The sequence below is a fragment of the Cryptomeria japonica genome, chromosome 5 (assembly GCF_030272615.1).
Source record: "Cryptomeria japonica chromosome 5, Sugi_1.0, whole genome shotgun sequence".
NCBI lineage: Eukaryota > Viridiplantae > Streptophyta > Pinopsida > Cupressales > Cupressaceae > Cryptomeria > Cryptomeria japonica.
The window spans coordinates 216,092,893-216,164,981 of NC_081409.1; the positions used below are offsets into that span (position 1 = coordinate 216,092,893).

General features: G+C 36.2%; 1 protein-coding gene across 1 annotated transcript; it reads right to left on the reverse strand.

The window, feature by feature from the left end:
- Positions 1 to 10,936: 10,936 nt before the first annotated feature.
- On the reverse strand, positions 10,937 to 39,944 carry LOC131064393 (uncharacterized). The gene is made up of 5 exons (XM_057998523.2): positions 39,741 to 39,944; positions 39,482 to 39,630; positions 20,171 to 20,219; positions 19,762 to 19,904; positions 10,937 to 11,261 (listed from the first exon to the last, which is right to left on the reverse strand). Exons 1-5 carry the CDS (start codon positions 39,787 to 39,789, stop codon positions 11,178 to 11,180), a joined length of 474 nt encoding a protein of 157 aa, XP_057854506.1. The 5' UTR covers positions 39,790 to 39,944; the 3' UTR covers positions 10,937 to 11,177.
- Between the last annotated feature and the right edge of the window lie 32,145 nt (positions 39,945 to 72,089).

A 72,089-nucleotide genomic window follows, 5' to 3' on the forward strand; every position in this document is an offset into this window, starting at 1 on the left:
TTTAAGTTTAATTTGATTTTTAAGCTTATTAAAACCCTCACTCAAAAAGTGAGTTTAAATTTTGGAGTTGAGCTCATTTTCTCATCACTTAGTCAATTTTCTTCCTCTCGCTCTCTCAAAACCCTACATGTTGAAATTTGCTAATTTGGGGAATTTGTTTGGGTGGATATTTGTGGGCAGATGCTTAAAGGAATTGTCTTGATGAATTCTTCTAGCTGTCCAATTCATTTGTCCTCTTCTGGCATGTGACAATCGCATGTTACAATTGAAGTTTTCTCCAAATTTGAGGTAGGGGTTTACAATTCTCCCCAGTTTCTCAATTTGAATGTTTTAATCTTGTAGATATATGATTTCCACAGTCCATAGTGTTAACATACATAGCTTCAAGAATCAACTGTGTAAATTTTATCATTTACACAATCTTCTTTGAAATGGCTTGTTGAATGAGTTTAAGCATTTCCCCAATTAGTAAATGGTCATTTGTTGGACTATATGGGTTATATTGTTGAAATCATGAAAATATGGGTTTCATATTGGGTTATGATGTTGAAATTCTATGGAAGGGTATTATGGGATTTCAAATGTGTTTGTGGTATGAAATTGGTGTATATCCTTGGGTCTTCCTCTATTTTGTTTGGGGAATTGAATCCTTGAGCCCTTTGTGTGATTTCATTTGATTTTTAGCCTTTTTGAGGCCATTAGGCCAGCCTAGCACATATGACACCCAGAAAAGTGCATCTGATAGCCAGAAGTGCACATTTGCAATCCCGATGTGCTTTTGAAGCATTTTGGTTCACATTTGCAATCCTAGTACACTTTTGATGCATTTTGGTGCACTTTTGATTTGTATGGCTTAGTAAGACAATTGATTGGAGTATAATGACTTGTCATTTGAGTATTGTTTCATAGGACCAAAATGGGGGTTTGTCTACTTCATATTATAAGCAATTGAGTGTGTTCCATTCATGTTTGAGAGTAGTTTTGGTTATTGAGATAATTAAAGCTTTGAGATGTTGCATTTGATGTTCACATGTTTGATTTGCATTGAAGTTGGCATTGATACTAGACTCATGCCTTCCTAGGTGTAATGAATTGATAGCTCTTAATATGAGCCATTGAAATGAATGCTTTAGTGGTTGAAATAGATGCCTTGTATCTTCTTATATGATTGTATATCATTGTGGGATCAGGTGGATCCGTTCTCTTGGTAGCATGACCAACTAAGTATGCCTTGTAAATGGTTGATATGACATTGTGTAAAAGAGAGATCTAATGTTATTAAGATAATGGCAAGTGAGTGACTGCATTGTGTTCGATCTTGATACATCATCCAATTGAATGGGATGAGCTTAGGTCTAGGTACTAAAGTGGGTTTACAGAGTGGCTCTGATTCGTAAGTGGTACGCTTGCCAATCATGTTTGGGGAGTTTTGTAATCCAATGATAACATGATAATAAATTTGGGATGGGTTAAAACATTAATTAAGATCATTGGCATCCCAAGCATGCCTTGACTTGGGAAGGCATGCCTGCACATGGAGTTGTTGGTACTTGTCTGGAGAGACATGCCCACACGTTTAGCAATTGGACTTGCATAATTGTTATTCTCATTCGTATGACATAATGTTCGGTTCCATGTGATGCGTCCTCACGAGCACACATGATGACACTCCCTACACTATCACTCTAGTATCTAGGTCTTGATAGTTGAGTAGCACCCTATGGATTTATTGTTACTGGATCTTTTGGTTATCTCATTGTGATATATACCTTATGACAAATTTGGTGTTGCTCTTATGGGTACCACCTTGCCCTTATTGTTGTCGATTGAGAGTGATTCATCGCTCTTTTAGTATTTTACTTCTTGTTGCTTGGGCACCTTCTCTTATTTGATTGTTTCTCGATGGTGTGAGTAATACATCATTGGTATTTTCATCTTGTTGAGGCTTTATGACTCTTGTTGGGTTGATATGTTAATGTTGAGTATATGCTCCATGTTTCGCTCTTGTGTAAACCTATTACTCTTCCCTTGTATGCTTATTTGATTGTTTGGGCTATGTGATTATCTCCACGAGCACGATGGGGTGAACATGAGGGTACCACATGGTTGGGTGGCATTGCCAACCATCATTGGGGATCAAAAGACTTGGTCTGTGACTGGCTCGATGGGTTTTACCTCCTTCCTCAACATTGGATTCTTCTCATTTCTCCTTCTCTTGTAAAATGTAATCATTTGTATAATGGATCATGTGTTGTATCATTGATCATATATGTATTGAAAACTCCAATTGGAGATAGATGTATTATTGGTTATGTAATGTCCCCCTTTTAGCCTGACATGAGGTGATTTGTCATTAGCCCATCTTGCCATGGTACTGAGGGCTAACCAGGACTTTACAAGGATCAGTGAAGGATTTGACCTAGGCAATTTCAATTTCAGGCCAATCGAAGGTGTTTTGACAGGGTTTCTAGATACTTAATATTTATAGTAAGTTAGCTATGGCTCAGTGGCTAGTAATATTTGAAGCATTTTTGGATGTCAATATTTTGATGCATTCAATTCTTCATCAAGGTTGCCAATTTAATGAGCCATTAATTAATTGGACAATTAAATTAAAAGTTCCTAAAGTTAAATTTAAATATTTAACAAATTTAACTTTAGTGATTAATAAATGTTGGGACTAATGTTTAAAGGGAAAAAATTAAAAGTTCCCTTTCATTTTGGAGACACAAGGGATATTAATATTTTATTTCAACACTCTTTAATCCCACATTTATGGTGCATTGGTAATTGTGCCCAAAAGAAGTTATAAATAAGAGCATTAAATGCTGATTGTCACGTCTTGGAAATGGATATTAGAATTGGTGATTTCTGAAGAAATTCAAGAGTCTTGCTCTGGCATTTGGGGACGTAATCACACTTGTTCTTATGCCTGTGAAAGACCAGGTCTGAGAAATTCTTAAAAACAAATTGGCATTGGATGAGTCGATGGACAAAGATACTTCAGGCTGTTTGTGAAAGCTCTGCTAGTAATAAATCACAACACTCACGCAGGTATTCCTTCTAGTTTCCAGCACTAGAGAACAATGTTGCAGATCAATTTGTGTTTAAGAAGGAGGTTTTGATTGTTTACTAAGAATGGCGAAGCTACTTCTAGTTCGATATTACAGCCACAAGGAAGAAACGCAGACGTAATTTGGAGTTGTGTGCCCAATACTCACAGCACTGTAGGTTAATAACTCAGTCATGCACGTAGTGAATGGCGTGGTTAACATTCAACACCAACAGTAGTATTTGTGCTGCCCAGGAAACACCAGTGAACTGTCTTAGTGCAGCTCCCAACAAACAGGCTGCATTGATTGGCCTTAAAGGTGTGATATTCATTAAGTTACATGAAGAGACCAGTTAGGCGATAGTTGAGCGGCAGGGTCATGGTGGAAAGTAGCCGTCAGCTTGGGTTATGTGTACCATCCTAAGCCATGACTGGAGTGAACAGGTGCATGAGTAGCAGCAGCATTTGGCGACAGTGAGCCAGGCCTGCAACTGAGACAACCGGCAACATCAAAAATAAATCAGGTTCTTAATGAGTTGTATTTTTTGGTGTATGGGTAACAATTGTTGTTGGGCTATGTAACAGGATTGGACTGTGATAAAGATTCATGTCTGAGCTGAAGTGTTAGTTTTCAATCAAAAATAACTATAAAATAATCTTGGGTTGCAATTGTATTAGAATTAACTGTGAATGAACTAGTTGCTTAAACATTGGAATGAAGTGAATTCTTGTAAGTTGTAAACCCAAACGCACCAAGTATCAACAAAACTGCAAATTACTACATTAAGGAAAAAAATCAGAACACAGATTGTATGCATGGTAACTGTTGACTTAAACCCTCAAAGACTCTTGGAAAGTGATTGTGGCAAATAGGGGCAGCCTATTTCAGGTTATTGGTTATGCATTTGGTATTGCTTACGTGCACTAGTGTTGGAATCAGGCACGAAGTATGATCTCTTATGTTTCTTTATTCTTAACACATGGATGTTATCATAGAAATATTTCCATTGGTGCATTAAAATGAACAAATATATGCTTGGTTTAGTGTTGGAGGTTGATTTAGTCATCTCCTAGTGGGTCATGAGATTTGATCCTGTCTTCGATGTGTTGCTAAGGAAGCGACATCAAGGAATCCTTAGAGGTGACCTGAGTAAACTCAAAAGGAGTTTGAGAGTTAGACTTCTGCATGTGCATAGTTGGTTAACTATTAGTTGACTTTATCTTGAGGTTGAGCGTTATAATTGTGGATGTTATGCACGAGGACACTTAATTACTTCAAAAAAAAATGTTTCCATGCATTTCTTGTATATTTTGCTCTTCTCCTCTAGAGTTCCTTGGCGGGGCATTCCAAATCTAGAAACAAATTACAATCATTTTTAAATTGAATTTTTTTTGTCAAACGAAGAAAAGATGGAAGTATTTGTAAAAATAGAGAACATTTGGTTTGGTAGTAACAAACACAAAAAATAAGATTTTTTGAAAAAAAATCATATTTTCCAAATTTTTGGGGGCTTTGACTATAAAGATATATGGTCATATATGGTCATTTGAATCAGTATGGGAAAATTGACAATCCATGATTACAAGCAAGTTTTTTCCTCATGTTTCCCATGGCTAACTCCATCCTTTCTGCATTTCTCATAAGAAAAGTAAGTAGTGGGATAACATTCTGCAAGACATTCAACATAGCTACAAGAAATAACCATCCTGTCCCACTAATTCGTTTTTAAAAAAGTGTAGAAATTGAAGTTTAATTTAATAGATATTTTTTCAAAATTTTATGAATTTTTGGAGGTATTACTCTTAGATAGCCAATTCAATCTTTAGTAAATAATAGTTAGAATATTCTTGGGAATCTCAAGAAATATAGTAAGATGCTCATGAGAGAAATGCATGGATTTGGCGTTCTTGGCTTGCATAATATTCAAAAGACTTTACATATTTCCTTGTGACTTCCTCCATAACTTTGATTTAATATATGTGAGGTTTAATATTATCACCTTTACTATACTGATCCTCCATAAACCTATGTTTGATTGGATGAATTAGATTCTAAAAATTGGAGGTCAAATGGAGTAGTGTTCAAATAGTGAAGATTATTGGCTTTTTATTGTGAAAATCTAAGTTGGAGTTCCAAAAGTGAAATTTCAACATTGATATGCATGGTGTAACAATATTACTATCATGAACATGGTGGTCTTTGGAAGATGACAACTTTAAAGATATTAAGTTTAAGGCTTGTCTATATTTGTCTAGTACTCTCTTATATATGGAAGTTGTCTTAGAATATGGAATTAATAAGTTGGTCTTTCTAATAATCAAGTTTGTATATCTACAACATTTTTTTTATTTACTTCATAGAGAAAAACCTCATAGTGTGGCAAGTATTTGAGATCTATGACAACTCTTGATGATAATCCTAAGCTTGGGAGTCTCAAGGGAGCTAATTGCCTAGAGTGTATCAAATTCCATCATATGGATCACACACACAACATTCACCCTAAGTCCTTTGGATCAACTGAATGTAGTGTGTAACAAATTATTTGGATTTTGCACCAAATTTTGGATATTGTGCAAGTTGAAATATTTCAAGTCAGGTTCAAGAAAGATTATAAAGGAAGGTTCATGACCCTTTAGTCAGCAATATCTTATAACAATAAACACATTATTAATAAGAAGGCAGGTTATGCCATTATTTTAATGGAGACGATAAATTTCAACATTTAGATTGTATCGATTATGGTTGCCCTATTTCAAATAACTTACATGTATGTTAAATAGTAGCAAGCATTTCTTATTCATGAACTTGAGTATGATTGCACACATACTTGTCACATAATTGCACACATAATTGTCATCTGATAATATCAATTAGTTATTGCATCTCATTTGTCTTCTATTCGTTTTTGTCATATATTTCATGTTTGGGCTACACAGATAGGCCATCATTCATTAGAGCCTCTACCCATGACTACATCAAATAGTAATAGAGCTTAGTTGTGCCTAGGTTGGTAGAAGGGTTGGAAGTGTAACATAGCAAAAACTTGTGCATTGCATGTTATACATAGAAAAATATGTTGATAGAAGAAGAGGTGGCAAAAATTAGAGAGTAAAACAAGATGATGAGGATGATAGAAGGGAGTGACAAGATGGTAAACTAGTTGGCCTTTTGAGAGCTATTAAAGCAAGGTTGTGAGCCCTTGATACTAAAAAGGCAAAGAACAACCTTAGTTGAAGATGCCAATTATAACTTGAAGTTGTTCTAGAAGTTCCAAAATTTGCAACAATGGAGACTAACTATGAAGTACACCGAGGAGTTTTATAAACTCAATATTCAAGGTCACATGAAGGATGATAGATATAATTGTTTCAATTTTAGATGGTTTATAATGTGACATTCCAAAGAGTACAAGGCAAGGTAAATGGCAAAAGGCACAAGTAAAGCTAAAAGAAGGGAATGCACAAAAGAAGACTACAACATCCAATGACAACACATAAAACTCTATAGATGATAAACTCCCGGAAGGGGAAGGTAGAGGCAAAGATCATGGAAGACTTCCAATGCTACATTTTTTAGATGCAGAGAAGCAGGCTATTTGGCATTTAAAATGTCCAAAAGAAAGGAAAGAACGTGGGCAAATTGAGAAGAGAGCGCAAAATGCCCAAGTGACAAATTGGGCTATGAGACAAAGTGATACCAAAGGAGAGAATTGGATGTTGTGCAACGTCTTGTTGACTCTTGCTAAAAAAATGGAGAACCATGAGTAACATGATTAGAGAGAAAGGAGTATCCAATAAGGTGGTACATGTGTTAAACAAAAAACAAGCACTATTGACTACTATGACATTAGAGTTGAGTGGGATGAAAATAATTAAGGGTTTGTATGGCGAAAATCATGATTTTGCCAAGACATTAAAGAGTTGTATAGAGCCCTCGTTTGGAGGTATGGGTTTGTTTGATAATACTTTGTGCAAGAAGGTATCTATTTAGAAGGTGGTGATTGTATATCTCATAGAGTTTGATGAGAGAAAATCTCATAATGAACTCGATGGTGGAATACTAGGAGGACATTTCAATCTGGATAAGACTTTGGCCATGTTGGAGAAGCAATATGTTTTGCCATATCTACATCATAATGTTAAAGATTTGTTGAAAGATGTATGATTTGTCAAATTGCAAAGGGTGTTGCCTAGAATATCAACTTGTGTAAGTCATTGTCTATTCCAAAGAAGCCTTGGAAGGATATTTCCATGGATTATCTTTGGACTACCTTAGACCCAATGGGATAATGGCTAAATTTTTGTAATGGTTGACAAATTTTCATAAAGCAACACATTATATTCCTTGCCAAAAGACAATTGATGCTTCTAAGATTGCAACATCTTTGTCAAGTTGTGAGGGTTCATGGGTTATCAAATAGTTTTATCTTCAATGGGGATACTAAGTTATTGAACCATCTTTGGTGCACATTCTAGAAGAGGCTGGGAACACTACAATTTTGCATATGCCATCCACAAACAAATGGTGTTACAAATGTTATTAATAGGCGTATGAGATATCTCCTGTGAAGTTTGGTGGGAGACATGCCAGCACAATGGGATACTTTGTTGATGCAAGTTTAATTTGCATTCAATAACTCAAAGAATTAATCCACCAATGAGACCCCTTTAAAGATTGTGTATGGAACATCTCTTAGAGACGTTACATCTATTGAAGATAAGTGTATAGGACTGTATGCAAATGTGCTGATACAACACATACAAGAGATACATGCATGAGTGAATATGCAATTGAAGAGAAATACTAGTAAACATAAAGTAAGATTGAATAAACGTGAGAAAAAACTTGTCCAAAGGTTGAGTTGGTTATGATGTTTCGGGGAGGAAAGAATAGCCCCAAAGGAACTTATAAGAAGTTGTAAGTAAAGAAGATTGATCCTTTCAAAATGTTAACTAGAATTTATGAGGATTCTTATGAGATTGCATCAGCAAAAGGTTTGCACATCTCATTGCTGTTCAATGTTGTCAGTCGATATAGTAACCCAAGGAGCTAAAGAGGTGGAGAGAAATATGATCGCATTGTATGGGCCGCATAACAAGCAACAAGTTTTTTAAAGCCTAAAGAAAATATTGAACATATTTTTAAGTGAGACATTAAATGAAACAACCAAGAAGAAAAAATATAAGAAACATCTAGTCTAATGGAAGGGAAGGGGACTTAAGGATGATGCATGACTTTCTAAAGAACTGGACCAATTGGACCAATTGCAATGGCCACCACAACCTCCATCTCTTAATCTTGGGCACCATGGTCAAATTTGTGTTTGCTAGGATGCTTGATGTAGACACATCTCAAGGGTCAAACAAACACGTCACCCAAAAGTATTTTATTTCACGCTTTGTTTTGTTTTCCAAGTTCTTGTTACTTTTCTAATAGATAAGAGTTTTGTTGTAGCTAATAATTTCCACCACAATGCCACTTTTCTGCCAAATCGCCACTTCAAGGATTCTAATTCCAAATAAAAAACTCATAGTGTGGCCAACAATAGAGATTTGTTCTAACAATGGACCTTACCACATGCATCCACCCTACAAGTCCTTTAGATCAATAGGTTCTAACATTTAACCAGCCTTTTAGCTCTCATGCCAAATTTGGATATAGTGCCAACTAGAATATTTCAATTGGGGTCCATGAAAGGTTATAAAGGACGATTCATGGCCCTTTGGTCAGCAATACCTTATCATGAGAAAGGATCCTTATAAATAAGGAGGCAAGTTCCTTTGAACATGGGGGAGCATAGAGTATACAATCCAAAAGGTAAACTTTAGCTTCTCCATCAAAGTAATAGGCACATCGCCTACAAGCATGTTAGCTTGTCACGAGCATTACTAAACTGAAACTTTAAAGTGACCATACACTTGATTGTGGCATGTATGTTTTGAATTAGTATAATTTAATAATGATATCACTAAGTTGTTGCTGTTTATGTTTCATGAGCATTTTTCTTATCTATTTTTGGTCTGCACAAATAGACTCATTCATTGGACCCTCTTTCTATGACTAGATCAAATAGTTTATGTCATAATGTGTGGAAGAGGGCAGAGGCACAATTAAACGGAAACAAACCACAATTGTAAATCATTAAAATGGCTTACACTATCGTAAGCTACTATTGCCACATTAAAAGGCCTGGTGTCTTGTGGAAGAAATTAAATAGAGATGGTATTCCACTAGTATAAGGATAGATTTATTTCCTCAGGCATTATTGTCTAGAACAGTGTTGAAGGAAGAGAGTGTCAGAAGGAAGACAGTGGCAGAAGGTAGATTATAGAATGTCTACACACAAAAATTGACTTGCATTTCTTTTGTCAAGGAAATTGTTGGCACTGTGCATGTCATCATCAATATATAGCAGTACTGCAATGGACTCAAGTAAAACTAATACATCCTAATAAAATAATACAGATGCCCTTATGGTTCCCCTATTGATATCATATCCATTAACCACGCTCCTTAACTTTTGTGTTCCTTTGTCCCAAATATACCTATCTAGCCCTTTAGGTCCCATGTATTTAATTGTTCAATTACAGCGAACATCATTGGTTTTGAAATAATGAAGAGCATTATCTAAATCAACGAGGGGCATCTATTTCCCTCCATCTATTACATGTTTGTATCTTACACACGTTGATATTGTGTATCCTTTATGTTGCTGCATACATTGGTCAATCTTTTATCGCCTTGAATAATAGCTTGTATTTATTGTATTGCATGCATAATTGCGTATGCAGACTGCCTATTTGCTGCAAACGTAGTAATTTTCTATTTCCTTTGAATACACAATAAGAGAGGCCTTTAGCTTCCCCTCTTTAGAGATTAAATTGAGTCTATATCTTAGAACATAAACAGGTTGCCTTCTGAAAAATGTTATTTTTAGCAGAGTAAAAAGAAACAAAAGTTCTGAAACTCCATATTTTTAGCAGATTCAGAAGAAACAAAACTTCTGAAACTCATTTCAGAAGAAGTTGGGACTCAGAACTACAGTGATGTTAAACAACTTGAGTTTCTTTTGTTTAGGATAGATTTAGTTGATATATAGAATTACCTCAATAAGTTCTAGGTCTACGACCAAATCTTTGGTCTTAGCCCAGTAATTTGTTTTGTTTTTTGGAAGTGTGTGTCATTGTGAAATCATCCGAGGAAAGTTGTGACTTTACTAAAATATTAAATGCTTCAAAATTTGTTGACCGTGTCAGCTTGAGTTTTCTACAGGGCCCCAAACGCAGCACTTTCACCTATAAAGGAGAAAAGGGCACACTAGCTTTGTCATTGTTAATCTCTTCTTGATTTATCTATAATAAAAGTTGTGTGGCTTTTTTTCCTTTATAGGTGAAAAGTTCCGTGTTTGGGGTCCTGCAGAAAAAAAAACTGATATAATGACAATTATATCTTAATAGACAATTGATTTTAGGATGAGTACCAACTTCTTATTAGGGCTCCTGGACTTTCATATGCATCGTAGTATAAGCTTTATGGTGCAGACACACCATACCGTCAATAAACATGCAACTAGGATATTCTGAATTCTAGGAGACCCTTGATAAGACAATAATCTGGAAACCATACCCTTATATATGCTTATTCCAACAGATAAAATGAGCGAAAAAGCAATTACATCCAGCCTTTAGCCAAAAAAAAAGATTACTTTATTATGCATAGATCTAAAGACTCGGGATATAAATTTTTCAGTTCTGTCTATAAGGCAATATACTGTAATTTTAACTTGTAAATATCAGGAAGATCTTGTACAGAATGGCAGAAGTTCTTACAAATGTGTTTACTTATAGAGACAAACATTTTATATAAAGTGTAGGATAGATACATACAGTAATGTATATGGCAATCATATTATTAGTAAATTAGAGACATTCTTAAAACACACATGAATAAATAGTTTGACAAGTATGATACATCCACATATTACCTGTTGATCCGTTGTGAGAATTATATTCTGGTACTTTTATCCTATCTCCCAATTAGAAAAAATCAATAGATGTTCTTATATTGATTTGAACACTTCTTCAAAATAGAAATGCCAGCTAAATTCTGGAAAGAATCTAGACCTCAATATTTTACACCCCCCATAAATGTCTTAGGGTCAGGGCAATTTCCAGAAAACTCAGCCTGAGAGAAGTCGAATCCTGGGTTCTGAAGTAAAACAACCAATCAAATAAATATTATATGCCGTTTGTGGGAAATATGAGAACTGATAGTGAAATAAATGGTCGGAAATGAAACTTACTATGACAATTAAAAAATGCAACTAAAAAATCCAAAAGAATGAAACAGCATGAGACTATGATATAAAAGTAAAACCAAATAGAACTTCCGCATATTATTAAAAGCAAACACAAAAACAGAAGCATGCAAAATAAATACTAAACATAGATGTATCATTAAGAGAATCTTCTTTTGCACGAGATCAAAAACCAAAGAAAGAGAATTCAATGCAGAGATATAGGATCACACAATGGCCAATGTTGGATGACCAAAGAGGTAAATAATAAACTGATTTTTGGCAATTACATATTTCAACAAATTTCAGTCTTTGGTTTTGCTTTATGAAGAATAAAGCAATAGAACACATCTCTCATGAAAACAATTCCCTGTCATTCATAGTCATCTTTTTAGAAAATACGAATAAAATTCTAATGGATTATCTTGTGGACAGGTGATACAGGATAAGACATCTCTTTCTCTACTGTTCTCAGGGGATCTCATTTCTTTTGTACGCTCTCTAAAACTTGTTCATAATTTTAAGCCAGAATAAGTGGTAATGTTGTTTCTATCCTTTTGAATGTTTGTGTAGCATTCATAAATGAAAATACACAGAACAAAACACAAATCCCACTGCTATATGTTTTCAAAATTTATTCTCAGCAACATGTGGCGTAACAAATCAAATGAATATTGCTAACTCTGCCCTAGCTGAGCACTCCTTTGCTCCAGGCACCATATTTGCCTTGAGAAAACTCAAGTTTTGGTCAAAGAATATAATTTTGTCAAGAGAAAACTCCAAGAGGCCATTCTTATTAAGTGCCACCCTTCCAATATTAATTGAGATGAAGGCTGGCATCTTAGCCCAGCATGGCTACCTTTGCTAAGCTACCTCCATGCCTTCCCTCATCCTTCTTGACCCCCTTCCCTCTGACCTAGTGTGGTTTGTATTGTAGACTTCCTTCCTTGGGGTTGGTGTCATTTTTCTTTCTTGCCTCCATTCACCAAACTTCCTAGGCTCTGGTCTCCTCACCCTCTCAGCTTTTCTTCTTCTGTATCTTTCTCTTGGGCATCCTTCATTTTATTTATTCCTTTAATTTCTCTCTGTTTAATAGTTCATTTTTTATATGAGCTTAGATTTATTAATACCTATCTGTTCCTTGTCTGAATATTAATCTCTTCCGTATTTATTGGTTAGCTTTCTCTCTAATTCTTCTCTTCCATATATATACTGATGGTGGTCTTTATTTCGCTTTTTAGTTCTTTTCTTTGCTTCCCTATTTTTAACCCATGATATTATTTATTTTTTCTCCCTGTATTCATTTGCTTCCTCATCGATTTACTTTCATTTAGACCTCAAAAACATTGACATCGTTCTCATACCAAAAAAGACCGAGTGTTCCACCTATGCTAAATATTGACTGATATCATTATGCGATACAATCTACAAGGTGTTCGCCAAGGTTATGGCAAACAAGCTCAAATGTATACTTCCAAAAATTATCTCGCGGGAACAAAGTGCATTCGTTCCGAGAAGGAACATTATAGATGGAATAATCACAATTCATGAGATTCTCCATTCAGTTATAAAATTAAATCTAAACAAGTGCTATTAAAACTAGACATTAGCAAGGCTTATGACCAAGTAAAATGGAGATTTTTACTTACGATCATGGAAAGCTTTGGGTTTGGAAAAGATTGGAATGATTGAATCTTCAACTGCATCTCAACTCCTAGATTTTTTGTTCTGATTAATGCGTCCCTGTATGGCTTCTTCCATAGCAGTAGAGGGTTGAGGCAAGGAGACCCACTCTCTCCATTTTTATTTGTAATCATGGCCAATGCTCTTAGTAGAATGATTAAAGCCCAATCTAGCTGGGGGAAATGGGCAGGAATCAAGGTCTTACATGTTTTTCCACCTTTCACACATCAAATGTTTGTCAACAACACCATGATGTCGGGGCCCCCCATCATTCAGGAAGCTCAAAACATCAGAACAACATTAGATGAATATTCTGAAGCATCTGGACAAATTATCAACATGTCAAAATCAAGCTTGTATTTTTTCAACACTTCCAAGGCAATTCAATGAATTGCTGCAATTTTGCAAGTCAATGTGGAGAAGCTACCCACCACCTATCTTAGGGTTCCATTATTCACTGGCACAATGAAAAACGAATACTGAAAATCAACAATAGAATAAGGTGCAAAAAAGAATGAATGTTGGATGGGGTGATGGCTGACCCTTGTGGGCCAAATAACCATGATTAAAGCGGTGTTGTCTACAGTTCCAGTATACATGTTATCATGTTTAGAGTTACCAGGTAAGGCACTACACAATTTCTACTCACAGCAATGCAAGTTCCTTTGGGAAGGAGCAAGAGAGAAGAAATGGATTCCTCTGTTACTATGGGATCAGGTCACAAATGATAAGATTAATGCGAAAGCAAACATTCAGAAATTGAAGCTGCGCAATTTGGCGTTGGGCGCCAAGTTGTCTTGGAGAATTCATAAGGAGCCAGACTCTTTCTGGAGCAAATTCTTAAGGGCAAAATACGTGGACAGCAACAATCCAAATCGGATATTGACAATTGCCAATCCACCACAGAGCTCAGCCATGTGGAATTTCATCATTAAAAGCAAACAGCTAATCACCAATCATGTTTCATGGAGGGTACAGAATGGAAAATTGACCTCCTGGCATGATTCATGGAATGGCCATGCTTCATTGGACAGAATACCAAAACTATCTAATGCCATGTTACTGACCACCAATACGTACAGATCATTTGTAAGTGATTACTTCACTATTGAAATGGTGGAGGGCTTTCCCATTGCTCATGGAAGAAATTCAATGCGATTGAAGAGAGATGCAAAGTACATCTAATGGGGAGGATGAAATTTTGTGGTGTGCCACCAAATCGGGGCAATACTTGATCAAATTGGGCTACATAGCGGCTTAAACTAATTAGGTTAGGGGGTGTTGGCCCGAGGATTTGTGGTGGGGAAAATTCGTATTACCAAAGGCTGGGGATTTCGTTTAGATGGCCTTACAAAACTGGATTCTTACTAGGGATCGGTTGCAAAAAATTAATATAACCCGCCCTTCGAGATATGTACTATGTAAAGAAAAAATCGAAACAGCCAATCATCTAGTACTCCAATTCAAAGTGACCCAAGAATGTTGGAATTGTTTTTGCAAGAAACTCGATAGGCTAGGCCCTCTACCTAATGATCTAATGTCTCTATTTTGTTCCTGGCCACACATCAACACTCTCTTTGGGGTGGTCTTCAGCAGGCTGTCTCGACTCAAATTACATAGCAACTCTAGAAAGAGCAGAACCGGAGAATTTTTAGAGAGAAAGAAAATGATGTGACCACCATAATCAACAAAACTGAAATTGGGATAAGTGAACTATTGAACGCTAAAGTTGCACGAAGAAAATGCAATTTCTTTTCATCCTGGGATTGCATGATAAACAAACAATGGCCACACTTGATTATACCTAAAGCTGATTTCATAAAACAAAAATCGAAGAGATAATGCCAAATGGTCCCTCCCCCCAACAAGCAGATTGAAACTAAATTTCAACGAGGCCTCGCTAGGCAATCCTGATTGATCGGGTGTTGGATTCATTGTGTGAAATGATCTTGGGGAAGTGGTAGGTGCAAGTGTGATCAAATTACCAAATGGTACAAATAACGAAGCAAAATTCACTACACTTCATGTTCGAATTAAATGGTGTTGGGAAAATAATATTAAGCATATCCTGGTTGAAGGAGAATCTCTGTTAGTTATAAATGCTATGGCTAAAGGGGATATGGCCAATTGCAAACGCAGTTCATGGATTGAGTAAATAAAATGTACACTGATCAAATGGAGGATGTATCATTCACATGTTTTTTGTGAGGTAAACGGTGCTGCAAACGTCCTCTCAATTGCGCTATTGATCAAGATATGGCAGAAGTCTTCTCGTGCTCCCCTATAACATGATAGGGGTTGCAGCAACTTGTATGCAAAGATACCAATCTTATTGTGCTTGAATCCCACATGTGGCCGCCACCTTTTGCGAGGTTAGGGAAGAGATCATCAAGATCATAGGAAACAAGTTTCTAGGCAGGTGCATGTACATAAAGTGAAAAAACTGGAGCAATTTGTGTACATCATTGCGCACCTAGTCTCCTTTGGACAACGGACTTCGGAGATCAAGACCTTAAAGAAACTCAAGGAGAGACCAATGAAAAGCTTGGTCACGGACACTCTGAAGAACAAAGACATGATCGAGGCTATTGGAGTCCTTCGTGATGAACCAAGCCGAAGACAATTTGAACACTATGCTCATTTGATACATTTTTCATGAGAACTTGTTAGAACCTACACAAATTGAGCGTTCCCAAGAGGCCATTGAGGCCATCTAAATCTTGGAGTACACTTTCTCTGGCTAGTTCTATGTAATTTTGTTTTTTGGTAATGAAAGGAGCTACCCCCTACAGTAGCATTTCACCTAAAAAAATCCAAAATAATTTTCACATTTAAATCTAAATTAATTTTAAAATAAAATAAAATAAAAATTTAATAATGTTGTTAATTAAAATATATTAGAACTTTACAATTTAAAAATTAAAAAATTACTAAAATTTAATAATGTTGTTAATTAAAATATATTAGAACTTTACAATTTAAAAATAAAAAATATACTTCAACAATTAGCTTTTCAATTTTTTATTTTTAAGGGTTGGGGGCCTAGCTCGATTGGCAAGAGCTTCCAGTGGTGAGCACAAGGTCACGAGGTCTAGTCTACACCCAACCCACGTGGTACCGGAGGACGTGTCGCGCCAGCCTCACCGGTCACATTAAAAAAATTACCAGTTGCACTGCAGTTTATAGGGGGGTGCTATACCTAATTCCTACAGTCTATGGTTATAATTATTATTTTATAAGCATGTTATAAATATAAATGTTTTCCTAACATTTGCAATTATAATTTACAAACACATGCCTAGGAAAATTTGCACAAGAGAAAAGAAAATCATATAGGAAAACTTAACAAAAACAATCAAGTAGAGAAAAGTAAAAGAAAAAACGCGTAGGGTTTATTTGTAACGAAAAACACTTATTTTTTTCCCTTGACTAGGAATTGGATTTAACAGCAAATTTCTAAAGATTCAGACCAGCTTTTAAGAAATTGAAACCCTACGAATCTGGCGTGGCTTTAAAAAAAGCAAATTTTTGAAGACAAGTGGGAACCATATCCATGCCGTTTTTGAGCCATATTGATTATGTACTCGTGACTCAGACTCGACAAGTTTTTCGCATAACTCGCATGACTCACAAGTCAAGCGAGTTATGGACAAACTCAGCAAGTCCGAGCTCTAGAACTCGCGCTGCGGCAGGTCACGTTTTGACTTGCAAAAAACAAAAAAAATAAAAGTTTTTTGACATGTTTTTTTTTGTATTTCTTTTTCATTTAACCCTAAAAGGTCTTCTAATTGCTAGTTGTGAGAAAAAGAAAGGAAAAGTGAGAGAGAGGAAGGAAAACAAGAGGCCATAGGTTTGCAACCAGCAGGGAAGAAGAGCATCAAAGAGACCACAAATCACATTGGGGAGGCCATAGGCTTGCATTGAGAGCATCAAGGAGTCCATAGCAAGACTTCTCTCAACTCATTTGAAAGAGGTAAGTGTTAAACTTTGTAGATTTTGTTGGTTTTTTTTGGTATGTTAATGGATTTTTTCATTTGCTTGTTAAATTTTTTTAGTTTAACAGTTAACTTTCCAAATCTTGAATGTTTTTATTTTTTTAGTAAACTTAAGATTCTTAAGTTTATGGCTCGGACACAATTGCAGCCAGGTAGAAATACATGTAAACTTAAGATTCTTAAATTTATGGCTTATGCGTTTTAATTTTTGATTTTATAATCTAGCCTTAAAGTTGGAAATGAGACTATTTTTTTTTTCTTTTCGTTATTTCAGATAGATGGTGGCAAATGTTTGGGCCCTCAACCCCAAATCTTCAAAAAATTGCCATCCATATTTTGAGTCAGCCATGCAGTGCTTTTGGATGTGAGCGCAATTGGTCCATGTTCGAGCACATCCACTCAAAGAGGCGTAATAGATTGTATGTGCAAAGGTTGAATGATCTTGTTTTCGTTCATTACAACCTCCATCTAAGGACCAAACAAATTTTGGACACTGACTCCTCTCTGATCATTCTAGCGGAGATCGATCCAAAGTCTGAGTGGATCACTGAGTCTACCGATCCTGTCTTCACTGAGGAGGACCATGAGTGGGTTGACTAGGCAGACAAAGAGGTTGAGGCTATGGCTATGGCATAGGAGGGGGATAGAGCACGATCCGGCACAGGCACAGCTGATGTTGATCATTGTGGCACCTCACAGGCGGAAACTATGGCTACTCAGTCATCCAGGACCTACCTTAGACGCCTTTGTAGGAGGCAGACAGACTACTCTAAGGTTGAGGCTGAGAATGAGCTAGAGCACGAGCCATAGACTTGCTTTTGTTTACAGTTACATATATGTTTGGGAACATTTGATGTCATGGATTTTATACACATTTGACAACATTTATAACTCTCTATATCTATGTTTTATATGTCATTTAGCTCCAATTTACATTTCTACGCATGTGATGGATGTATGTTTATGTATGTGATCAAATTAACTTCTATTCGATGATGTTATAGAAACAACTTTATTCAATAATGGGTGCATGAAACAAGTTTTAAATCATTAAAAATCTCTAAATTTCAAGGGTTTTTTTATTTTGCCGAGTCGTTGCCAAGTCATAACCGAGTCACGAGTCAAGTCGGCCTTGCCAAGTCCGAGTCTGGGAACTTTGGGTAAAACATAACTAGAAACCAGCCAATAGACGATTTGTACTTCAGCCTTGTCACAAGATTGATGATCGGACTTAGAAAGCTGATGAGTAAAAAGACCTCAAGAACATGAAGATGAACCTATTGAAGGCTATGAAGTATATGAAGGCAATTTAGAAGATCTCAACATAGGGGTGGAAGAGGATATGCTACTGCAGAGAAGAAAGCAGAGAGTAATTTAAGATAGCCCCTAAAAGCAAGATAAGACAAGATTGGGGATGAGGAAATACAAAGCCACTAAAAGCAAGAGAAGACAACATTGGGATGAGGGAATACAAAAGATGACAGATATAAGGGATTGTTGGAATAAACATGAGGTAGAACATAATCCAACAAGATGAAATGTCCCAAATGAGGCATGAAATCAAGACAGAGAATCAAGACCAAGAACTCTAGACTATGTTCTTTGACAGAAGTAAATGCAGAGCTGGATGTGGAGCATGGTTGATTCTTCAATCCCAAAATGAACATTTTACCTTAGCCATGCAAGCTGAAGGTTCAAGCTACAATCAACATCACTAAAAATGAGGTATTGGAATTAAAATTGAGAAAAGTTATAATCCCATTGCACATGTAACAGAAGAAGGTCGCAAGTGACGCCCACGAGAAAACAAAGACGCCTTTGACCAAAAAATAAAATGTGAACTGAAGGGCGATTATAAAACTGTGAAACGAGCTGCAGATAGCAGATGCGATTTATCAGATTTCGACAGGCTTTTATTTAAAACCCTCAAACTTTCTCTCCAGAAATCTGCGAAAAGAGAACACGACCAAGCAATGGAAAAAATTTCCAACAGACTTTGAAAAATTTAAAATTTCAAAAGTTTTATTTCGGCTCTGATACCATGTAATGGTAATCGTATTCATTGATTAACAAATGAGTCTAAGCTCATTATAAAAGAAATACAAACAAGAAGTTTCTAAAAGAAACTAACTGAAACAAATACAAAAATTATTAAATAGATACTAACTAACTAAACTAAAGATGACCATTAAAAGACTGAATAACATTCTAATAAAAACGATAAGAGCTTCTTATTAAGTGTCTAAAGGTACTTGTTTATGTTGAACTAATTTTTAATCAGGTCAAGGAGAAATGTTGAGCAAAGAATGATCAGTTAAGCAATATAGAAAAAATTATGGGACCTACTTGATGCATTTTTTACTAACAAATTGATCTTGAGATTTACAAATCATAGTGCAAATGATGTATCAGCAAGCCTTGGACAATTCTACCAAATGGAAGGGGAAGATTTCAACAAAGATTTCCCTATGTCAGCTTATGTCTCCCTACAATAGAAGGACCATGGTACACAAATTCTAGTTTTAACAGTTTATCCCAAATGGATTCCAAATTATGATTCAAATTTTCATGGCAAGGAAAATAGTTTCTACAGTATTCCAAAAAACAAATGACTTACCTCCTCCTGAAAGCGCTGAAGCATGAGCCGACATCCCAAATGGATTCCAAATTATGATTCAAATTTTCATGGCAAGGAAAATAGTTTCTACAGTATTCCAAAAAACAAATGACTTACCTCCTCCTGAAAGCGCTGAAGCATGAGCCGACGTTGCTCCTGGTCCACAGAATAAGGATCAAGCTCACCTTGACCATGTATAGGCGATGACCATGTTTGACCTTTGTTCCTTTTTTGTAACGTAACATGCATTATATCATCTTCTGTTCACATCACCACCATAAAAAGCTAGTTTTCAGTTAAGATTCATTGTAGTATAAATGAATTTAATTGAAAAATCTTGGTTATCTTCCCATACTCTGATCAATCGGCCCATGGAACCAGAAACATATTGCATTGTGTTTCAAAAGATGACTTGGTCTCCACTAATAGTTTCACTAAATTCAAACCATTTAAATATAAACCTTCATCCTAATTAGAATTCATTTCTTCTGCAATATTAAAAATAACTTCCACTGGAAACACTTACCCAAAGTCCATATTGACGAGTCCACTTTTACTGGACAAGTAAGATCATGCTGTCAAGAAATAAAGAATAGTTAGTATGATTCTCATACATTGAACTAAGCAAAGGTAAATACTAAAAATTCATCAAAAAGATTCGATCTCTCTACCTCACATGTGCACATTCACATCCATAGTAAGCAATTACCATTATAGATATACTATATCTCCATGACAAGTTTGCATTTCAAGCAGTCGGGGAGAAAATACCAGTGCTTATAAAAAGTTGCCTAAAGCAGAGAAGACTAACTAAAATTATCAAAGATAATTCCTAATATAATACAACAATAAAGAATTCCAAACACAGAAACTTTATCTGCATTTCGAGGCAATTTTTCTATGCTCAAGTTTCAAGAAAGATTGATGAGCTAAAAAAAAGTTTGTTGGAGCACAAAAAAGCAAGCATAACGTAAAAAACAGAAAGATATGATAAGAGAAATCATATGGCTATAACATGAACTCAAGAACAAAAGTTTGGGCATATACCATACATTTTTTTCATTATATACCAAGATGGGCACACCCGTATACAAAGATTCTTTAATCACTCCACTAAAAGAAACATAAAGACAGAGTCATCAGATCTTAACAGATGAATATAACCCATTGGCATTAACTCTCCTTCATTACTTGTCACTAGAAAGGTAATATGCATTCATCAACACAACATCCAGTTCTTGTTCAACCAAATATTGAGAATTGAATATTATCAGATCGGCATGTTCATATTCACGCCTTAGCAAATGATGTAAATTATATACACTTAACACTTCTATATAAATATTTTAAATTCACAACAGATCTGCATTGTAAACTTCAGAGTAGCACAATAGAAGGAAAAGGTGGTTAATCGTGGAAGAATTTGACAAAAATGCCTTAGATCAGTGCCTTGATAATCCACTAGGCCTGCCACTAATCAATACAAATACATTTTAAATACGGAATAATAACTAAAGAAAAGAACATTAAACCTGCAAAGAACTGAAGAAGGTGAACCTATCTAATATAACCAAGAAGGAGGTTAAAAAATATCAGGATAAAAAATTATTATCATCAACAAACTTTCAGACTAGTTACTTATGCCAACTCATCTCAATATAAAATGCCTTATTGAAAAAAATGTACCTTTATAAAGTTTTAAGAGAATAATTAAATGCAACACCAACAATCATAGCAAATGCAATATAGTAATCTTGAGGCATATAAACTCTGTGCACCTACATACATGTTATGGAAGTTCACATGAATCACAAAGAGTTACTTCCATACAATAAAATTTCTCAAATTGCATCCTAGAGGTCAGAACTCCTAGACCCTAAATAGGGTGAGCCTCAGAAGTGTATTCCAGAGATCCTAACAGGTTAATATCATTAACTCTCAAGAATAATGTTGGGTATTGATGGATCACTAACTGTCAACCCCTGGTCCTGCGCAGATCAACAACCTCCCACCAAAGAAGTTGGAACACCAACATATATCACTCAGGCCCGGAATGGCCCAAGAGTTCACACAAAGCACAACCAGCTCCCTGAGACTGGCTGTCAATCATTCATCTTAAGGTGCATGAGAATAATGGCACCATACATAACAGCTAGTTGTGGTCCAATTATTTGTTCAAAACTATATTGGTCCAATTATTTGTTCAAAACTATACTGAAATACTAATACATTGAACCAATAGTGACACAAATACCAAAGGGTTATGCCATCCACCAAGGTTCAAACCCCCAGAGATATGATATATAAGGAATGAAGCTGGGATCATGCCCAAGGAAACTTTGGCAGAATGGATACCTCTTAGTCCTTGGCTATCAGAAGAAGATGTATCAGCACAGGCTCTTGTTCCCGTACCAGGAAGCAAAACAAATTCACGGATGATAATATCCTACATCAAATATAAAATAAGTGACACAAATAGGGACAAAGTATTCATTCTATTACTCATGAATTATGGTTTATAGAACACATCATTCTTTGATCAATATTCAAAGTTACAGTCTCTTGTGCACAAATCATCCTTACACAGATTGGACTTAGACACTTTCTTATACAATTATCTCACCTATTAGTGCTGCTCTCTACTACTGCTTGTTGCTCTTATTACTACCGCTGATCTTACTATTGCAATATTGTCCCCATACAGAAAGATTAGTTTTGAGAAAAGATTTTTGTTGATGTCTTTGTTTTATGAGTTAACGTCAAATCCGTGTCTCCCTTGTTCTTGAATGTCATATTTGTAGTTTCTAGTCAATGTCTTTGCCAAGCCAACAAAAGGAGCTTTCCAATGCATCCTACAAGGAAAAGAACAAAGCCTGGACAAGGAGAGGGAACGCAAAACTAAGGCATTAAAAATGGTACATCCAGATCATTGAAACACACCCGCATGAAGAAGGGGAAATTCCTAAGTCTTAAGTTTGAAAATGATGCATCTTGTGTCTAGGCAATCTCCTCCCCAAAGCCATCCTGAGACAACTTAAACACAACCCAAAAAGGTGCATCAAAAAGCTTGGGGCATTACACCTAACTTGACATAAACTGATCAAGTGCTGTCTTTATTAATGTTGCAGCCACTTGAAAGCATGTTAGCATTGTCAAGTGCCTTTTCCATGCATCCAAGTCACTTGAAGACTCCATACTCCTAGGCCTGCCTACTTGGTGGTATTTACCATTAAGAGGACATCACCCTTCTCCTCAGCACACATTTATGTCAATGTTGCCTCTCAGCCTGCTGTTATCAGCCCTAGGCCTGAGCTTTAGACACAGTTGCCACTTTAACTGGTCCCTTTACCTGCCAGATGCTTCTTTTGGGTGCATGTGTCACTTAAAAGTCTGCTAGGCACTCCTTATGCTTGTGCTTGTCACCACCTTACGTGCCCAGACATGCTGTAGCTCCATCCCTGCCACTTAAAGGGACTGAAATCACAAGGCAGGTGCTTCTTTTCACCATACCTGCCACTTGAGACATCTCTTAATAATGCCAGGCATGCCGATAAGTCATTTATGCCATTTACCCGTCCTAAAACCCTGTCTAGGCATGGTTTTAAGCTGATGTAGTCACACTGCTGCCACTGAAAGGACTGCCGAGTGTGTAATAGATGTGTTTCTACGAATGTCATAACATTGTCCAATACTAGCCAAATTCAGTGAATTCTGAGGAAACTAATTGAAACAAGGCTGTTAGAATCAAGAACCAAGTACATGATAATTCTAGTCAAACTTATCAAGTCTGCCAAACTGGTTGATCTTGACAAATTCTATCATGTAGACTTGGTCAAGAAAATCAAGAGAAGAAAAAGAAAAATAAACCAAAAACATATACAGACACTTAAAATAAATTATAGCACTTTAAAATAATATTCATTTCACTTTGCAGGAACAAGCAAGGGAAAAAAACCTAAAAGTATTTAAGAAAAATATACAATCCACTGAAGCAAAAACCAACAGACATATTAGCGGACAAACATTGATTGAATGCAACTTGAGTGGGTTTGTTGCATCTAAATAAGCCTCTAGTGCATTTAGAAGAGCCCACCATTGATTTGGAAGAGTCCACCATCAATTTAGAGCTGATTTGAAGAGATATTTTCCTATTTTGAGTCTTTTCCTTTTTGTTTAATTTTTTTTAATTTTTTTCATTTGACCTGTCTTCTAAATTTCTTTTAATTGTATGTTTTTCAAAGTCGGATGGACACAAATACCGATACAAATACGGATACGGTATCGGATAGAGATACAACCATTTTTGAAGACCCCTAATATGGATATGGCTGGATACGACATTCATAAAAAACACATAAACATATATTTAACACAATTTTCTAAGTTAATAGAGGAGATTTTCATTACTTTAGAAGCAACATGGACACATAATTGCTACATAAGTAATTATAAGTTGATTTTACAATTTACAATATACAAACCAAGACCTATATTTAAATTAATGATAATGTTTAAATCTAAATTAAGAAAAAATAAAGTAAATTTAAATATCAATAAAAAAAAGAAAAATATCTAAGTTCTAACTAGATGAAAAATTTAAAATTTAAATATAAAGAACTAAATAATTAATAAACAATAATAATCTAAAATGTAAAAAGAAAATAAAAATTGCAAAAATTAAGTTTTCAAAATTAAGTTTAGGAAGGTTCATGTCAAACTTTTTAAAAATCAAATAACACAATATCTGTCACTGCTGGCAAATTAGTGTTTTTTGGGCACCTGCGGAGACAATATTCGACACGTACCCAAGTCGTATCCGTATCTGATACAGCAATACATGCACCCAAGCAGGGGCATGGGCGTATACAGCTCTGATTTTTTTTTCATTTTAGATTCACGAAATAAGAAATAAAAGAAAGAAAATGAAAAAGAATGTAGAAGACATATCAAATATCTTTGATGTAGGAGACATGTCAAATGAACAAACCCTAACTATTTTCTATTTTTTTATCTACTTCTTATCTACAAATCCTTACTTTATTTACTTTTTCTAACTTTGATTTCTATTTATGAACAAAGACTAACAATTTTTACTTTTTTCTTATTTTAAATTTTGACCTAGAAACTTTAAATGTTTTTTACATAGTTACCAAGATACCCGTCTCCTACCCTTGGAGACATGTACCAGAGACGCATCTCCGGTACCAGAGACTTCTCCGGAAACTTCTTGACGCATAAGGTACTTTTGGTTGCCGTCCCCTGCCGTCTCTGAAGTCTCCCGATCAAAAATTGGCCTCTCCTCCTAAAAAACTTAGGGCAAAATGCAGTAAAAAGGCAAAAAAAGATAAAGCAAAAAAATAAGATAAGCTTCCAGCAAAGCAAAGTCGTAGGGAAATGACTAATAAGGAAACTGTTTTGCACAAAGACAAAAATCCATGCAAAGTTATAGTGATCGGATCTATTGATAGTGTAGACTTTTTGAGAGGACTGATTTCTTATCATTGTAATAGTCTAAAGAGAATTTCCCTTTACTATTTAGCCGACAATATTAAGTGGGCTCTGTTGGTGTTGGAAATAAGCCACACTCGGACCGACAATGGACTGGTCCAAGAGGGGCCAGTAGCTCAGTGGTAGAGCACTCCAACAGTGTATGGAAGGTCCTAGGTTCGAGTCCTAGCTGGTCCATGTCTCAACATGGTATCAGAGCCAGGTCCAGGCTAGGAGCCCCAAGCACACGAGAGTTGTGGCTTAAGGGGGGGTGTTGGTGTTGGAAATAAGCCACACCCGTACCGACGATGGACTGGTCCAAGAGGGGCCAGTAGCTCAGTGGTAGAGCACTCCAGCAGCGTATGGAAGGTCCTAGGTTCAAGTCCTAGCTAGTCCATGTCTCAACAGGCTCAACATCTATATTACCTTACTTTCACTAAACAATTTAGACAGGCTATTGTATCAACAATATAAGCAATTTTAATTTCAGTTTTTGTTCAATTTTAAAGTTAATGTTAAACTTTACCACTGTTCTTTTTTTCAAAGTTCTTTGTCATGATATGTTTTGGAAATTATTAAATTATATTTAAAAAATTGGCGTCTCCAAGTACCCCGTCTCCTATTTTTGAAAATTAGTCGTACCAGTACTGTTATCAGTCTCCAAGTACCCCCCCATCTCTTGGTAACCTTGTTTTTTTATGTTTATTTGTTATTATAGCATAGCATAGCTCAAATAAACAAAATGTCCTGATGTTCGGCTCAGTTAAAAAGGACCTTTTTTAGAAACATGCAATTATAGGCTAATAAAGGGAAGTTGCTTTGCCAATATTAAGATTTTAAAATTACTGGGGAAGAGTTAGTTTATTCAAATATCACCTCACCCATATTGCAAATTAAGATGTTTATATGTGTTCAAACGTGCCTATTGATGTTGTGTGAACGGTACAAAGTCAATTACGTGTTGGTTTTTGTAACTAGGTAGAAAAATAAAATAATAAGTTAAATCCGATTCCAATTGCCTTAAAGGCAACATTGTAATCCGATAACAAGGTTGGGCCCTTCTCTCCCCTTACACGCCAAGCACAAAAGAAACGTATGCTTCCATTATAGGGCTGACCCTATATTGTAATGTGTGAAGTTAAGCCCTAAGTGGGCGGCATTGTACACTCCAAACGTGAGGACCTATCCACAACATTGTAATATGCGAAAATCAATATGTAGCGTGCAAAATGGTTTTGGCGCCCAAGGTTAAATGGGTCGACTTAGAGATAAGTCCAAAAGATGAACCCCATATATATACAAGCCACTTGCAAGGCTTAAATATACAATTACATTATGCGAATTAGTCTGATTTGAGAAGTGTGAAATATCTCTGCTCCTTATAGTGTGAATTCTTCCTCCAAAGGTCAGCAAGGTCTCCTTCATATCAGCGAAGACAAATAATGATGATCAGTGAATACCTCTGCTCTGCAAAGTGCAATTCTGATTGTTGAATTGCTAGGAAGGTGCTGCGAAATAATTCTGTTGATGGTGTGAAATACTACAGTCTGCTGCAAAGATAGCAAACAAGCTGAAGCCCTTGAATCACACACAAATCTGCTGTTATGAGATAAGTTTGTTTTCAGCTGATAATTGTGCCCTAGCTAGGTTGTTATTGTACTTACAATTCACTATAACATAATCAGATCTGAGGATCTGTTGTTGTTGGGATTTTCCTCCAAGAGGGAGGTTTTCCCAGGGTATTTGTGTCTCTGTGTTCATTTTGTTTATCTCTATTTATCAGCAAACAATCTAATTAGGAGCTAATTCTGATTTTTGGGTTCTTATATTAATCTGAAAGCCTAATTTCAGCATGGTATCAGAGCTCTAGGTTTGTATAGAGGTTGTGATCAGATTTGTGCTCCTATCTAACCTGTTGTTTAAAGGTTTAGTCCTCATAGCTTCTTATATCAGGGCTGAAGATAGGTTGGAAGGTCGCACAAATTACTCTTCTTGGCAGGTCAGGATAATGATGGCATTGAATGCTCTTGCTGAATATGTTGGCAAGAATGCTAAGGAACCTGAGGATGAAAGTGAGAAAGAAGATTGGAAGAAAAAGGACTTCCAAGCTCAAAGGATAATAATAGACTCCGTCAAAAATCACTTGGTGCCATCCATCTCCATGAAGAAGACCGCTAGGGAGATGTTCACCACATTGGAAAAGATGTACGAAGTCAACAATACCAGCTACATACTTGCTTTAAGGAATCAAGTCTCTTAACATCAAATTAGAGAAAGAAGAACCTATTGCTGCTTACTTAATGAGAACCTCTGAGCTAAGAGATCAGCTTGCTACCATTGGGAAGAGCGTTGAAGACGGTGACTTATCTATGACTGCCCTAAATGGTCTTCCTCCCTCTTGGGAACCGTTTGTTCAAGGAATCAGTGCCAGAGTTGAGCTTCCTAAGTTTGATCAATTAATGGGAGATTGCATTCAAGAAGAGTATCAACTGGCTGCGAAAGGAAAAATTAAGAACCCTTATGATGAGCAACATGTCCTCTTGGCTAAGAGGGAAGGCAGCCATTGGAAGAAGAATGATATCAAGAGAAATAGAGATTTCAGCTCTGCTACCCCTCATTCAAGGAAGAGACCAAGAGACTTATCTCACATCCGATGCTTCTAATGCAACAAGCTTGGCCACTTTGCAAGGGACTGTCAAACTCAGGACGAGCAAGAAGAAGCAAACATAAATGAAGTATCAAATCCCCACAATCATGAAGATTTCCTCTTTTGATCTATTGGTTTGTTGATCCAAGTTAAAACTTCTGATCTTGTTGTTTTATTTCAGTAATGATGTATTGGAAACTAATCCTTACAGTTGTTCTAGAAGGAAAATTATCAGGTTTACAAGCATGATCCAAGAAGGCCCACTTCAACTCATGCCATCGGATCTAGATTTGAAAGTCTACTAAAACTTTCAAACTTTCTTCTTATTAAGGATACAAATTTGATAAATTCTATTTTAGATTTAGGATTGGTTCCAACTTTAAGTCAGGAAATTTGTTGTGGATTTATCATCTAGATAGGGTTTTAGAGGGAGTCTCATGATACTGTCAAAATACCTTATTTCAGTAAATCTTATTGCTGGTTTTCTAAAACTTTGTGTTTCAGCTCTAATTATGGATTTAATAGAATATGTCTAATGTATGATCTATACTCGATTATAGCAAAGTTATTTCCTTTCTTCTATCATATTTTATGTTGAAACTAACGGGTGTTCTTGTTTTATTCTATGATACACTGGGTGTATCATCCACCCTCTACGGAGTGCAAGGTGGTAGTTCTCTCTCACCCTCTGTGGAGTGCAAGGTGGTAGTTTTTTCTCACCCTCTGCGGAGTGCAAGGTGGTAGTTCTTTCTCACCCTCTGTGGAGTGCAAGGTGAGTGCACCCTCTGCGGTGTGGTAGGTCGTTCTTCTCAGTGGAGAAGCTTATTGTATCCTCTGCGGTTGTGCATGATTCATGTTGTATGTTTATGTATATATCTAAGTATTCATTCTTGCAAGAATGCATAAGGAAAGGTCTCTTTCTTCCTTTGTGGATGTGCATGATGAAAGATCATGAAATTCTGATGATATATGCATGTCCCAGGAAGTGTGAAGCTATGAAGTTTTGGATTCATCCTTTGCAGGCATTGCAAGAGGAATTTCATGGAAAGGTCTATATTGTGTACACTTGTGTTCAAATTGCATATTGTATGTATTACTTAGGGCTGGGCCCTAATCATGTAATCTGGTTGAAAGATTTTGATTATGTATTTATTTTCCTCCCTGGTCAAGAGGGAGTGTTGGTTTTTGTAACTAGGTAGAAAAATAAAATAATAAGTTAATCGGATTCCAATTGCCTTAAAGGCAACATTGGAATCCGATAACAAGGCTGGGCCCTTCTCTCCCCTTACACGCCAAGCACAAAAGAAATGTATGCTTCCATTATAGGGCCGACCCTATATTATAATGTGTGAAGTTAAGCCCTAAGTGGGCGGCATTGTACACTCCAACCGTGTGGACCTATCCACAACATTGTAATATGCAAAAATCAATATGTAGCGTGCAAAATGGTTTTGGCGCCCAAGGTTAAATGGGCCGACTTAGAGATAAGTCCAAAAGATGAACCCCATATATATACAAGCCACTTGCAAGGCTTAAATATACAATTACATTATGCGAATTAGTCTGATTTGAGAAGTGTGAAATATCTCTGCTCCTTATAGTGCGAATTCTTCCTCCAAAGGTCAGCAAGGTCTCCTTCACATCAGCGAAGACAAATAATGATGATCAGCGAATACCTCTGCTCTGCAAAGTGCAATTCTGATTGTTGAATTGCAAGCAAGGTGCTGCGAAATACTTCTGTTGGTGGTGCGAAACACTACAGTCTGCTGCAAAGATAGCAAACAAGCTGAAGCCCTTGAAACACACACAAATCTGCTGTTATGAGATAAGTTTGTTTTCAGCTGATAATTGTGCCCTAGCTGGGTTGTTATTGTACTTACAATTCACTATTACATAATCAGATTTGAGGATCTGTTGTTGCTGGGTTTTTCCTCCAAGAGGGAGGTTTTCCCAAGGTATTTGTGTCTCTGTGTTCATTTTGTTTATCTCTATTTATCAGCAAACAATCTAATTAGGAGCTAATTCTGATTTCTAGGTTCTTATATTAATCTGAAAGGCTAATTTCAACATTACGGACCTTTGAACCAAAAAAGGAAACCAAAAATGAGATTAAAAAAAGTGATGACAGTCATTCAAAAAGACTCTACTTCTTTGGTTCCTCCATTCCCTGGATCTTTAAGCAAGCTGACTTGGAAGCTTCTGCTGCCCGATAATCTTCATTTTTTGGAAAGTCAAATAGCCGACATATTTTGGGTGCAAGTGTCAAGGTAAAATCCCAAACTGATTTTTTTTCTAACTTTTTCTTCCCCACGTTTCCTACTGAGATATTTTGTCAAACATTTTGCAAGTTTCTGAAGATTAAGAGTTTAACTTGCAGGGTTTTGTGTCTTTAGTTTGCAATGGTTTCAGATTTGTAGGATTTTCATACATTAAAGTGCATAGCATATATGAAGTAAACAATACATAAATACTCAACTAAATCATGTTATTGGCAGCTAACATAAAACTCCATTAATAATCAGATTGCACAGAGTTTACAGAGGCAATTGAAGATATTTCTGACCTTCAACACTGAGAATGTCCTACTGGAGGCTGCTCATACAGACATAGAACTGAGACTAAACTTGGTCTCAGACATTACAGATGTAGGGTGATATGTTTCTGCATATTAACAATAACCAGCGGATATAGTGATGTTGCCTGTCACTTTATGTCGCTTTATTAGATTAATTAAATAAGTTACCCTTAAAAAGTACTTTACTGAATAACATTAATAATTAATTTACTTTATTCCCTGACCACCAGATTATAGCCTACAGGAATAAAATAGGCTAAGTGGCCTCCTTGGTTACTCCTCAAAAAGGCACATTACAGTCCTCCCTTCCCGAAATTGCTTTCCCTCGAACAATTGTAGATTAGGATGCTAAATAATCTGTTCACCCTGCCAGGTGACATCGTTGATGTGCAAGTTTCTCCATCTAATGTAATACTCTTCGATTACTCTACTCCCCAATCTCCTCTCCCTGACATTCAAAATCTCATCAAAAACCAGTACCGATCTGCCCTCCTCATCCAATGGTAGAAGCTCAGGTGATAATGTGAAGTGCTGCCCAAGTGCCTTCGTAAAATACATTGCGAATCCTGCTATTTTTCGACAACTCTAGCTTGTAAGCTACTTCATTGATCCTCCGAATAATCCTAAAGGGCCATAGAAGCAAAGCTTCAACTTCTTTGTGCCAATTTTCTTCAAGGAAGATTGCTTGTAGGACTGACAACGCATGAAAACAAGAAAACTAAGTCACCCACCTCAAAACATCTCTCAACTTTGTGCATATCTGCATATATCTTTTGCTGATTTTGGGCACTTTGAAGGATATCCTTAGGCATCTTAAGGATGTCTTGACTAACCTGAACTCAATCCTTACCCTTAGGAGCTCCACTATCACCAAAAGCTAAATCTACAAATGATAGAGCATCTGTGATGTCCCCATTCAATATGTGAAACCAGACAAGCAAACAGCGAGAAAGCTCCTTATATTATCTATATAAATTTTAATAGCCAATACAGTGAAGGACAAATGATCAACATCAAGTATAGGGGTTATTTCTATAAAAGTCAAAAGGGGAGATATACAATAATGAAAGGAAGGAGGAGTCATGACTAAGTTAATATCAGTCACCCAAGTCAAAGAAATTGATTAACAGTGATTATACCATATACGATAGCGGACGGGATGCCGGAAATAATGATCACTAAAGAGAATATAGCGGCAAGTGTTCATGTCGTTGGGCAGCGAATCAAGTCACAACAGAGTGCATAGATGTTACACCATTATAAGCAGATCAATTACAGATGGAACCTGCATCTCAAGATTGGAGAAGAACAATAGACAACGTAAATATCCATATACTTCATACATAGCCGAAGATGATTGCAAGCAGCAATTAACGATCCAATAAAGATAATCATAGCAAGACATAGCGATGATCCATCATTAGTGAGTTGGTAGATCAATCAGCCCTCATCAATATCTAATTAGGGAAGATGCTACAAACATCTGATTGCTACGATCAGACCAAGAATATGAAAACGTCTGCTCATACCACCGTAGATATATGACCACCAGATATTAGAATTAATTCCGCAAAGACAATTAATCTAGCAATGACTAAAGAAGCCATACTAAATTAATTAAAATAAAGGTGGTGATTAGTCAGCAATGATTAAGCAAAGAATTGTTAAGACGATAGTTGTGTCATAACACAATGATCGTTACCGAATATGTTATGAAAGAAGTCAGTTATGAAAAGGGATGATTCATCGAACTCCAAAGGAAGCCACCTTCTAGTTTGAAGAAGTATAAGATGCAAGAAGAAACACATTCCAACAATCATCGAATATTGTTTATTAACTGTATCCATATTTGGGATCTGCTACAGTCACCTGCCTTTGGCACATTCAGTTTGCACAGAATAAAATCCGACGGGTTAAATATTCGCTTGCTTCAAAGGATGACCAGACACAATAATTAATTATCATCACTATATGTGACAAAGAGAAACTGGAAACATAAGTATACAGTCACAGTCATATCAGAAACAACAGGAGGGCATTTCATAGTATACAGTCATTGCATAGTACCCATTGTAATATCAGACATACCAAAGATACTACATCAAATTTCAAATTCTGAACATCATACCCATTGTACCAGATAATAGTCGCAGAATATATATATATATATATATATATATATATATATTGTTTCAGATATTAATTACATTTAGGAAAAAAATAGATATATTCATACAACAGATTGTGGCTTGTAATTCTTATTATAAGTGGCATTTTCTCAAGGTTAGTGTTAATTATTTTAGAAAGAAGTCACCTGTGATTAAAGTGTTAGTTAATTGTCCCCACTTTGCAAGTAATTAAATAAGGGGACATTACAGCATCATACCCATACAATATTCTGAAAGAAATCATCCCAATTGACATGTAATAGGTGGTATCGTAGCAATGCTCACCCAAATGCAACCACCTAATCCAAGCCTTTTCTTGCCCAACTACATAGTTACGCAGATATCCTTCCACCCATTTGTTCACAATCTTAACTAGTACTCAAGGTCAATTTTGTGCCAACCAACCTAAATAGCTCCTACCAAAATGCACTGACAAACCTACTATCCCTGTCACTAACTATACTCTTCGGCAATCCATGGAGTCTGAACACCTCCTTGAAGAATAACTCTACAACTTGCAATGCCTTATACTCCATTGAAATGGCAAAGAAATGTGCAAACTTGGTCAACCGATCAACTACCACATATCTAGTCTCTATTGTACACCTTTGGCATTCCTGTAATAAGATCCATAGATATGCTTTCCCACTTCTATTTTGGAATAGGCAATGGTTGTAGCAAACCTATTGGGAAAGTGTGCTTTGATTTGAGACCCTTCCAAGAGAAACTGTCTCTAACCTACCTATAGGTTTTAAAGTATCTTGGAGGTCCTACTAATGGTGCATCAAGGATGGCTCTCAAAATCTACTCTTTAAGCTTTGATTTAGGAACCAAGTAAATTTTGTCCTTGTAGTATATAATATCATCCACCACCCTATATCTATCATCCTAAACCTTACCATCCATCAACTCACATGCAAAGGTGTTTTTGGAATACTCAACCAAAAGATGAGCCTTCCAATCAACTGATTTTTTTGTCAAAGAGTGAATAGCGGGTTTCCTAGATAGAACATTTGCAACAATATTCTTTTTCTCTTTAACATACAATATGTCAAAGTCATGCACTTGTATCTTACCAACCCACTTTTGTTGCCTTTCATTCAAATCCTTCTACTCTAAGAAGTATTTCAAGCCGATATGATATGTTCTAACAACAAATTTTCCACCTACCAATTACTATTTGAACTTTGCCAACGATGGCAAGCATCTCCATATTGTAGATGGAATATAGTCTCTCTGCATCTTGGAGCTTCCAACTCTCAAAGGCAATAGGGTGTCTCTTCTACATCAACACTACAATACCCTCACCTAAAGCATCAAATTCCAAAACAAAGGGTTGAGAGAAATCTAGTAACGCCTTAACAAGACAAGTACTCATCACCTCCTTGAGTTTGTCAAATGCCTATCGAATCACATCTATCCATCTAAAAGCTCCTTTCTTGGTGAGATTTGAAGAGGTGCGCCAAGCTGAGAAAACCCCTTACCAAACCTCTTGTAGTAACTACCCAAGCTGAAGAATCCCCTCAACTCGGTCAATGTCCTCGACAGTGGCCAATCCAAAAAATCCTATATTTTCACCTGATGAACCTAGACACCATTAGCACTGATCACATGCCCCAAGTAGAGAATCTCTATCATCCCAAACTCACACTTAAAAGCCTTAGCACACAAAGGCTATGCCTCCATGATGCCCAAAACCTCATCAAGATGTCTCAGATGTTCCTCCCAAGTCCTATTGTATATAAGAATGTCATCAAAGAATACTAAAAGAAACTTTTGCAATTGTTTAGTGATTCATACAGGACTGGAAGGTGGTGAGGGCATTGGTCAAGCTGAATGGCATGACTAGAAATTTGTAATGTCCATAGTGACACTTGAATGTCGTTTTATATATGTCCTGCTCCCGTACTCTAATATGGTAGTACCCTAATTGAAGATCCGTCTTCGAGAAATACACTACCCCATATAGCTCATCCAACAACTCATTTATTACGGGTATTGAGCATCATGTAGGGAGCTAGGATCAAATGCCTTGATCCAACCCGAAGTGGTTCTAACAAACCCTCTATAAACAAAACTATCAAACTACGCTTCGACACATCTATGACCATAACTAACAGCTTCTAGAATTCTAAAATATATGAATCAATCGAACCAACCTGTTTCAGTTGTGCCAACTCCCTGAAATACAGTTCTAGATCCATCCTATCAAATCTGTCAATCAATTGCATGTGAAGTTTGCATAGGAAGTTATACTATCATGTCGCAAGGTCACTAGCCCATGGTACCACCACTCATGAGCACCTCCATCTAAGCGAAGGGTAGCACATTTGATTGCTTCCATTTCGGTCATGAGGTTAAGCTGGAAATAAATGTCCAATTTTTGTACCCATGCACATGTTGTACACTTACTTGACTCATCATAATTGGGGATGGTTAACTTGCCTACCTTGCACTCAAATCTATGTTATTTCCTTGTCCTCCTTCCCTTCTAGGTTTGTTTCTATATTTGATGCCATAATAATCTGCCAAGAACACAGATGCATGAAACTCATCACCCAATGATCTGTACTCCTGTAACTTGCTCTCTAGGTTGAGCATCCAAAAATTCAGGCATTAGAGGCCTACGAGTAGTTCTACTTGCTGCCCTGGATGTGTTTATGGGAATGTTAGTGTTGCTATCTTCTCCATGGTTACCATTACACCCATTGTTGCCATTATTCTCAGGACCACCCTGATCATTTCTGTTATTTGTATCTATTGTTTCCATCATCCCGATTAAGGTCTGGACTAACTGCTGCTGTCCTCTAGCAAGATCCCTGAGCATAGCCAAAATACTAGTGCCCTGGTGTTCCTGTCTATCATGTCTATCACCCATATTTCCTTCTTCTGAATCTAATTTCAAAACACCTCTTTCCCTCCTGCTCCTTATAAATTCCCTACCCTATAGATTCATTAAAAAGTTCTGTCATTAAGTTTTTTTTCAGACCCAACCAGCTAGCAGGCTCTAAGCTCTGATACCACTGATTTTTTTTCTAACTTTTTCTTCCCCATGTTTCCTCCTGAGATATTTTGTCAAACATTTTGCAAGCTTTTGAATATGAAGAGTTTAATTTGCAAGATTTTGTGTCTTGAGTTTGCAATGGTTTCAGATTTGTAGGATTTTCATACATTAAAATTTAAGTGCTTACAGAGGCAATTGAAGATATTTCTGACCTTTAACACTGAGAATGTCCTCCTACTGGAGGTTGCTCATACAGACATAGAACTGAGACTGAACTTGGTCTCAGACATTACAGATTTATAGTGATGTTGTCAAAATTCTGTCCAACCCACAGAGATATCAGCTCATGTCTTCCTGTTCCTAACGCCCAGAAGGAACCAGCATAAATGCAAACTCTGTCCCCTTTTCCCTCAATTTGCACAGCCAGCATTAATACAAACTCTGCCCTCTTTTCCCTTGATTTGCACAAGAGTTTCCACGTCTGGATATGAGGAGGTTTACAGCTGGTGTTAAGCTCCATGCACCTCCTTTAGGCTGCCATGTCCTATGGTAAGGGACTTTTCGTGCCCATGAACTCCTCCCAAGATGGCATGCACTTCACCCAATATCTAAGAACTTCTGCCAACACCCCAATAACTTCGTAAAATATGGTCGACCAGCTTACTTTATTTTTCATGCCTCTAACAAGCTCATTAACGCCTCATACAAACTCCTTTGTCCACATTCCAGCAAAGACCAATAAAGGATATTGACTCCTTCCCAAAACTTGCGCCAATACATCAGTTGTTTATCACTCAATCAAAAGCAATGCATGATAATAGCATCCCAAATCTCCAAACAAAATCGAAACTGAGAAATTTGTATTTACCAAAGACTTCACAAATTTCTACAACCTTAAACGTTGAAACCATGCCAGAAACCTGAATGACCTCTCTTGAAACCAGCTAGGGTAGAAACTTACACTACCGAAACAAGTATCCCTTAGGATTTTCATCTTAGGGTTTCTATTCGACAAGAAGCTCTCTAAGTTCCAAACAGATGAAATAAACCAAGCAAGAAGAAATGAGCTCCAAATTCCCATTTTATCCAAACCTGTTGAACATTCTTGAAAACCCTTTTAAATGCCCACTTAAAATAATTCATTAAAGTCCAAATGATAGAGTGACTTTAATATTTCATTTAAGTCAATTTATGTCACTGTATTAGAATAATTAGAAAAGTTACCCCTTAAAATGTGGTTTATTGAGTAACATTAAAAATTTATTTAATAGTTTAGTTTATTCCCTAACCACCAGACTATAGCCTGTGGGAATAAAATAGACTAAGTGCCCTCCTTGGCTACTCCTCGGAAAGGGCCAATACAGTCAATGGCAATCCTTGTGGTTCTTCCAATCTACCTACATCATTTAATGTCAACGATGATGATCTTTAAAAAGAAAAATATGACACTGATTGCTGATTTTTATTTTTTTTAAATTGAACAATGAATATCTATCATGACATTCGAGTTTGACAAATTGACATCAAAGTAGTATTTTTTATGGGAGTTTTGTTTATTATATGCATGTCATGTGATATTTTATACAAATATCAATATGTATGTATTTATGTTTTTTAATGTTTTTGCATGGAGATACCCAAAATGAACTCAACCCCGAAAACAAGCTTGTCATACTGGGACAACAAAACTCAAATCGATAACTTGGGTTTTGATAATATCATGATGTTCATTTGCAAATCTCAGTCATTCTGGACATCGAACACATTTTTATAATTGGAAGAGAACATCAAAAGGACAAGTTACATCCATTCCAAAGCATTAAAAAGAAGGCCTAAGTTTTTGCACTTTAATTTTATTATTGGTTTTATTCTTATTTGCATGAAAAGGTTTCAAGAAAGTGCATGTGCCATTGTGGGATGGCTCTTTGATGTGTAGATGATGATAACACAAAAGCTTCAATCTTCAATATCACTTTAAAACTTGCCATCCCAACCTTAGATGATTCAAATGTGTTATAAAGATTAGCAGAGTCTTATTAAAAGCCTCATCTCCCAATGCTAAAATTATCGATCCCAAAAAGCTGAACATTCTACTTAAATTGGGCTTTGTTCAGTACACTCCTCCAGCCCATTCCGTGGATATTAAAGGAAACTCTGTGGAAGAAATCAGTAATTTACAAAAATTCACAAGAACATGAAAAAAGCATTATAGAGAAGAATTTTGATAGCTACTGCTGTCCTGGCTAGCACCACATTGTTGCTCTCAAGTTTCATAAATTTGATTCTACATTTTGATAGTCTTTGTCAACAAGTCTTCTCAAATAAACTTTATCTTTATCAATGGCAAATATTGGACATCAATGAAACCTTGAGCAGATGCACATCTCTCACTAACGTCAACCGTATTGAATTTCTTTCTAATTATAACCATATTCAAGTTACATGCAATGCTTGTAGCTTTTGCAAGTTTTCCCCTTGCTGAGATGTGCATATTGCTTATAGGTGTCCCATGAGGACAAGGAAAACATTTTGTATTCAAAAGGCTTCAAATTTGACAGGCACACTTACCTGCCAACATGTATTGTAGCATCTTAAGGGCACTGGCTAAATGGGACTGATTATTTATCATGGTCTCAATTACTTGTTTCAACAAGGCCTCCAGGAAGGCACAAAACTTGTGGCCATTGCCAAATTCTAACTTTACAGACGACAGTCCCAGTAAAACTCCAAAGCCGGTTGGATTTTACTTTTGGTTCCTTTGCAGACCACCCTTCTGTACATACTTTTGCTTACTAATGGAGATGAATCTGACGGCCAACCCTACTAGTCAAGTAAATATTTTATAAAAGTTTTATGTTCAGCATCGCCCCCTTATGTTGGAATGGTTCATGGTTAAAGAAATAAACATCAAATTTACTATTAGCCAGTTCTAGGTTAGACAACAATGCCTGTCGAGCTTCAAAGAAGGTTTTACTTTCCTTCTGGTTCTTTCGTTGCATCAGCAGATAAATTTGACAGTCAGCCCCACCGGTCAAGTTAAAAATGTATAATGGTTATCTGGTCAACATTGCCCTTGTTATGTTGCAATGCTTCATGTTTAGAGTAAGAAACATCAAATTTATTATAATCCGGTTTGGCCTTAGAATAAGGGTGCGGTCCCATGAGGGGGCTTAAGCTTCTATTTTCATGGAGCAGGAGGTCCCATGGAAAAAAAAAAATTATGCTACGGGTTTATTTAGAATCTTTTCCTAAAAAATAGCAGCTCCTACTTTAAGGATTGCATATTTCAGCAGGTGAAATCGGGTGAAATTGGAGTGGGGCTAGAAATTACCCCACCAGCTTACGGATGATATCTGTCACTTGTCACATACCTTAGTTTAGATTGCTGCTAAAAACTAAATTTGGAGGGAAAATAAGTTTTTTAACTTGTTTTTATCATTGCAGAAAGAATAGCAAACAAAGTTATGTATTCATAAGATCACCAGCTTCCTTAAATTTAATACAAAATTCATGAGACCGGTAGCTTTAAAATATTCCTAAAAAAGTAGCTTTAAAATATTCCTAAAAAATCTCAGCAATTGCAGCTCTATTTTTTTAGGAAGCCCCCTCCATGGAAACCCAGCCTAAGAAACGTCAATCTACTACAATCCTTAGCAATTTTTAGGGTTCACCCAAAATTCACCATTCATATGTTACAATCTTAAAAAAAAATGATCGTATCTTACGGTTTTAAAAGCGTAAATAGGACCATCAAATTTAGCCCTTGCTTGCCACTATGTACTTCTTTGGACCCTCCTCTGATTTCAAAGTTAGGAATTTAGGCTGCCGGAATGGAATAAGTCATGACTAAATGCTACGAGTATTCGGATAATACGAGATTATGTTAGAAATTTAGGAATCTATGATATTACCAGAGCAAATTAAGATGATAAGATACAGACATATCCTCAACTCACATTAAGGTAAGGAGGACTTCCCTTGATTCCAACCTCCAAATGGTTCGACTGAATTTTGCAGTAAAACAGCTTGGTAGGCACATTCGGAGGAAGAGTGATATAAATATTGACTTCTTCTAGAGTCTGATCCCATTCAAATACCTTCTGACCTACCAATTAATAAGCATGCAAACAAATAAACAGCCACTCCAACTGCAATCTGTAAAATACATATTCAAACGGGAGGGACGCAGATCATCGGCCAAAACAACAACCTTACCGTTGTGAATAAAGCTGTGGCGTTTATCAGGGGCCAATTTTTCGGACATCGTTTCACAAGTATGTGCGAAGCAAACGGCTGGAAATTGCAGATACAATTTGGGTTGATTCGCTTAATTTCTCCGCGAACACAAGCTTTATAGCGAAGTGGGTTTTCAAATTTTGGTTTCTTTCTAGAAAGAGAACATATTGTAAAATACAATGTCAAAAAAAATATTATTAAACAGGTATAGCGTTATGGAGACTCTTTTACAATACAATTGATTTAAGGAGTTTTTTATGAGATGAATTAAAGGGGTCTTGGAGTGCGGTAGTTTATAATTGAGTTTATTAGAGATTAAATTTTGTGAATGCAAGATCTAATATTATAAGAGATGATGTCAAGATTGTGTCTTATGTAATTTCGGTAGAATGGATATCATTTAGTCTATGGCTCTTTGCTCAAACTACAATTGATTTAAAGAGTTTTTTTATGAGATGAATTATAATGGTTAAGGGGTCTTGAAGTGCAATAGTTTATAATTGAGTTTATTAGAGATTAAATTTTGTGAATGCAAGATCTAATATCATAAGAGATGATGTTAAGATTATGTCTTATGTAACTTCGGTAGAATGGATATCATTTAGTCTATGGCTCTCTGCTCAAACTATATTAGTTTAGATTTGTGCACACAAATTGGATTATAAATGATAAATGACAAAAAAGAGTGCTAGAATCAAATTTTAAGAAATGGGAATTTCTAGAAAGTTCACATTTTCTAATGAGAACAAAGGGGATGATCCATTGAAATAAGGTCAATAAAATGCATGGTTAAAAAATAGTGAAGCTTTTCACAAGAAAAAATCTTAAAACTTGTGAACACGACAAGAAGACAAACAAAGGGAGAGCTAAGAAAATATAAACAAAGAAAAAAATTATACAAACATAAGTAAAAAGAAGTAGGGTTTACGCCTCTAGTCATCAATTCTAAGATAAATAGAGAGTACCCTCCTAGTTGCAACCCTTCTTCTCCCCAAGAGTAGTAAAAATTGGTACAATAGAACTAAAAAAGTTACCCTTGGAAGAGAGGACTTTGGTTAAGGCATGTCACCAAAGAAACAGACATAATCTATTAGGCAAAAAACCATGAACATGATAAATATAAAACCCTTAATATTTAAATATATATTGGCACCCTAAGTTGTTATGCCTCATTTTGTTTTGCACTCATTTTGTCAATTTGACACAATCTCATCCACCATTGATGATTGATCTAAGATATTTTTAGTTGGGTTGTTTGTATTGAAATGTTGTTTAAGGGTATTATTTCAATGTGATTAAATTAAATCCCTTACTAAAACATGTTATCTTGGGTTGCTTTGTGGTCATTACCCACTAGTTTGGCCTCTGTGCGAGTGTTTTTGGGCCTATTTATAAGTCCTTGGCTCCTTAAGTTCTTTTTCAATTTTTCTCCCCCTCCACTTAGTGTTATATTTCCTATCAGACTTTGGAGCTTAATGAGAATTTTGGTTCCCTTTTCTAAGTCCCTTCCACTTCCTCATCCTCGTGTAGCATTATCTTCATCCCCTCTCAAACTTCGGGTTTCAAGAAGGAATGATAACTTGGAACTTAAAAGTCCCAAGTCTGGATTGTCTCTTTTTGCATCATGTGTCCCCTTTTAAAATCTTCTAGTCATTGTAATCATTAAATGTCAAGACCCACTAAGGACTTGGAACCTTAGGTTCTAGGTTCAAAGTTCCTCATGTGCTTTGCATTTTAGCACCCCCCAAAGCTTCTATATGTCATTATTCTCTTTCATACATTGGGTTTAGGTTCACATGTACTAGTTCCAATATCCATCTGATGTTCAACCTTGATTGAATTGTCTCGTTTATTCCTTATCAAACCTCAAGTCTAAGCAAGAACCTAGAACTCTAAGTTTCAATTCCTTGGTTTTCCTTAGAGTTCAATCCACAATGACTCTTTCTTCCCTCTTCCCATCAAATATCAAGTCCCAACTAGAACATGGAACCTCAAATTCCAATATCAAGTTACGTCTCACTTTTAGCCTTGCCAAACATTCACCCTCTTATTCCTTTTAGTTTGCTTTGGAACCCGAAACTCACATATTCTAGTTCCAACCCCCTATTCTCCTCTATGACCTGATGTTTATCACTCCTCGGCCTTGGTTTTGATATTGTTTCTAGTCCCTAATATTACAATATCATCTCAAACATCAAACTCAACGTGAAACTTGAAATAGGTCATGTTCAAATTTTAGTGTCCATCTCAAATCCCAACATCCATCGAACTTATTAGTTTTCTTAGTTGTGGACCCCAAATACCTAAGGTTAAATAATGTCCCAAGTGTTAAGGGTGTCAAACTTAGGAAAAGTATCACAAAACCTATGTCCAAGTAGGGCAACTTAAGACCAATTATTGAGGTGGGTAAGACCTCCTTCACTTATGGTTCCACAAAACCAAGGGGGGATTCCCTAAGGTACTGAAATATATGATATTACAAGATTTGAATAGTTGACCTTTCTATAAACCATACCCACTACATAGTGCATCCCTATATTGATGTCATAATATACCTATGTATTGATTTAGATATGCAAGGCTATGCACCTTTATATAATAGAAAAGGCTTATCATGTAGAGTGTATAAAATATAGGTAACAATCCATATTTTTATTATTCACTCATACATGGAAGTGTGACTAACTAACAAAACAACTTAAAAAAGGTGATTATAATTATTTTAATGTGTTGGGTGATAAGAAGTAGAGTCAATAGTAGACTAATACCAACTTCAACAAGGCAATAGAGTAATGAATTTATTTATAATATATAATGATTGAAATCTCCATGTGGTACCTTGATGAAGATATCACTTAAGACTATATCCCTTGGGATATATAAGAAAACTAGGTTATATGCATGCATACAAAGAAATAATTGAATTTAGAAAACATAAGATAAGTCTACTTAGTAATCCATAGACAAACTTGAACATTTCTTTTAAAATTGTGAAAAGATGTCATGCAAAAACTTTGCAATATTTTTACAGTCATTTAGATAGTCAACTGATCTCACATACATCTAGAAATGAACAATGTGTCAATGGAGATACTCAATCAAGGTTAATTCTACACTTTAAAATTATTATTCATAGATTATAATAAGCTCATTACACATTTTGGATAAACCCAAATTATTACTATATAAAAAAGTAAGTTACTTCCCTTCAGTAAAATGAAACCCTACTTATCTAGAAGTGTTTCCTTAATTTCTCTCCAAATTCATTTTCCCGTCCTTGTAAAAATAAAAAGGAAGGCACCTATACCCACTACAAATCAAGTTGGATTGGACATCTACTACAAGGGTTTCCATGCCTCCTTGTTAAGTTTTTAATTATATATGTACCTTAGATCTATGTTGAATCATATTCTGATGTACCTGTGAAGTATGGGAAGCCATCTCGCATCTACTAGTGTTGCTAGTTATTAATGGACATCCACATGAAGCAGGAGGGTATCTAGAATTAATTATGGTAGTTAGGTGAATATTGACATGCAATATTGGTTTTTTGGTGCCTAGCGAGGTTTGAGTTTTGGGAGGAACCTAAAAACATGAAACTTTACCTTTGTATTGCTCAAGCTCAAGCCTTCAGACGGAACAAGAAATTTGGATGCTTAAAGATTGCAAATTTGCCCTAGGATTTGAGTTCCAAAAGGAACTTGGAACCTGAAAAATCTGCACTAATAGGTCATCTTGAGGTTTGATCTATGGAATGAACCTAGAGCCACAAAACCTTACTTGAACTTGTAGGTATTAAGCCTAAAAGAAAATGGACCTCAAATAAAATTTACCCAAGTTCAAAGGCAATGAAAAACTCAACTTGGGAACATGTTGGTCAGATGTTAGGCTTGAAGTGGAAGCAGATACTTGAACACAAGGTTTCCGAGTGGATTTCGAATTTTAAGAGAATATTGTAGGGTTGGGGATCAAAAATAAAATCAAAATCATGACATGACAATGACAGGTGTGTTATTGTTTAGGTAGATTAGAGCAATAAACAATATTAAATATAATGCAAAATAATAGAGGCAAAAATAATAGTTCACAATAACACGATTTAACATGGTTCACCCAATGCGAGCTACATCCATAGAGAAATATTTGTCCACTTTCTTTTTATTATCTAGAAAAGAGAGAATTAAAATCTAATAATATTTCACATTTCACAACCACTTATTTATCAAGCCCTTTTGGTGGTTTAAAAAGGTTTATTTACATACCAAAATAATAGTTGACTCTTGTATTAAATAATGGGCAATTTTTGCTTCAAGGGTGCTACCCCTAGAGCCTTACTCTAATTGATCTCAAGGGAACTTGGCTAAAAAAGTCACCAAAATTTAAGCTCGATAGCATGTTTATTCACCACATATCAACCATCTCTCACTTGGAGATTGCTCAGGCTCGAGAAACAATCTCCCACTAGGAGATTGATCATATTAGTAAGATATCTAGGGGACACATACTTGAGTTCTTAACCCCAATGGCTTTATTAATGTCATATTTTACACCCCAAATTCAATCCCATTAAGGGAAAATGAAATTAGATCTAGAAAGGAGATTGTCTATTTAATAGAATATCAAGAGCACACATAACACGTCATATTTGAACCCAAATATATTTTATCACTTTAGTACATCATATACATCCATATAACTCATTATATTATTCTATACATTCATAGCATGTATATTACTTTCTTACATTCTATCTCCTTTTATATACATCTCCTACCGGTGATTGCATCTTACAATCTATTTATACCTAAGGGATGGGACATGACCCATATATATAGTATCCCTAGTCTACATGCTACCTTCCAAGTCTTAGATTCCATGAGCTTGATGCAGTATGTTCTCCAAAAGTATGTTTTCACTCTCCTTTTCCCTATCAACATCATGCCCCCTTGAAAACATTGAATTATCCTCAAGTCAAATCTGCTATGTCAAAAGGTTATTCTTATATATCTCTTTGAGGCTCTCAAAATTATTTCCCCACTAAGTTTGTGCCAATTGAATATTGTTGTATATGGACTTGTATTTGCAATATAGTAGCTTTTCTACTTGTGGGATTATGGTTGGTATTTGCATTGTCTAAAAGTCAAAAACATTTTATTACATGAAAACAAATTAGAAAAGAGATAAAACATGAAAGGTCCATCTAGAAAGCACATAACAATAAACAGAAACAGCTGGCAAAAACAAAAAGCCAAAAAGAGAACCAAGAGTAACAAAAGGATAGCACAACAACACCAAAGGGACAGCCAAAAGCACAAGCCAACGGAATAAGAAAAATTCTTTAGAAGCTCCACAACCTCTTTCTCTAGCTAAGCCATAGAGGCAACAACACTCTTGAAATCATCCAGTTCCTTAGCTTGTTGAGCCATCTTCCTCGTATTCGTCTGGGTTCTTTTACCAGGTCCAGTAGCCACACCTTCAAGGGTCAAGTCCTTGTCCTCAAGAATATCAATCATATTCTTTTCCAACTGGATTTGTTCCATTTTACTGATCAGCACTCTGAAATTATCAACTAAAGCTTTCAGAATTTTATGACTTTGTTCTCCAATCTTCTTCGAGGTTTCCTCATGACTGTAAACCCTCTTTTCCAGCTCATTAAACCTAGCCTCCACAACCTTGAATTGGGATCCATAAGCCTGAATAAGAGCCTCTGCATCACCTATGGATTTCGTTAATTCCTTCAGATAATCAAGCAAAGAGTTGAGATTACCCATCCCGACAGCTTCCAGAATGTCCACTTTCTTAGAAGAGTCCTCCTATTTAGACTTCAAACTTTCAATCTTTGAGTAAACCCATTTTATAACCTTATAAAGCTCCATCACCCCATTCTTCGCAGTGTGAATCATAGCTATGGGAGAATCACTGCTATCTTTATTGAATTCAAAAACATCAACATTATTCTCCAAGGTTTCGACATCAACAATTGTGACTATGTCTTTAGGAGGCAGAGTCTCATCTTTTGCCACATTCTTTCCCTCTTTCTCAACACCACAAGTTCATCGATTAGGATCCAAAGGAGGGGAAGGGGCATTTGAGGTACCAACCTCCTTCTCTGGGCTGATTTCAATGATAGTAGGACTACGCTTAGTTTTCTTCTTAAGCGGTGGGGTGGCATTTTCACTTTTAGTCTCCATACCATCATCATTCTCGTCATCTTCTTCAAACCAACTATCCTCCTCATGTACATTTTTCCTATTTCCCTTAACTCCTTTGTCGGAAGTCTTTATGCCAGACCCAGAAGCCATATCTTTATCCTTCCCCTTTTTGGTTCCCTTAGCGGAGGTATCCGTGTCAAAATCACCTTCCAACTCCGTATCAGACCCCTCATCATCATTGTCATCTGAGTTCTCAGACTCCTCTTCCGAGGTCAAAAACTTCTTAATGGAATGTTGAACAAAGGTGGCCTTAATATGATTATATAAAAGCAACATTAACCCTTCATTCATGGGCAGATTGTTATCTGGGAGCCCTAAAATTTGTTATACTAGTGTTCGAGGAACAATACAAGTAGAAAGGAATTGACACCATATCCTTGTGGCGAAAGTGATTCAAGAGTACAAAATGATAGCCATAAATGCAGGAGTATCTACCATAAAGAGTAACATATTGCATCACAACAAACAAAACCCATCTCCATACCTTTTTAATCACCTTCAACAAATAATAGGTCTTGTTGGATTTCACCAATTTGGCTTTCTCAAAGTCTTCCTTCGGGAACTGCTTAATGGTCGACTCTGTGAGCTTTCTATCCCTATAGATTTTTCTGCCCTCCATTGGCATCCCAATAGCTTTAGCAATGATTCCTTCATCAATTTCCACCTTCCTCCCACCTATGGTAATTCTATCCCCTTCCAATTATTCTTGAATAACCTAGTAACAATGGGGTTTTTACCAAGAATTCGCTCCATATATCCCATCATTTTAGTAGCTTCCAGGATAGCCCACGCTTTTGGTTTCTTCTTCCATTCATCATAGGTAAGCGGTTCAATCATCTTCCTATTACCTCCCATTGCAACCACAACAAAGTTTCTTACACCCTTCACAATGCAAAAGAAAACAAAAACAGGGGCCAAAATGTAGATAATAGAAACCCTCGAAAAAGAAATGGACACCCAGAAAGCATGCAATGTCTTGTCTACATTAAATGCTAGCTCGTCCTTCAAGAACCCCTCTTTTTGATTCATTATAGCAACTTTCATTGATAAGTATGTTGTTATCATCACTTGGTGCTCCCTCTTTTCCATGCACTCTGTCATAAACGAGGATGACATGAGCATCATTAGGAATATCCAACTCACCTCTCCAACAGGTCATTTGATTGGCTCGAACAACCATGTTGGTAGCCTAGTCAGTCATGACATTGGTCTCTCCATAATTATGTGAAATAACACATCGCTCAAAGGAGTTAATTATCTCCTTGGATGAAGATATAATATTTTTGATAGTCCAAGATGGAGGGGAAAGGCCCTTGAGATATCTTATGATGTTATTAGAATCTCCCTCGACCCCAAAAAAATTATAACCCAAAGTTTTAGCAAGGGTAAGAGCTTGGTAAGTTGTCATGGCTTCGGCTAAGTGGTTGTCTGAGATCCCATGGGGAGCACCACCATCGCAATACAATAGCCAACTTCATTTCTAAGTCAAATGTTGTCCCTCTTAAAGATTATCAATAATATGAGACAACCTCAAATTGATAACTTCTCTCAATCGATGAAATTGGTGTCGAGTCTTGTCCTCTAATCTTGTAGCAATTGATATTGACTATGCAATATTCTGATGCCAACCTAGACTTGGATATCCAAATCTTTTAGTGCATCATAGTTAGTGGATCTATAGATTATTCAAAGCTCCAATTGATCCATTTTGGATTTTATTAGCACTACCACATTTCGCCATTGTAAGAAAAACTGATATAGATTGTTCACATTCCCCTTTGTATTATTCATCACACTAATTTGATTCTTTGATATAGAGTGGGCAACAACACATTCCTTCATTTCTTCATCCATTTTTTTCTTTTGAATCTCTGCTATCATTTGTTGCCTCATGGTATCTATTTGTAGTGTAGTATCTTTACTTCATCCATCAAAAGCCTTAATTGGATCGGTAGTGGTTGTGATGAGTTCACTTTCATTTGAGGGAACTTTCTTTGTATCTCCTTCATGAAGTCTTCTAGATGATTAGAGATTTCTATGTGTTACTTTAATATCTCTTCCCTAACTATTTGTTACAAGATATCTCACAATTGAAACTTATTAAAAGGGGAGATGCTTTCTAATTCAACTTGCGATCCAACTAAAGGTAACTAGAATAGTTGCAAAGAGGCTACTAGTTAGATCTACTATTTATTAGCCAAAAAATCCTTTTATAGATTGTTTAGGAGATGTTGTAAAGGATGAGGTTGTGTAGTACCATGGAGGTTGAGAGGACTATTTTCAAAAAGTTTCTCTATATTTTGCTTCTTCCTCATGCAACTTTCAATTAGATTTTGTAGTTGTTTCCCTTAATTATTCTTGGATGACTTGAGTTACCTTCCTCCAACATCAATTTGTCCAATCTTTTCTTGGATAGAGATCCTTTGTCTGAATCTTCGTGACTTAATTTTTGCAATGGTGTGATGGTTGAGGCCACTTTGCCAATTGCTAATTCTTTCAACCTTTCTTCCTCCTTTATTTTTTTATCCCATCTTAGCTTAACTGAAATTGTTAGAGTGTTAGAGAATATATCCATGATATTCTCTAGTGTTTAATTAGAGACTATCATCTATCCTAGCAATGTGTTTCCTATGATTAATCTATTGGGACCATCGTGCTAATTTATTTTTGAAGTTTCATGTTGAGGACTTGTTTTCAGAAAATACTTTTGTATAACTAATCTTCATCCACCAAAGGGTGGATTCAATGGAGTGATGTGCCTTCCGATATAGCTTCCTCCACTTCTTTTATTTCTACCATTTGTGCAGAGACCCTTCTTCGTGCTTTCTTATTTCTTCTCTTGTGTTTATTTTTTACACTCATCTGCAAGAAGGCCTCCAATTCTTCTTCCTCGCTATATGTACTATATCTTAGACTTGTATGAATATTGTTGTCATGGATGTCAAATGAGTTATCTGATTTGGTCTAGATAGTATATGTAGTATATTGATGTCAAACCAGTTATTCAGTTTGGTTCATATGTTGTATGCAGTTATATGGAGTTGGTGTGTATAGTTTTTGCTATAAGCAAGTGATGCAAGTATTGGTATTTCTATGGGATGTAATGCAGTAAGATGTAGTTTATCTCTAAAATTCTGAGTTGTGTTCACATTGGTCTCGGTATTAGTTATGTGTTCTGGTATCAACTATTTTGGTTATATCAGATGCATCTCTTCATGTCTTGTGGTTCGTCTTCTATGGTATGCATGGAATTTGTATTTTGGCGTTTGGAGATGTTATGTTTGGAGTTTTGTGTTTATGAGTCAGTATCTATGGGTCTGATTGACCCCTGTCCCATTCTGGTAATGAAGGTACATGCATCGGTGAATGAATTGTGTAAAGGGAAGCATGTAGAGATCTTGTGGAGGCCGACTTGGTTATCATGTTTATGTTCAAGGTTATATTGAATAAAGTGTTGAGCTATGCTAACATATTATCCCAATGTGTGAGCCCTCTAGTATATATATAAGTGTGTGATATGAGTGAAATATATTGAGATATCAGAGAAGCAAGTAACAAAGTATGAAGTGTGAGTTGTGAACAACGAAGACAGTTGGTGCAGAATCAGAGTGCAGACAATGTTGTAGTAATCCTTCACCAGATCTATTGCAGGTGCTTGCGGCTAGTTGTACAGAGATCTTTCATAGGATCTGATGTAGGGTTTGTGAGTTGTGATATGAGCTTAATTTGGAATAGATCTCATGCATTTGGAGATGCTACTTTCTTTAGTTCAATCTGTAATGTGGAAAATTTTCCTAGGATTTCCACCCAAGGAATGAAAACCGCTAGATTTTTCACTTAGGGACATTACATTCAAAAGAGGATGGGTAATTCACTATATCCAGTCATAAATCAAATAAAGATTGAATGCTAGGTGAAATTGGGTTGATAGAGGTTTCCTCTTTTGTGAGTTGAAATGCTGAAATTAGGTAAAATACTAAAAAAATGAAGATAAAAAAATAAAAATAGCGAGCTACTAATGTGGGATTTTTGCACTCACCTAGATCTGAGTAATGTAAGTTGGGTCAGACCTTCTCCTCAAAATTATCCAAAAAATGTCGGGACCGTGGCGCATCACGCATCACATCGGTCCTCCGAACTTTTTGCATGCCAAAAGGGGATGATTCGTCTCTGTGAATAAAGCTTAAGCTGAAGAGTACAACTCTGAACCTGTTTCTTGCACATTTAAAGAAAGGGAAATATGTTGGGAATAGGGCCGATCGGAATCAACCTTGAATAAAATATTACAAATGCTTGAAATAATAAATGGAAAGGTATACCTCAAATCTGCAAATTGTTGATAATGATACTTTGCTTTTTGAATGTAATCACATATGTTGTATGAAATGGCATGAACATGACAAAAGCCCAATCACACGCACATGCTTGCAAGTGAATGATGTAAAGTTGCTCCACAATAATTTAATGAAAATGGTTGATGTAGACTGGATAAATGCTTGATTTGTCAATTGAAGACTTCACATAACCTACACTTTCACTTCATAAGAGGCTCTTATCTTTGATAGAGTTGTTGGATCTTGGATCCTTCAAATGAAGAAAGGAAAGGCTATATATATGAAACCCTTAGATTGTTTTTTATCACAAGCCAACCTATAAATGATATTTTTTTGGACCAAGTCGGTTTTAAACATTATAATACTACGAAAACATGATCCCAAAATGCGGGGAGAAAAAGTAGGGACCGTGGTGTATCACGTCGGTTCGACCAACTTTTTTTCGAATTTTTAGGGATGCAAGGCGATGCTCTGCAAAAAGGATGTTAGGAAGACACACAAACACAAGGAGAAATTCAAATGTTAGTGTTAGTGTCAGAAATCATAAATGAAAGACTATCCTAAGCAAGCATATCAAAAGAGATACCAAACATAAAATGGAAATCTTGACAAAATAAAGGAATGCAATGAAACATCCCCAAATGCCCTCCAACATGCTTGTAGTTGCTCTTCCCTTGTTCCTCTCCTCTCCAAGTTCCAAATGAGTGTAGCTCTCAGTAGCTTTTTGCGCTATTCTGGATGTCTTATGAAGATTCAAGATTGAAAATGTTGAGACATGAACCAGCCAGGACTCGAACCTAGGACCTTCCATACGCTGTTGGAGTGCTCTACCACTGAGCTACTGACCCCTCTTGGACCAATCCATTGTCGGTATGGGTGTGGCTTATTTCCAACACCAACACCCCCCCTTAAGCCACACCTCGCGTGTGCTTGGGGCTCCTAGCCTGGACCTGGCTCTGATACCATGTTGAGACATGAACCAGCTAGGACTCAAACCTAGGACCTTCCATATGATGCTGGAGTGCTCTACCACTGAGCTACTAGCCCCTCTTGGACCAGTCCATCATCGGTCCGGGTGTGGCTTATTTCCAACACCAATAGAAAATGATTAATTATGCCAATGCAAGTGTAGCTAGGAATGAGAGAAAATGAGTTAATTAGATATTATTAATTTTAACCAAAAGACAATGTGGATTTATGACTTTACTCTAAAATGCTCTCTCAAATTCACTATAACTTAGATGCATACAAGATTTTTGGATCTGGATTATGAAGAAATGAGCTCTATTTATAGGAAAAATGGAGCAATGGATGGTTGAGATTGAGTAATCTCAACAAGGGTCATGATTGATGGGTTTATGATCCATGTGAGAGCTTTCAACCCAATCCCAGGATGACAAATGTCATCATGAGATGGCTTGAGAGGAGAGGGAAGAAGCATTAAATGCTTGACATGACTTGAAGGTTAACTTGGGAGGTAAGGTTAATGTTGAGTTGAATGAATAAAGCCTTTATCCAATGAGTAATGCCTTTATCCAATGAATAAACTCTTATGCAAGAGTTAGTGGGGATAACCATGGTCAAAGCAATGAATGCTTGAGGAGATGCATGGGTTAAATGGGGGTTGAGTTAGAGGTAAAGTCTCTAACCATGTGGGTGAGTTGAGTTAACTATTAATGATTATGTAAGAGCCATAAATGGTTGCGTAAGAACCATTAAGGGTTTGGAAGACTTTAGGGGTTAGCATGTGGGAGACATAAAGCCATTTAATGCTTATCAAAGACTTTGGAGGCTTTGAGAAGTGACTCCAAGTTGCTTAGGAATGTGACAATAATTAGGGGATGGGATTAGGCTAATTGGGAATGGTTTAGAAGAATCTAGAGTGGGTTTAGTGAGCAAGTGGGTTTGGTGGGTAAGGGAAAATAGGATTTTAATTAAAATAAATTACTTTATTTCAACAAAATAGGTGCAACTTGCATTTGTAGGAGAATGCAAGTGGGGGGGATTTGTTTAGTGATTTAAATAAATATTTATTTATTTATTTAAAAGAAGAAAGTGGTTTAAATTAAATAAATATGTTTTACCCATTTAATTGGTTTAGAGGTGTGGTTTAATGAATTAATTTAAATAAATTGGATAATTTATTTAGTTAATAGCAGAAGAGTGTAATGATGAGTTAGTAAATATTCATTTAATTAAATGGACAGATTTATGTGACTAAATTTGCCCCTCTTTGAGACGGTGTGATTTATCACGTCGTTTCAAAGAAAGAAGGATAGGTGTGAAGAAAATACTCCATAAATGTTAATTTAGTGGGTGGTATGCCCCCTCAAGAGACGGGCCAATTTTTTTGTTGAAAAAATGGATGATCTCTCAAAAAAGAACGAGAAGTGGAGGGAAGGTAGAATAGAAGAAATTAGAAATAATGAGGAAAGAATGGGAGAAAATAGAGTGAATACGGAGAAACGACAAGCCAACGAGTACCCTTAGGTCATGCAAGAGATACAGTGCAAAGGTAATGTGTGCTTTTGATTAATGTTATACAATTGATCAAAATTGGTTGGACAATTTGGTGCAATTGGTTTAATTGCCTTAGTCGAGTCAAAGCGTGATAGTTGATGTTAGTTGTTCGCTTGGACAGGATAAAGTCTAAGTAAGTGAATCAAAGTGGCCTGTTGTAACTTAGACAATTGATGTAATTGTTTGATGAAGTCAAGGTATATGAAGCAAAATACTCGTTGAGACTTAGAAGATTGATGTAATTGTCTGTTGGATTATGTTCGATTGATTAATCTATTGATAGTGTTTGTGTTGTAGGTTGGTTGTAATGAATCATAGCAGCCCCTTTGAGACTAGGTCATTGTGATAAATGTCTATTGTAGTCTAGGATTGCCATAATCGATTACCTATTGAGACCCAAAGATACTTGATCAAAGTATCTGTGGATAGTCTAGGTGTGCATGAGTCGATGTGTCTGTGTAGACAGAGTAACTTGCTAGATTGGGTGGATGGGAACTGATGAAGGGATATGTGTTACTGATTATCGAGATGGGGAGGGTGATGGGGGATTCAATGTTAGATAGAAGATATGGAGGACCTAGGACTCATTCCTATGGAAGAAGATAAAAAAAAAGAGAGTATGCATCCATTGTCATTACTATGTATGAATGATATGCAACTATTATGAATGTATGTATGGATGGAATGCAATAAAATGCAATATATACAGATGAGATGAAATGGCGTTCCATAGAGTATTCATAGTGCTTTATTTTCATCATCGAGCATGGTAGTATCGTTCTTGGCCAAGGTATTAGGAACCAAGTTTGGAGCATTTCACCTATAAGCAAGCATTTGAAACAAGTAAAAGAAAGGGACCCTCCATTCTTGCATAAGAGAGAATCCTCGAGTAAACAACTTATCACAAGAAAATGATACTTGTGCACCTGATTTGTTGGAGGCCTGCAAGACAACAAGCAAACATCAAATGCACCCATGAAACATTATATAAATAAATATAAATGAAGAAAACATGGTCATCAAATCAAATTGCTCAAAACTGTCTCATGGTCCTCTATCTCCAAGGATCTTCAATATTCAAGGGGGCTCTTAGCTTGGAAGAGCACTTGACCTTTTAGATGACAACCTAAAGAACGAGATTAAAGAATGATCTAGGATCAAAATGGATGCAACTAGATCCTAATGATTAGATGAAAAACTATTGATATGATATGCAATATGGAGGTGTATTTCCAAATTGAAAGATTAAGTGATGTAATTAAGCTAAGATGAAGATGAGATGTGAGAATGCTATGGAATTGAAATGAAATGAAGCTAAATGATAATCTAACACATGATATAATCTAAACTATGATGCAATTAGGATGGCCTAGATGCTTGAGGATGAAAAATTGGAGCTCCTTGACAACCTGCACAACAAAATAATTATAATGTGGATGCAAAAGATGATTGATCCTAAGATTGAACAAATGGGCTCTATTTATAGAGAAAATAGAGAAATGGATGGCCAAGATTGAGCAATCTTAACAAGGGCTAGGATGGAAAGTTATCAATCCATGTGGGTAATTCAATCCAATCCCAAGTTGACAAATGTCACCTTGAGATGGCTTGAGAGGATGCTAAACAAGCATTAGATGTTAAGTAAGCATTAGGGATGACATCATTGGATAATGATATTATCCAGGGGAGCATGCTATTGTCCAAGAGGTAAACTCTTGTGCAAAGTTGAGGGATGGCCAAAGGGAGAACCATCATGGGCTAGGATGATGTCTTGTAAGAGGCATTAAATCTTCATTGAATACTTTGGAGGTTAACTTGTTGAAAGTTAGATAACCTTACAAGTTTGGAAGACTCAAACAAGTTAACTTGTTGAAGAAGGTGAAGTCTTCAACACATCTAGAAGACTTTCTTCCAAATTTGGAGAAGTGACTCCCCCAAATTTAGGGATGTCACATGATTAGAGGAATTAGGCTAGTTAATGAGGGGCTAGAGGAGTTCTAGAAGAATATTAGCATGCTAATGGAAAAAATGTAGGAGAATGCAAGTGGAGGGAAAAGGCATTTTTAGATAAAATAAAAGATTTATTTTAGCCAAAAGGGGTGCAACTTGCATTTGTAGGATTTTTCAAGTGGGGGGACTATTCACAAATAAATAATGATTTATTTAAATGCAAAGGGATTTTAATCAATTGTAGATTCAATTAAAAGGGAAAAGAGGTTTTAATTAAATAAATAAGATTTATTAAATTAAATGGCTCAAAGGTACTTCATCAAACAAACCTTAGTTTAATTAATAGGTTAGGCTAGAAGAAAAGGGTTTTAATCAAATTTTTAATTTGATTAATAGGCTAATTGGAAGAATAGGGATATTAACTAAACCTTAATCTAGTTAATAGGCAAATAACTAATGATTAAATGAATAAAATTCATTTAATTAGTTGTGCAAGTTTTAGATGTCTACATTTTGCCCCTCTTTGAAGCGACGTGTGACCACATGTTGATTCAAAGAAAAACACTTGATATGTTGCCAATATTCTTGATATAGTGTTGTCAAAATTGTCAATATGAAGCCCTGGATATGAAAAATTGATTCAATATGAAAAGTTGATATGAAGTTGGTGTCGATAGGAGACTGATATGAAATTGATGTTGATATACCCCCTCGGGAGATAAATTTAGAAAAATTATAATTTTCGAGGCAGTGTCGTGATGCATGACGATTTTTGAAAATTTTGGATGATTTTAAATTTTTGAATTTTTTTTATTTTTGTGATTTTTGTATGCTTTTGATGATGTCGTTTAACATGCAAAATGTTTTTGATATGATATGGAAATGCTTATGTATGTAAATATACTTTGATATGAGATGATAATAATGATGCATCTAAATGCAATTTGATTAGGATATAATATGATGTGAAATGTATCTTGAAAATGAGATGTAAGATGAAAATGAGATTTAAATAATAATGGTAATCATAATTGTAGACACCCAAATCTGTCCACTTAATTAAATAAATACTTAATATTTATTTGATTATTTAACCATCAATCAACAACTAATTAATTTAATATTTAATTAATTCATCTTAAACCTTTTCTCCTATTAATTAAATAAATTATTCAATTTATTTAATTTAATTTATTTAACCATGTTCTGACAATTAATTAAATAAATAAAGAATATTTGCTTAATTAATCTCTCTCACATTTAAATAAATAAATATTTATTTAAATCTCTAAAACCCTCCCACTTGCATTCTCCTACAAATGCAAGTTGCACAATTTTAGTTGAAATAAATGAATTTTATTTTATTTAAAATCCCCTTTTATCCTCACCCACTTGCTCACTAACTTCCTTCTAGACTCTTCTAACCCCTTATAATTAGCCTAATCCCCCTCTCTAATCATTTGCACATTCCCAAACAAAAGTCACTTCTAAAAAATGCCTCAAAGTCTTTGAAATGCATTAAAGGCTTTAATTTTTCAACAAGTTAACCCCCAAAGTCTTTCAAAGCCTTTATGGTTCTTACATAACCATTAATGGTTAACTCAACCTCCCCACATGGTTAGAGACTTTCTCTCTAACTCAACCCTCATTTAACTCATGGGTCTCTTCAAACATTCATTGCTTTGACCATGGTTATCTTCATTAACTCTTGCACAAGAGTTTATCCATTTGATATAAGCATTATCCATTGGATAAAAGCTTTATCCACTAACTCCAACCTAACCAAACCCTCCTAGGGTAACCCTCATATCAATCTCAAGCATTTAATGCTTCTTCCCTCTCCTCTCAAGGCCTCTCATAGTGACACTTGTCATCATGGGATTGGGTTGAAAGCCATCACATGGATCCCAAACCCATCAATCTTGACCCTTCACAAGCCTGCTCGATCAAAGGACCTCATTCCCTAATAAAAAAGGAGGGCAAGAGAGCATTAGAGAGTTGTTATTATAGTGAAATTCACATAGGCATTAATTAGGAGCTTTCTCATAGCAAACCTTTTACACTTGCATAAGCATTTGTTTTTCATTTACAACCATCTTGAATCTTCATATGGCATCCACGGATAATGCTAAAAGCTGAGAGCTACACTCATTTGGGACCTGGAGAGGAGAAGAAAAAGGAAGAGCCAACATCATCAAGCATAGGGGGGAGTATTAGAGTTGTCTAGTTCTTTATTTTCCTATTTTCTTTGTTACTAATCTTTCTTGATATGCTTTTGAAATGATTCATTTCCATGTTATGCTTTTGGTTGAAAGTTTACTAACATGATTTATTTATTGTCCACTAATCTTGTTTTCATAGCATCAATAATGATATGAGATGTATCTTGAAAATGATATGTAAAATGAAAATGTAATGATAATGATATGAGATGTATCTTGAAAATGAGATCTAAATGATAATGATAATGATATGAGATGTATCTTGAAAATGAGATCTAAATGATAATGATAATGATATGAGATGTATCTTGAAAATAAGATGTAAATGATCATGGTAATGATAATGATATGAGATGTATCTTGAAAATGAGATGTAAATGATAATGATAATGATATGAGATGTATCTTTAAAATGCGATGTAGATGATAATTAAAATGAAAATGATATGAGAGGTATCTTGATAATGAGATGTAAATGATATGAGATATGTGGAAATTCAACCTATGCAACTAATGCAATGCTTAATATGATAATTCAACTAATGCACTCGTAAAATGATATGAAATGAGCTATGGGAATGAAATCTAAATGCAACCTTACCATGATAATGATAATACACAAGAAGATGCAATTAAATGTAGATTAAAATGATAATGATAATGCAGCTAATGCAAAGCTTAATATGCATTCTCATTCTCAATGTTGCCATTCGTTTTGATCAAATTGCCAGTGCCTCCCCCGCCTTTTTTTCATCATTGAGGCTTGATTTGTTGAAAGTTGATACAAGCATCACCATATAATTGAACCACAATAACTTCAGTATAACTTACATAGATTTTGTTATTGCAAGATGACACAAGCATTGAGGTATAATTGAACGAAGATGACCTAAGTGTTGCTTGCGTAAAACAGAGAAGAGTTAACCTTAGTCCAATACAAATTTGAAATGTCCTCAGTGATATGTTGCCTGATCACGTCGTAAGACAAATTTACATAGTAGAAGGTTTCACTCCCAAACAACAGACAAAGAAAAAATCACATTCCTTCCTTGCTTCTCCAATCTTTGAGACATCCTTGATTTGATTAGGAGATATGATAAGAAAAAATACCATAAGTAAGCATGCACACTATCTGAAGTGTATTCTTGTCAAATAAAACATCTTGCAAATAGATCTTTTATTCAGTTGTAATCAGTTCAAGTTATTGATGTCTATCCTTAACGGTTGTGCTCTCATGTTGCTATGTTCAATGTTGGTTGCTCTGATCCTTGTTGTCTTACTACGTGTTTGGTTTGGTGTCTAAACCCACAAGGCGAAATTCCCCCAACGAGGTCAATATTTTGCCCCTTGCTGCCGATACTACTTCGATATGGATATGTACACTGATCACCAAACCATGATGGGATATGATTCAGGATATCTGATTTAGATAATCCAGGATAGTGACAACGTTAAGTATATCTAGGATAACGCTACGTGTATAAGTGTTTTGTGATGGCTATGGGCTTCGATCAGATGGAGCCAAAGATATGATACGAGTACTAATAGATAAAGGAGTTGCTCTATCACAAATAGCGTCTGTTGTTAGGTTTTCACCACTTGTTTTTATTGCACTCTTTGATTTGTTTTTCATTTTTTTTATGCCACAAGGCACCTGTTTACCAAGTTTTCACCCTAGTGATGTTTTTGGATAATTTTTTCATTTTTTCATTTTTTTCTTGATCCGCGCATCAAACGACTCAAGTGTAGAATTTCTTTAGATGGATGTTGTTGGTTGGCTCATCAAGCACATCCCCTTCTGAATTTAATAACTGATATGCCCCTGATCCATAAGTTGACAAAGGGTCCTAACTAGTTAGGTTCAAATTTCCCCTTCTTTTCCCAATCTTGTTGATTTTGAGGATTTTCTTTTAGGACTAGATCACCAATTTTTAATGCCCTTGGTATGACCTTGTGATTGTAGCTTTGACACATTCGTTGTTGATATGCCTTGAAATGATCAAAGGCACGTTGTCAGTGTTCGTCTAGTAGCTCTAGCTCTTGCAATCTGTTGACTCGATACTCTTCATCTGAAATGAGGCCTTTCAATGATACCCTAAGTGATGGAATTTCTACCTTAATAGGTAGGATAACTTCTGCTCCATACACTGATGAGTATGGTGTAGCTCTTGTAGGTGTGCAGATACTTGTTTTGTATGCCCAAAGTGCAAGATTGAGCTAGACATGCCAATATTTACCAGCATCATTCATTGTCTTTTTGAGGATCTTTAGGCCTGTTTTGTTTGAGGCCTTTGCTTGGCCATTCCCTTGTGGATAATATGGTGTTGAAAAGCAATGTTTGATATGGAATCGTTCACAAAGATCTTGTACATCTTGATTCTTGAAAGGTTGTCCATTATCTATGATAATAGAACTAGGAATGCCATATCGACAAATGAGGTAGTTCAAAATGAAGGAAGATATCTGCTTGTCGATAACTGTAGTCAATGGGACTGCCTCAATCCACTTTGTGAATTACTCAGTGGATGTGATGATAAACTTGTGTCCATTTTATGAGGAAGGATGAATTTTTCCTACGAGGTCAATTCCCCATTGACAATGGCCATGATGTGGTGAATGGTTGCAACTCCTGTGCCAGTGCATGTATGAGATTGCCATGGATTTGACATTTTGGACATTTTCTGGCAAACTGATATGATTCTTTCTCCATTGTCAGCCAATAATATCCCATCCTTAGAATTTTCTTGGAAAGAGTAGGACCACTTGAATGTGCACCACAAATACCTTTGTGGAGCTCATGTAAGGGAGAGTCAGATTCGTTACGATTGAGGCATTGAAGAAGAGTACCATCAAGACCTTGGCGATAAAGTGTATTAGTGGTTAAGGTATAGCGAGTTGCTTGATAAATGAAGCTACGTTTCTAGTTATGAGATAGGTCTGGTGGAAGGGTATTGTCTTTTAGTTAGGTGTAGATCTTTCTGTATAGGGGGAATCAAAACCATTTAGGGAACAGATGACTTGGGATTCCAAATTGTCGTAGGTAGGGGAAAATAATTGCTCCACCAGGAATTCATAATGATTTTGTTTGTTTGGAATTTGTAGGAGTGAGGCAATGGTGGCCATTGTGTCAGCAGCTTTTTCATCTAGCCTTGGAATCTGCTCAAATGTGATGTGTATAAAGTATTTCTTAAAATCATCCACCATGCATTTGTAGGGCATCAGTTTATCGTCCTTCATTTGATAGTCATCATTGATCTGATTGATAACTAATTGAGAGTCCCCTTAGACTTTCAATTCTGTGATTTTCCATTCCACGACTACTTTGCTACCTGTCACTAGAGCTTCATACTCAGCGATATTATTGGTGCATGGGAACATCAACCTGTAGGATCTCAGAATTGTGTGTCCTTCTAGAGTGACAAACAAAATGTCGACACCCAATCCATGATGTGTATAGGACCCATCAGAGTATAGGATCCATTGCTTTGGTGTGACAATGAGGACATCTGTATCTGGAAATTCCACCTATAGTGGGTGTTTGTCTGGTAATGGTGCTTCTGCCAGTTGGTCTGCTATTGCTTTTCCTTTGATAACCCTCTGTTCTATGTACTGAATGTCAAACTCGCTTAGGATCATGACCCATTTAGCTAACCTCCCTATGAGAGTGACTTTGTCGAGTAAGTATTTTAATGGGTTGATCTTTGCCACTAGCTTGATAGTATGAGCTAACATATAGTGTCGCAACTTTTGGGAAGCAAACACCACAACTAAACAAGCTTTTTCGATGAAGGTTTAATTGAGTTCATAGCCATTCAACGTCTCGCTAATGTAATAAATGGCTCTTTCCTTTCCTGTCGAGTCTTCCCGTGCTAGTAATGCCCCTAGTGACACTTCCATTGCTGATATGTAAAGAATGAGTGGCTTGTCCGCTATTGGTGACACCAAAATAGGTGGATTCATTAGATATTGCCTCAGCTGATAGAATGATTCTACACACTTGTCCTCCCATCTGAAAGGTACATTTTTATGAAGTAGATGGTTCAATGGGAGACATTTGTCCACTAGTTGAGCAATGAACCTTCTGATAGATTGTAGCCTCCCTTGAAGAGATCGCAACTGACTAATGTTCCTTGGAGGTGGCATTTCCATGGTTTCCTGAACCTTTGCGGGGTCCACCTCGATGCCCTTTTCTAATACAATGTAGCCAAAGAGTTTTCTGGATGTGACCCCAAAAACACACTTTTTAGGGTTTAATCTGACATTGAATTTCTCTAGTCTCTAAAAGATTTTATCAAGAATGTCTAGGTGTCCTTCTCTTGTGAATGATTTGACTAGCAATTCATCTACATAATCCTCTATAAAAGTGTGCATCATGCCATGGAAGATTGTTCTCATTTCTCTTTGATAGGTTGCACCAATATTTTTCAAACCAAAAGGCATGGCATTCTAGCAGTACGTACCCCATGGACACGTGAATGTCGTTTTATCTTGATATTCTAGAGCTATCTTTATTTGATTGTAACCTGAGAAACCATCCATGAGGGATAGCATTGTGTGTCCTGTCGTGAGATCCACAATTGTATCGATGTTTGGTGGAGGATGTTATTATGAGGATCCAATTACTATTGAGAGGGGGGTGAATCAATAGTTATATAAATCTACAAACATTTCAAAAACCAGTACCGGTAACTATTTAAACAGTCCTTGAAACTGATTTGTCAACCACTCACTTAAGTGTCCATCAATATGCATATAAAGTAATGATATCAAATCCACACATAAACAACACATCAACCATATGAACACAAAGATTTTTCACGTGGAAACCCAAATAGGAAAAAACATGGTGGGAATTAGCACCCATAAAATATTTGCACTCTTTCAGAATGCACTTGGTTAAAGGCCTAGCCCAGTTAGGAGCTTTACAATATGCCCGGTTAAGAGAAGACCCTGTTAGGAGTCACCCGGTGAAGGGATTTACAATATCAACCCTGTTAGGAGCTCTACTATGTTAGGAATAACCTTGATAGAGGATTTTAAACTCAAACTAATGAGCCACCAGGTGAAGGGATTTATAAATAAGACACGTTAAAGTCTACCTAGTTAAGGGATTTCAAATTGCTGCAACTATTAGGAAACAACAAGTAAATCATCTAGTCTTAGCACTTCTTTGCTTGCTATTGCAGATCCTTTTTGACTCAATTCTTCTTCTCACATGCAGACTCTTCAATCTAGTTCAACACACTCTTCTTCTCAAACCACCAACACAAAATCTCTTCTCCAACTTGACCTAAATACACTTTTCAACTAGGTCGGTTACATAACCCTAATCACATTCAAAATAGAATGAATGTACAATAAGCACGGTAAAACAATTTGCCAAAAAACATTATAGATCATTACAATAAATTTCAAGACAATTTCTATCGTTGAATGATCACCGCACATCACCGCACATCAATTTGCTAAGCACTTTGTTGTTTCCTAAGAAATTCAATCCGTGTACGCACTGAAACACCATCCTATCATTACACATGGTTTCTAACATGTCATCACTAAGTTATGAACATGATAAGATCCACCGCCAAACCATAAATTATTACCGGTTAAAGATCTGTCACCAGTATACATTCTTCTTCATAGAGTTTATGACAGTTAATCATAACTCACTCAATACACTGAATTTGATGATGCGGGTTCAGTAAAAGAATCATACCAATGTCATAAACATATGTTTCACACCGCAACACTTAAATCCTCACCAATCGTCCATACCTATGTCTTAATCATTGCACTATTCCTGCTTACCAGTTTATAGCAACTTGGCAGTTTTGTCGTCTAACTCATTCCTTACCGGTTAGGCTTTGTCGGTAGGCCTAGATGAATTAACAAACATGGTTGACATTAATGACAATACAAATAAAGTCATAAAAATAACTTACAACTATATCATCATCATCATCTAGTCAACAAACTCCATCAACTTTACCAATTTTGCCAGTTACCTTCACATCTCATCATCATCTCCATATACCAATCAATATGCCAATAGAGGAAAGTTATCTTTCAGATAGCCTTGTTGAGGTCCCTAAAGACGATGCAGATTCAAATGCTTTTTTCTGACTTGGAGACTGATACAATGTTGGAAATTCATTTTGCATAGTCTATAGGTCAGATAAAACTAACATCCAGTAGTTTCTTTAGTTCAACTTTGACTAGCAATGCCACATGTGGATTCATCTTTCTGAGTTTTTGTTTAATGGACCTAGCTCATGTAGTGATTGATAAGTGATGCATAATGAGGTCCAAATCAACTCCTGGCATATCTACATAAGACCAAGCAAAGTTGATTTGTTTTTCCTTGCAAAATTTGATGAATTCAGGTCTTTCTTGTTATGTTAGTGATTATACCAGATGCATGGTTCTTGTTGTTGCTTCAGTGTCGATATTGATTGATTGAGTTGGCTTAATCAAAATTGGTGATCTTTCCTGATAATGTTCAAGAAGAGTGTCAAGTCTCTCATCCTCAGGTGCCTTAAAGAGGTTTTCACCATCAGATACGTCCTTTGTTTTTACTTTTTTATGATCTAATACTACCATTAAATGGTTTTCACCATTAGATCAATTTTTAATTTTGTTTACTTTGCGACTAATAGACTTGGCACTCCCCTGATTGCAGACATCGTTATGAGGATTCACTTGTGGATCATGTTTCCAAGTTGACTAAGCAAAGATATTGGACAATAGTATCATCGTTTTGAAAGGTTGGTATCTCAATGTGTTCAGGTTGTTCCCAGTCTATAAGTTCAGGATATATGAGAGGTAGGGAATCATTTGGTGGATCAAGGTTTGCCACTATAAGATTCATGATGGAGACGTTGTCATAGTTGTCATTGGATGTATCAAAGTCTATGACACTATCAAGATATTAGACGGTACTCTCTTTGATGTTGCCTTTTTCGTATTGACGTTGCTCGTTCTCACTAGCCTCATAGATATTTAATGGTCCAAATTCAAATCATCTAGACCTCAAACTATGTCCTTCACAAGGTATGGGTGTATATGTGTGGATTGTATCTACCTCAATTTCTTCAGTGACATCAGAGCAAGTATCCCATTCATATTCATTTGAGTCTATTTCAAAATCACTGTCTAAGGCTACACTACTGTATCTAACATGAATATTGTATGGCGAGAAGATATCGTTGATAAACGATACAAGTTTTGTTGCTTGTATTGATTCAGGTTATGTGCTTGCTTTTACTCTTTGGATTTGTTCATAAATAGTCTCTTCCCTTTGAATAGAAATTTCTTCTTATTGTGGCTCATATTTGGCTTGATGAGGTCCTGTTGCTGCTTGCACATGATGTACCTATTTATAGCAAGCCCCCTCTCTTTGAATGGAGAGTTCCTCCTGTCGTTTCTCATATTATTTCTCCTCTTTTTGTCTGTTTGTCTTTTTAGCTATTTGGTGTATTTCTTCTTGCCATGATTCCTCGTTATGTGTTATATTTCTTCTCCATCAGGGAGTATGACGATCTTGTTTTTGTACAGGTTGAATATGATGGCCATACCCAGGTCAAGATTTGTCTTTGGTAAGTTGTGAATGGGGTTGAATTGGTTATGTGATTCATTCTTGATGCTTTCCAATAGGTCCCTTTCCTTTGTATCCCATCCTTTGTATGATTTTGATTCCATTACCATATTGTTGTGTAGGGATGGGAACTTCTAGAGTGGTGGCTCTTGTTTCTTCCTCATCTTTTTATAGCCAGTTGAGGATATCCTTGTCTTCTGATTCTTGTGCAAGTGTGCCTACTTGGATAAATATTCCATCAAACTTTTTGAGAGGTTGTTCTTCTTTGTGCCTTGATGTTGAAGGTTGTCTGTGAGACCTTGGTGAATTTGGCAACTTTGATAGACATAGGGATTCAAAAGAGTATTCCCCCATGCCTTGGTGTTTTATCTTCATCTTCTTTTCAAAGTCTAGGGACAAAGACTTGAGTTTTTCTTGATTATTGGATGATGAGGAAGCTTGGGCCTCCCTGTTATGTGGTACTAGAACATTTTGAGCTGCTCTCATAGTGTTTCAATACTAAAAGGGGTTGGTGTCCATTGATATTGAGTTCTCCTATCCATTGTAGGGAACTTGAGACATTGATGATATGTAGAAGGTACCACTTGCATTTCATGGATCCAAGGATGATCCAAGAGTAGGTTATATGTCAAGTCTATGTCTAAGACTTGGAAAATTGTGTCCTTCTTCACAGGTCCTACCTGAATGGGTAGCACCACTATTCCTTCTGACGACCTTTCTTCATCATCATATGCCTTGATAGTGATTTTATTTTTGGGATCAATAGCTTTCTCTGAGAAGCCCAATGCATAGATAAGTTTTAAGGTACATATATTTAGGCCAGCTCCCCCATCTATTAGCACATGTTTTACACAGTGTTTGTAGACAAGAACTTCGATATGGAGGGGTGTTGTGTGGATGATTCAAAGAGACATCATCATGCTCTGAAAAAGATAGGTTATGAGGCATCGTCATATGTGTCACCATGGATTGGAGTCGATTGATGTCCAGATTGTTTGAAACTGTAGTATCTGTAAGAGCTTGTTCCAAAACATCCTTATGTTTTGGTGAGATTTTGAGTAACTCTAGTATCAAGATTTGGCCAGGTGTCTTTTGCAATTGGTCTACCAAGATGTATTGAGTCTTAGGAAGACTTGTTGCTTTAGATGTACTCCCCTTCAAGACATATTTTTGTGCCCTTGTTGTCACATTCATTAGCGCGTGTTGTTTATGCTTGATTTTTATGACATTCAATTGGTTGTCATATGTCAATATGTGATTAATGACATTATCGTAGAGGTGGTTTATATGGGATCCTTTGTTGTTGGATGTTGTAGCTCCTCCATTGTCATTATTAGGAAGGGGATCTTTGAATGTCTCATGGTCACCATTGGTCTTATGACCATCAACCATTATATCACCCTTGTCTATCATATCTTGAACTAGGTTTTTTAACCTTAGGCAATAATTTGTGTGATGCCCCTTGTTTTGATGATAGTCACAATAGTGTGTCATTCCACCATGGTGGTTTGACTTGGGATTCAAAATTGCCTATGTTTGGCAATGTGATGAGTTTGTTTGCCAAGAGCTCTCGAATGCAGATTTTGGGGTTTGTCCCAATGGTGTAAACGTTCTTTGATGCTGGGGAGGTCGAGCGCTGGTGTTACTCCCTTGATTATTGATCCCTTGATTGTTGTTGTTCCCTCAATAGGTTGTTTCCTTGATAGGTGGTGTGCTGATAGTTGTTAGTGCCTTGATTGGTATTTCTTTGATTGTTGTTGGGTGGTGTCTCACCTGATAAATTTAACATTGGTTGCTTGGATTTTACGTTGTTGGCATCAACCACACCATCATTAACAACATTCTTATTTCTAGTCCAAAACTTGGACTTGTCCGAGTTGTTGTATTGATTTTTATACGTGTTGTTGTTTGATGAACTAGCACCTTCCTTAGATAATTTCAAGGTTCCCTTCTTGATTGAGGCTTCTTCCACTTGAATGCCATTCTCAATTAAGTTTTGGAAAGTAGGTAGACATTGTATTTTTAATTGATAACTTATTTCGTCATTCAAATTGTCTATAAAAATTTCCATTTTCTCCTTTTCAGGCACATCACGTGGGTAGCTTGAGACCATGCACCTCCATCTTTGTAAGAACACCATGAAAGTTTCATTGTTCTTTTGTTTTGTATTGCATATGTCAAGCATGGTGACATCGTGTTGGATATAATAGGAGTATTGTGAAATGGATTTGTTCACTAACTCATCAAATGACCCGATAGGAGGTGTGAGTTTTGAAAGCCACTCCATTGTTTGTCCTCCCAAACTTCTTGGGAATAGCCTCATCATGTAAGTGTCATTATGGGAAAACTCTAAGCTCATAGTGCAAAATTCCCTGATGTGATCACGGGGATCACTCTTACAATTGTATTTGTCATACTTTGGTATATCTGAGTTTGGTGGGAAGGGTACCATTTTTAATCTTCTATCAAAGGATAAGGATAAATGTCCTCCAAAGAGTACCTTGTCATGGACCCTTGTTGCATATCCTGCATCTGTCATTGGAGTGCTTGAATTTGTTGTGTGATGTTGGCTAAGGGAACATTTTCTTCATTAAACCTTTGATGATGGGCATCCCCTTGTTCACTAATATTGTTGTGATTACGAGTATCGTCTCGGTTGTGGGTGTTGTCTTGTTCATGGTTGTCATTTCATCCCAAGTGCTCTTGATTCCGAGTATTGAATGTGCAGGTCCTTACCCTTGTTCTTGGGATTCTTTCATTGGTATTATTTGCCTTCTCCATGTCAAAATCCCCGAGAATATTTACTCCTTTACTATTTAGCATGAGGAGGTATTTTTGTTTGTCTGATTCTATAAGCCTTTCCATGAGTTTTTGGAAGGTGGCACTTTGTTGGTATTGTAGGATGAGATCCTCTATGATCTCCTCTTCTCCCATATTAGTGTATTCATAGAAAGGATTGGACTCCCTACGACTCATGCTTGATTCTAGTTGTGGATCCTTTTTTTTGAGATTGAGTGACAACGGGAATTAACATACTTCTAAATAAGTGAATTCCTCTTCTCTTAGTGGGGTTGATATTTCTTCCTCTCTTGGTGGAGTTGGTGGTTTGGGTTGAGCTTCATTGTAAGTGATGCAAATTTTTGGAAAGAAGGCGAGATTAATTTTTCCTTGTTTGTTGAGACGTTTGTTGAATGTTGACTTCTGAGTAAAAGCTCTACTTCTCGAAGGCTCTTCATCAAACTCATTGGTTTTTCCTTGAAGATATAATCACATGTGACATAAGAAGATACGATGTGATACAAAGAGTTGATGGTTAATGTAGATAAACTTAATCCTCTTGATAAGCTCCCTAGGACTAAGTTTTCTCTTCTTCAACTTAGTCTTTTGACGAAGACTTCTTCTTTTCAAAATATGGGGAGTGGTCACACAAATGATCAAAATGTTGATGTTGGTTGGTTGATATGGATATTTTGTTTTGATACTCAAGCTTACTAGTCCAAATAGATGGTTTGTTTGATAGACCTCTATGACAAAGCACGTCAAATTATATGGATCAAGTTTATAGATATGGATACCAAATTTGACAAACTTGAATACCTAGCTAGGTATTGTTGTTGAGATAGTTGGGATGATAACTTTCGATCATTTGGTTTGATACTTCTCTAATCTTGTTGGATGAAAGTCTTGCCTAAAGATAGTTGAACAGTTGATAACCACCTCAAAATGTGCTTTTTTGGATTTGAAAATCTCCTCCACTTATGATTTTTCCTTGTTTGAATTGATTTTTGAGTTGATTGATTGATATTTTTGCAAGATGTTTTAACATTTGTGTCAAGAATACAAAGCACACATGAAGACAATGGTCATCCTAATGCTAAACATTTAGTATATGGTCTTTTGAGGATGTGTTCAAATCCCTGATGTTTTCACTGGTTTGGATACAAACAAGACACACCAAGTAGACTCTTTATTCAAGGGTCATTGAAAATATCATAACCCACAACTCGATACTTCTTTAGCTCAAACAATTGTGTCACCCCCTAGAGGGCACCCACTTTTTTGCCTTTTTCCACAAATTAACCCAAAGTGGATTGCTCCTCAATTGGATAGTTATTTTGGGAGATGTATGGTGAGTGATCTTGGGGGCAGATTCTTCCCCACCCTTGCACTATGATATTGCCAATGTATGTCAATTGACTCGGCTCAAAGTTTCTACTTCTATGGTTCATAGTAAAGGTTTTGTTTGACGCATAAAATGATAAACTCAATTAAAAGGCTTCCCAACCTTTAGAACAAAGGCTTTTCACATCACAAGGATACTAGGGGAAGGCAATCAAATACACACTACCGTTGGAGGGAATTTTCATCAGCCTCCACATTTGATTATAGTGGGTTGGTAAACTTGGCTTTAGCCGTTGCCTACCTGGGTCATACCCTTCTCACTAGCCCTCTCAAGGCTTCAGGAAGTCGTGCACTCTAAAGGTGTTAAATGCTTGAAAGTAAATAAAGCGTGAAAAGAGTGGGTTTGGCTTTTTGGTCACCCAATTAAGGGGAGAGCATATACCTACCACTTAAGACAAAGCACACAAAGTTCTTTTTAACTTTCAAAGCAATGATTATCTAAGTCCTAATTGGAGATTTTGCTCCAATCAAACATGGTGTTTATTTTAGTCCCACATAGAAATTATTTTCTAACTAGGAAATTGAAATCCTAGTCAACAAAAGGAAAGCACGTTGCTATAAAGTAAATTCATTTGCAAAGGAACAATTTGATTGTTCTTTTTAACTTGCAAATAAAGGTTGATTGTGAATTTTACCTTTGCAAGAAATGAAAGATTTTTTCTTTTTAAGCCCAAATTGAGGTATTTTTGTTCCTAACTTGCAAGGAAACAAAATTTCATTTGTGGTTCTTTTTACTTTTGCAAGTGATGTTCTTTTTAAGCCCAAAAGACAAGTTTGATTTATTTTAGAGCACCAAATTGGAAATGTGAAGTTTTTTTTACCAGAAAGGAAATATGAGTTCTTTTTAACCAACTTTGAAAATGCTAAAAAGAAATTAAAAAATCCTAAATTTAACTCCTCCAACCTGCAAGAATTTGTTAGAAACTTGCAAAAAAGAAGTTAGTGAAAATCTTAATCATTTGGTGGGATTGACAGGTCTAATTTTCCGATGGATTACAAAGTTTTTGCCTCTGTGAAAAATGCGCTAAAACAAAGAATGAATGCGCTAAATCATACTGCAAATGTGCTAGGCTGTCGGAAGCCAAAAAATGACAGAAGATATAAATGCGCTAAAACAAAAAGTCAACGCGCTACATCGTACTACAAATGCATTGATACAGTGAACGTATACACTAAAACAAAGGTCAAACACACTAAAACAGAGGTCGAATGCGTTGTAGCGTACCACATATGCGCTAAAAGATTCTGGAATTATTTTTTTTGTCCAGACCTACGCAAAGATGATAAAATTTTGATAAATTTAGGGGTCAAGCCCCACGATGGGCACCAAAAATGTGCACCTGATTTGTTGGAGGCCTGTAAGACAACAAGCAAACATCAAATGCACCCATGAAACTTTATATCAAGAAATTTAAATGAAGAAAACATGTTCATCAAATCAAATTGCTCAAAACCATCTCATGGTCCTCTATCTCCAAGGATATTCAAGATTCAAGGTGGCTCTCAGCTTGGAAGAGCACTTGACCTTTTAGATGACAACCTAAAGAACGAGATTGAAGAATGATCTAGGATCAAAATGGATGCAACTAAGATCCTAGTGATTAGATGAAAAACTATTGATATGATATGCAAGATGGAGGTGTATTTCTAAATTGAAAGATTAAGTCATGTAATTAAGCTAAGATGAAGATGAGATATGAGAATGCTATGGAATTGATATGAAATTAAGCTAAATGATAATCTAACACATGATATAATCTAAATTATGATTCAATTAGGATGGCCTAGATGCTTGAGGATGAAAAATTGGAGCTCCTTGATAACCTGCACAACAAAATAACTATAATATGGATGCAAAAGATGATTGATCCTAAGATTGAAGAAATGGGCTCTATTTATAGATAAAATAGAGAAATGGATGGCCAAGATTGAGCAATCTTAACAAGGGCTATGATGGAAAGTTATCAATCCATGAGGGGAATTCAATCCAATCCCAAGTTGATAATTGTCACTTGAGATGGCTTGAGAGGATGTTAAGCAAGCATTGGATGCTAAGTAAGCATTAGGGATACTATCAAGAGATGACATCACTATATAATGCCAGTATCCAAGGGAGCATGCTATTGTCCAAGAGGTAAACTCTTGTGCAAAGTTGAGGGATGGCCAAAGGGACAACCATCATGGGCTAGGATGATGTCTTGTAAGAGGCATTAAATGCTCTTTGAAGACTTTAGAGGTTAAATTGTTGAAAGTGAGATAACCTTACAAGTTTGGAAGACTCGACAAGTTAACTTGTTGAAGAAGGTAAAGTCTTCAACACATTTAGAAGACTTTCTTCCAAATTTGGAGAAGTGACTCCCCCAAATTTAGGGATGTCACATGATTAGAGGAATTAGGCTAGTTAATGAGGGGTTAGAGGGGTTCTAGAAGAATATTAGCATGCTAATGGAAAAAAATGTAAGAGAATGCAAGTGGAGGGAAATAGGCATTTTTAGATAAAATAAAAGATTTATTTTAGCCAAAAGGGGTGCAACTTGCATTTGTAGGAGTTTGCAAGTGGGGGGATTATTCACAAATAAATAACGATTTATTTAAATGCAAAGGGATTTTAATCAAATGTAGATTCAATTAAAAGGAAAAAGGAGTTTAAATTAAATAAATAAGATTTATTCAATTAAATGGCTAAAGGGGTACTTAATCAAACCTTAGTTTAATTAATAGGTTAGGCTAGAAGAAAAGGATTTTAATCAAATATTTAATTTGATTAACAAGATGATTGGAAGAATAGGTATATTAACTAAACCTTAGTCTAATTAATAGGCAAATAAATAATGATTACATGAATAAAATTCATTTAATTAATTGTGCAAGTTTTAGGTGTCTACAATACCAAATCATGAAACAAACACCACTCAACAAAGAAAAAGTAGATCCTTAGAGAGGGTGGGAGAGAGAAATCATTGCCCCCCAAGTGTAAGGACAATAAGAATAATTACACAACTTCCAAAGATATATTATTCATAAGAGACGTACCATTTCAAACAAAGAATAGGTCCTAAGCAAGGAACAAACATGTTTTCGCATGAATGATAATTTTATGCAAGAAAGGACATCAACTTATGAAAAATGCAACACAAAAGAAGAGGCAATCTTCAAGTATAAAGAGAGAGAGAGAGAGAGAGAGAGAGAGAGAGAGAGAGAGAGAGAGAGAGAGAGAGAGAGAGAGAGAGAGAGAGAGAGAGAGAGAGAGAGAGAGAGAGAGAGAGAGAGAGAGAGAGAGAGAGAGAGAGATCACAAACTCCTCTAAGGAGAGA

What these genes read in the sequence shown, in the direction of transcription:
- LOC131064393 (XM_057998523.2), bottom strand. Translation starts at nt 39,789, where the DNA reads ATGTCCGAAAAATTGGCCCCTGATAAACGCCACAGCTTTATTCACAAC. An exon ending in CCACAGCTTTATTCACAACG is followed by an intron (nt 39,631 to 39,740) that starts GTAAGGTTGTTG and finishes ATTAATTGGTAG; the next exon opens with GTCAGAAGGTATTTGAATGG. An exon ending in GAAGTCCTCCTTACCTTAAT is followed by an intron (nt 20,220 to 39,481) that starts GTGAGTTGAGGA and finishes ATTTCTTGACAG; the next exon opens with CATGATCTTACTTGTCCAGT.